This window comes from Onychomys torridus, chromosome 7 (assembly GCF_903995425.1).
Source record: "Onychomys torridus chromosome 7, mOncTor1.1, whole genome shotgun sequence".
Taxonomy (NCBI): Eukaryota; Metazoa; Chordata; class Mammalia; order Rodentia; family Cricetidae; genus Onychomys; species Onychomys torridus.
This window is the reverse complement of record NC_050449.1, coordinates 32,760,721-32,832,809: the sequence shown is the minus strand read 5'-3', so window position 1 is coordinate 32,832,809 and position 72,089 is coordinate 32,760,721. Positions and strand designations below refer to the sequence as shown.

The following is a 72,089-nucleotide window of genomic DNA, read 5'->3' as shown; positions in this document are numbered from 1 at the left end:
TCTTGATTTCTCCAGCAAACTCAGAGCAAGTTGGATGGGCCATACTAAGAAGAGGTAATGGAACCATGTGGCAGAATGTAAATTGAAAAAGAAATAGAATAATTAAGAACTAGTTGGGAGAAGACCCAAGAAAACATCAAGCTTTTATAATTAATAGGTTTCTGTGTCATTATATGCAACTTGGTGGTCTAATGAAAGTCTGACAAAAACTTGCTAAACCTATGTCCCATAGCAAAAACACAAACAGCACACACAAAAAAGAAAAACAAGATGCTTTATCTTCATTAAAAAATAATGTAGATGAAAACACAGACAAATAATACAAAGTAGAAATTATAAGTATAGTCAAAGAATTCAAATAGGATATTAATGTGGAATGTAGCCTAGGAAAATACAAAGTTAAGTGAATGGGTAAAACAAGCAAGGAAATGAAACAATTTAATTAATTAATTCAAAGATAGAACTTCTGAAGAAAACCCAAACTGAATAAATTTTGAAATGCAAAATTCAACAAATCCAACAAAACATTAAATAGAAAGACACAGCAGTAGAATGAATCAAGTGGAAAGGAGAATATCAGGACTTGAAGACAAAGAAGTAAATCACTCAGTCAAAAAAAAAAAAGGTTAGTCTAATACAACTTAAGAACAGAGCCATAGGACACTCAAAAACAAGGGACCTATGATTCTTGAGCATAGAAGAAGAAACCTAAATAAATGCACAGAAAATATGTATTTGTCAGAATTATTGAAGGAGCATTTCCAAATCTGAGACTGAAAATCACTTTTTTTTCAATAGAGGGATACCAGGTATATACACCATACAGGCTTTATGCTCAGTAATAGTTGGATAACACAAAAATGGACTTTATAAATTTTATATTTTTCTTTTATTTTGGCTTTTGTTTAGAGTTTTTGAGAGAGAAAGGGGTGAGAACATGAGACTCAGTGAGTAGTGAGGGGAGGAGGAGCTATCAGGGTGGGAAGAATATTATCAAAATACAGTGTATGATAATGTTCTAAAAACATTGAAACAAAAACTAGTGAGGAAACTTAGGAGCATGAGTAAGACATAAAGAAAGAAAATCAGCAATGTGAGATGGCAAACACACACACACACACACACACACACACACCAAATGAAACTTCCCTAAATCTAAGGACAGAGATGCTAATCAAGGGACAAGAAGAGTATGGGACACCAAAGAGAGTACCCCTTCCCATAAACACTAAACATACAAAACAAAACAAAAAAATATTGAATGCCACTGAAAGACCAGATAACACTTAGAGGTAAATCCATCTGAATATCAACTCATTTTTCAACATGATCACCTCATTAGATGCTTAAAAGGCCTGTGATGAAATCCAACATCCTTTCATGATAAAAGTCATGGAGAATGCGAAAATACAAGATACATATCCCAATATAATAAAACCAATATACAAGCCTACAACCATTATTATGTTAAATGAAGGAAATTCAAATAATTTAACTAAAATCATGAATAAGACAAGGGGGCCCACTCCTCACTCTTCTGAAATATAGACCTTGATATCTGATCCAAAGTAATAATACAGGTCTACAATAAATGGGATATAAATAGGAGAGGGAGAAATCAAAGTATCCTTATTTGCTAATTGTAGATGTAACCAGCTTGTTAAATAAGAAACACAGAACCGATTGCAGAGTTAAAAACCACAAGGTCAGAGCAAGAGTGGAAAACCTTACCCTTCACTGCTTCTGCTGTTCTTCCTCTCTGCCAGAGACCTACTTCTGTGCGTCCTGTCTATTTAAAGACTTTCTGTTCTGTTTTCTCATTGGTTGTAAACCCAGCCACATGACCTCCTCGTCACTGCCTATTTGTACAGACCTCCAGGTCTTCTATGGTTGGTATTGAGATTAAAGGCATGTGTCTGCCATGCTGGCTGTGTCCTTGAACACACAGAGATCCTCCTAGCTCTGCCTCCCAAGTGCTGGGATTAAAGGCGTGCCCCACTACTGCTTGGCTTCTGCTCTGGCTTGCTCTGACCCCAAGGCAACTTTATTGACATACAAATAAATTTACATTTCAATACAAATAAAATATCACTATATTTCCCCTTTTCTATTTTAATAAAAAGAAAAAAAGGAAAAAATATAACTAATATAAGAAAAACTATATACAAAAGTACAATAACTATATATACCATATATACAAACAATAAATATCTAAACAATGTCTTGTCCATTTGTATTTGACAAATTCAGAGAAAATAATTCCATTATCTATCCTATTTTGGTAAGTCCAGAATGTACCTGATTCACCTTTTATCCTAACTTTTATTGCTAAGGGAACTGTCTTATAACGTCTTTCAAATTTATACACTTACAGCTCTTAGTGAGTTTTTCTGAAATCCTTAACAAAGATAATTATAACTATAACTAACTGATCTTCAACTCCCTTAGAGACCCAAGAAGGAAATAATACTACCTAATAAAAAATAAAAACAAGAAGTGCATGCAAGTAACTTCCACAAAAAATAAAAAGTGAGTTGACAGAAACAGCCAGCTGCCTGGACAGTCACCTGAGGTTTCTCCGCAGTGTTGGGGCATCATCTTCAGCCTATAGGCTTAGCGTATCTGACAGACTCTTTTGTGAACTAGGATGTATACAAGGTCAACAGTTTGACCTCTCAGCTTCTGCTCTGGCTTGCTCTGACCCCAAGGCAACTTTATTGACATACAAATAAAATCACATTTCAATACAAATAAAATATCACTATAGCTAATGAAATGATTTTATACAAAGGAGAGCCGAAAAACCTAATTGGAAAACACATATAGCTGATAAAACATTTATCAATGTATAAGACTACAAAACCAACACACAAAGACCAGAAGACTTCATATATATATATATGAAATCAGGGAAAATAACATCCACAGTGATGTGCAATAGTAAAATACATTGGAATACCTGTATTTATTTCTTTTACGCAAGGAAATGAAAGACTTCTATAATGCAAGTTTATGACATCAAAGGAAAAAAATCAAAGATAATCACAATTGAAATACCTCCCATACTCTTAATATTGTGAAAATGGCATCCTATCAAAAATTGTCTAAGAGTTCAATACCATCTCTCTCTTCATTCAAACTGAAAAAAAAATAGTGTTAAATATTATCAGGAATCACAAACACCCAGTATATCCAAAGCAAAGGCTGGAGGTATCAGCACTCCAGATGTCAAGTTTGTTATAGTATTTTAACACAGCAATAGAAACCCTAACTATGATAGTTACCATGCAGAACTTGATGGGAAGACATTTTTGCTGAAGACGCCACATACTTCATGAGTCATAGGGCATGGAGAAGTCACAGCAGCACTAATCAGCTCTATTGGCTGCCTTTCAGAATGCTGAAGGGTTCTGTTCATTCGACTGCAGAAAAAAAGTCATCAACAGTCTTGCCTAGTTGTGATTCATGGTTGGCCTGAAAGCTTTGTTCAATGTTGCAGTAGTAACAAAAGTGTTATGGCTGTAACCAATAATTGGACTTATGGCCCTCTCTACAAGCTAACAGTCATGCCTGGTGTCATTAATTGAGTCATGTACATACAGCTGGGTAGACCATAAGCCCTTGAGGTGAACATACTGCTACCTGCAAAATTAACAGAGTGTTAGAGGTGGAAAGATGGCTCAATTTTGTATTATTGCTATAATTAATTTGTTTATATATGCATGTGTTGATAGTTAAATGTATTGCTATTGACAATTATTTTTTAACAAAATGTTATCTGTTAGATCAATTAAGAATATAAAATGTAGGGGCTGGATAGATGGTGCAGTGGGTAAGAATGCTTGTTGCTGGGCTGCACAAAAACTCAGGTTAGTGATTGGGTGTACAGCCTCCTGAGGTCAGACTTTGTCAAAGACAAAATGGCCTGATATCCCTTTGAGTGATTTCATTTTTTTCTCCCCCTGTTGGAAGCAAGGGGAATTTTTTTCTCTGATCTCTGTAAAAACCCTCTCCAACTCCAGGAACAAAACTCAGAGTCTTTATTGTCAAAATTGGCTACATTGGGCCTCAAGAAATTCCTTGTTAACTGGTTAGAATTGCAACTGGACACTGCTTTCTGTAATAGTTTTTGTTTATGGATATTTGTGTTAATGAGTGTTGAATCTCCACATTATTTTCTTTGCCCATTTTGCAGGCAGAGATTTATAGCAGGACCTGAACTCCTCTGGTGCAAAAATCCTCAAGTGTTTGCTTTTAATATATAATATAACCTTATTTTAAATCAGCTGTATGATTGCTTAGAATAATAGAGCTGCTTCTTCCTTCATGCACTGTAGTTTGATATTTGCTACAGAAAGTAATAGAGGGAAATTTTTTATCTGACTTTGTTAAGCATGTTAGTAAATCTGATATATGGATTATGAAATGTGAAAAGGGTGTACTTTTCAGGGAAAAATATAGAAATTTACACTTATACCCTCTTTTGAAAAGGAAACAAGATATTTATGTTTACATGATTATTACATATTAAAATGAGAAAATGCAAAGCATTTAGAGTATAGATGTGTTATAATAGTATATTTTTATACTTAAGCAATTTTTGTGTGAGATTTTCTGCTTTCCAAACTCTGTGATAAATGTTGCATTTAATTGTTCCCATGATGCTGCTGCCTAGAACCATAACAAAACAGGATCTCCTAAGATAACCAAGCCAATTCATCAGTCTTATTATTCAAAAATCCTTTATAGTTACAAACTGAAGAGAATGAGAATTTTAACATAATTCCTTTTCAGAAATCAATTGTATCTTTGTGAGGAACAACTTATAAAGCTCTATCACCAAACACATTGCTTGAATAGATTCAACATCTTCCTTGTACATCCCTTTAGAAATATTTGCATATAGATATCATTTCCTGTAAAACCAATCTTCTCCTATGGATCATTATTTCACCAATCTCCATGATTTTGTTCACTTGTTTCACTGAGAAAATGACTAACTTCCACCCATACTCCCTCTGTTGGATAGTTTTATGTCAACTTGATGTAAAGTCATTTTAAAAGAGGGAACCTCAATTAAGAAAATGCCTCCATAGTAATGGGCTCTGGGCAAGTCTATATAGCATTTTCTCAATTAGTAATTGATGAGGTAGCACCCTGCCCATTGTTGGTAGTGCCACTCTTGGGCTGGTGGTTCTGGGTTATATAAGTTAGCAGGTGAGCAGCAAGTCATGATGAGCAAGCAAGTAAGCAGCATCCTTCCAAGGCTTCTGCATCAGCTCCTGTCTCCAGGTTCTGGCCCTGCTTGAGTTCTTGCCCTGACTTTGATGATGAAGTGTCATATGGAACTGTGAGTAAAATAATCTCTTTCTTCCCCAGTATACCTTTGGTCATGATGTTTCATCACAGAAACAGTAACAACTAAGACTAAGTATGTAGTTGTTTTCATATAATTATTTTTAACTTACTACCGACTCATGGACTTAAAAGATAAGAATTACATCTCCGGGTTGGGGATTTAGCTCAGTGGTAGAGCACTTGCCTAGTAAGCACAAGGCCCTGGGTTCGATCCTCAGCTCAAAAAAAACAAAACAACAACAAAAAAACCTGTAAGCCGGGTATTGGTGGCATACGCCTTTAATCCCAGCAGTAGGTTTTTTGCTTTTGTTTTTGTTTTTTTGTTTTTCGAGACAGGGTTTCCCTGTGTAGCTTTGTGCCTTTTCCTGGAGCTCACTTGGTAGCCCAGGCTGACCTCGAACTCACAGAGATCTGCCTGGCTCTGCCTCCAGAGTGCTGGGATTAAAGGCATGCGCCACCACTGCCCGGCTAATCCCAGCAGTAGGGAGGCAGAGGTAGGTGGATCTTTATGAGTTTGAGGTCAGCCTGGTCTACAGAGTGAGATACAGGAAAGGCACAAAGCTACACAGGGAAACCCTTGTCTCGAAAAACAAAAACAAAAACAAAAATTACATCCCCTCTTAAAAAAGTGAGAGACCCACGTTCTTAGATAAGAACAATACAAGTTACTTATGGACCAGGAAAGTTTGAAAGATGGCTGAGTACTGTGATTCCTAAGGAGTCAAAGAAACATGTCATTATTTCTAAAAAGAGGCAAACATGACAGATGTATTCTTCACAATGTATCTTAATCTGAGATCCACTATTGGGAATCACTTTCAGAAGACAGGATGTCTCTGTGTCACTGAGACCTTTTGCCTCTGACACAGTATGGTTGAGAGACTTGTCTCCATCACCAGAGTTATAGTGGAGTATTACTAAGTACTGAATAAACAGATGAGGAGATAGTCATAGGGAAGCCAGTAAGATTTCTCCTAATCTGGAAGAAAAATCTCTGAATGACTTTTCCCTCTCCTGAAGTGTTTTTATTTAATTAACTTTCTGAGGGCATGAAGGTGTAATGGAAAGAGCATTAAACTCGCAGTTTGAATATTTGGGTATGCCTTCTTTACTTTGTGTGAATACTAAAATTTGCATATTAATGTCCCTATCTGGAAATTGCAGCTCATTACTAAAACCTCAATGGGATTTTATGAGAATTCATCATGAGATCATACATCCACTATAAATTAAAGTCATATTTTGAAAAACCCACAATCTTAAAAGCTACTGTTTATGAACACTAGGAAGGCAGAATACTCAAAGAGACATTATACTGTACTATGGTGGGACCCAATCTGCATGCTAAGAGATATAGAAACTTGTTCAAATCACAGAAATGATTCATGCTTGGGTATTATAGAAGAGGATAGGATATAGCCTGTGCTAAACATTGAGAAAGTTAATTTGTATAAAGTGTCTATTCAATGTCTGAGCTTATTTCTTTTCAATGTAAATTTTTTGTTAGTGTCTTGCATCCTATATATAAAAGTATCTGTGTGAGCTTGGCCAATCCTAAGATCCTCTTGTTCAGGGTTACTTTGTTCTTTGCAGCAGAGTGTGCAGCTCTTTCTTTAGAATGTATACACATTAAGATACAATTAAAATGTTTCTAATATAACCATTATAACAATAACAAAGATTACTATTTTAATAATAGATAGACTTGCCACATCTAACCTAGAGGACTGTTCCTACTCATGAGCACTTGAAATAATGGGCTAGATGGTGGGATTAAGTAATTTTAAGATTAAAGAGAAAAGTTGTGTGTAGCAGAAATTTCTTTGTTCCTGCCTGGCCCCATGGTCCAGCACCTGCCTATAAAATAACCACTCAAAGACTTATATTAATTACAAACTGGATGGCTTATGGTTCAAGCTTCTTGCTAGCTAGCTCTTATAACTTAACCCATTTCTATTCATCTATAAGTTGCCATGTGACCATGTTGTTATCAGGCTGCTAGCATCTTGCTGCTTTTTGAGCCATGGTTGGCATATCCCCCACTCTACTTTATCCTCTCATTATATCTCTTGATTTTTCCTGCCTGGCTCCATCCTGCCCTGGCATAGGCCAATGCAACTTTATTTATTAACCAATGGGAACAGCATATATTCATATCATACAGAAAGATATCCTACAGCACTTCGCCTTTTCTATCTAATAAAAAAGTATGGTTTTAACTTTAACTTAGTAAAATAATATATAACAGTTATCAAGCAGGAATTACAGTTACAATGTCTACTCTATGTTTGGCAAAATTAGAAAATATTCTACTATCAATCCTATTTTGTGAGTCTGAAGTTTTGTATCTAATTTTTCTTTTATCATAACTAAAGAAAGCTATAATTATAATTATCTAATCTTCAATTCCATCAAAGACCCCAGAAACATATAACATTACTTAAGTAAACAAGAAGTTCATTGTAATCAACTTTCAAAAATCTAGAATGACAGAGACATCTGGCTGCCTGGACAGTAACCCAAAGTTCCTCTTCAATGTTGTGGCATCCGTCTTCAGCCTATAGGTCTAGAGTTTCTCTTTTGCTTCTCCTTGTGTCCTGTAGAATGTCTGGCAGGCTCCTCTGCAAAGCAGGAACCTAAAGGACAATCTTGCCTTATTTTGGCACAATTCAGTGGTCATTTTTCTATGGTCCTGCATGTCCTGTTTATACAACATCCCATCAAGCAGTCCAAGAGCATTTTTTTGCCTAGTGGCCAACTTTTGCCACAAACTCTACAATGAGTTTCTTTGATGCCTATCATCCTCTTTGAAGTAATTGGTGCTGATAGCAACAGACGTGTCTCAAAGTCTAGAAAAGTCTAAATTCTTAAAACATTTTATGCCATATTCTGTAGGTCATTGAAATGTTTGAAGATTACCTACCTAACTAAAATATATATTTGTATATACAAAAAATAACTAACATGACTATAAATTTGACTATCAAAGAAGACTAATTATTAGTCTGCATTTGTTAATTATACATTGCAATTTAAATGAGTTTCATAAATGTAATACCTTTAAAAGAATAGAAATATATACACAGTATAACAAAATTAAATTTAAATTTTTATCAATAAACCAAAATCCAAAGCAATGTAAAATATTTCAAAGAAGTTGTTGCTCTTTAAAAGCAGATTCAATAATCTAACATTTTATCTATATTCCTATATCCCATTTTCTTCTTTGGAAAGGGATTATATTTATAATCAACCTCCTTTAAATAAGAATAAACATTTATAAATGATATTTTGGAAATTTGGGCATGGCTTCTCATACTACTTCCTGCTAATTGGGGGTGCTGCCAAACTTATGGGGATCCTAAGAAAATTTGAGATATTAGTCAAGTCCTAGCCTTTGTTGATAGGTACCACCTGTTAATATTCAGGAGGCCTGGCTTGATCAAACCTGATTCATATTAACGTGGAATAAATCCACAACATATTGGTACCTGTGGAAACAAAAGCAGAGCCTCTTTTCCAAAGCAACATAACCTTATATCCAAGTTTTTTTTAATCACTGTATCTCTTTTACTACTACTACTACTACTATTATTATTATTATTATTATTATTATTATTATTATTAAATTTTATTATTATTATATTTGTGTTTAATTTTACACATCAGCCATGGGTTCCCCTGTCCTCCCTACTCCCACTCCCACCCTGATGTTCCCCCCATCCCTTCCCCTGCATTGCCATCTCATCCAGGGCCAAGACTCCCCTGGGGATTCATTTAAATCTGGTGGATTCAGTACAGGCAGGTCTAGTCCCCTCCTTCCAGGCTGAGCAAAGTGTCTCTATGTAAACCCGAGGTTTCAAACAGCCAGCTCATGCACTAGGGACAGGTTCCGGGCCCACAGCCTGCGTGCCTTCCAAATAGATTAAGCTATTCAATTGTCTCACTTATCCAGAGGGCCTGATCCAGCTGGGGGTTCCAGAGACTTTGGTTCATAATTCAGGTGCTTCCATTTGTTTGGCTATTTGTCCCTGTGCTTTTCCAATCTTGGTCTCAACAATTCACACTCTCATAGTTCCTCCTCTTTCTTAACAATTGGACACCTGGAGCTCCACCTGTGGCCAGGCCGAGGATCTCTACATCCACTTCCATCAGTTATTGGATGAGAGTTCCAGCACGACCATTAGGGTGTTTGGCCATCTGATCACCAGACCAGGTCAGATCAGGCTTTCTCTCGACCATTGCCAGCAGTCTACAGAGGATGTATCATTGTGGATTGCTGGGGACCTCTCCAGCACTCTGCCTATTCCTGTTCTCATGTGGTCATCATTTATCATGGTCTGTTATTCCTCATTCTCCCTTTCTGTTCTTGATCCAGCTGGGATCTCCTGCTCCCCTAAGCTTTCTTTCCCTCAAAACTTGCCCTTCATTACTCCCACTGTCGTCCAGGTTGTTCATGTAGATCTCATTCATTTCTCTGTCACTGGGTGATCCCTGTGTATTTTCTAGGGTGCCATTTTCTAGGTAGCCTCCCTGGAGCTGTGTAGCAGTCTAGCCATCTTTGTTTTACATCTAGTATCCTCCTATGAATGAGTACATACCATGTTTGTCCTTCTGAGTCTGGGTTACCTCACAAAGGATGATTTTTTTCTAGATCCATCCATTTGTCTGCAAACTTCATGATGTCATTGTTTTTCTCTGCTGAGTAGTACTCCATTGTGTATATGTACCATATTTTCTTTATCCATTTTTCAGTTGAAGAGCATCTAGGTTGTTTCCAGGTTCTGGCTATTACAAACAATGCTGATATGAACATAGATGAGCAAATGCCCTTGTGGTATGATTGAGCATTCCTTGGGTACATGCCAAAGAGAGCTATAGCTGGGTCTTGGGGGAGATGGATTCCCAATTTTCTAAGGAAGCGCCATATTGATTTCCAAAGTGGCTGTACAAGCTTGCATTCCCACCAGCAGTGGAAAAGAGTTCCCCTTTCTCCACATTCTCTCCAGCATAAGCTTTCTTCTGTGTTTTTGATCTTAGCCATTCTGAAAGGTGAAAGGTGGTATCTCAGATTCATTTTAATTTGCATTTCCCAGAAAATTAGGGATGTTGAGCAATTCCTTAAATATCTTTCAGCTACTTGAACTTCCTCTGTTGAGAATTCTGTTTAGTTCTATAGCCCATTTCTTAATTGGACTGTTGGGCATTTTGATGTCTAATTTCTTGAGTTCTTTATATATTCTGGATATCAGCCCTCTGTCAGATGTGGGGTTGATGAAGACCTTTTCCCATTCTGTAGGCTGTCACTTTGTCTTGTTGACCTTGTCCTTTGCTCTACAAAAGTTTTTCAGTTTCAACAGGTCCCATTGATTAATTGTTTCTCTCAGTGTCTGTGCTACTGGTGTTATATTTAGAAAGTGATCTCTGGTGCCATTGCGTTCCAGACTACTTCCTACTTTCTCTTCTATCAGGTTCAGAGTAACTGGATTTATGTTGAGGTCTTTGATCCTCTTGGACTTACGTTTTGTGCATAGTGACAGATATGGATCTATTTGCAGCCTTCTACATATTGAAATCCAGTTATGCCAGCACCATTTGTTGATGCTTTCTTTTTTTCCATTGTACAGTTTTGGCTTCTTTGTCAAAAATTATATGTTCATAGGTGTGTGGGTTAATGTCAGGGTCTTTAATTTGATTCTCTTGGTCCACAGGTCAGTTTTTATGCCAGTACCAAGCTGTTTTTATTATGGTAGCTCTATAGTAGAGCTTGAGGTCAGGGATTGTGATGCCTCCAGAGGTTTTTTTATTGTACAGGATTCTTTTGGCTATCCTGGGTTTTTTGTTTTTCCATATGAAGTTGAGTATTATTCTTTCCAGATCTGTGAAGAATTGTGTTGGTAAATTAATGGGATTGCGTTGAATCTGTAGATTGCTTTTGGTAAGATCGCCATTTTTACAATGTTAATCCTGCCTATCCATGAGCATGGGAGATCTTTCCATTTTCTGACATCTTCTTCACTTTCTTTTTCCAGGGACTTAAAGTTCTTGTCATATAGGTCCTTTGCATGCTTAGTTAGAGTAACCCCAAGGTATATTATATCATTTGTGGCTATTGTAAATGGTGATGTATCTCTGATTTCATTCTCAGTCTGTTTGTTGTATATAGGAGGTCTTCTGATTTTTTTGAGTTGATCTTGTATCCTGCTATGTTGCTGAAGGTGTTTATAAGCTGTATCAGTTCCTTGGTTGAATGTTTGGGTTCACTCATATTTTCTATCATGTCATCTGCAAATAGGGAAAGCTTGACTTCTTCCTTTCCAATTTGTATCCCCTTAATCTCCTTGTTTTGTCTTATTGCTCTAGCTATAACTTCAAGTACGATATTGAATAAGTATGGGGAAAGGGCACAGCCTTGCCTTCTTCCTGATTTTAGTGGTATTGCTTTGAGTTTCTCTCCATTTAATTTGATGTTGGCTGTTGGCTTGCTTTAGATTGCCTTTATTATGTTTAAGTATGTTTCTGTGTTCCTGATCGCTCCAATACGTTTATCATGAAGGGGTTTTGAATTTTGTCAAATGCCTTTTCTGCATCTAGTGAGATGATCATGTGTTTTTTTTCTTTGAGTTGGTTTATATGGTGTATTACATTGATAGATTTTCATATGTTGAACCACCCTTGCATCCCTGGGACGAAGCCTACTTGATCATGGTGGATAATTGTTTTGATGTGTTCTTGGAGTCTGTTTGCCAGTATTTTATTGAGTATTTTTGCATCAGTGTTCATGAGGGAGATCGGTCTCTAGTTCTCTTTCTTAGTTGCATCTGTGTTTGGTTTAGGAATCAGGGTAATTGTAGCCTCATAGAAGGAGTTTGGTAATAATCCTTCTGCTTCTATTGTGTGGAACAATTTAAAGAGTATTGGTATTAAGTCTTCTTTGAAGATCTGGTAGAATTCTGCAGTGAAACCATCTGGTCCTTGGCTTTTTTTGTTTGGGAGACTTTTAATGACTGATTCTATTTCCTTAGGGTTTATTGGATTATTTAAATTATCTTGTCTTTATTTATGTATGTGGTACCTATCCAGAAAATTTTCTTTTCTTTTGGATTATCCAGTTTTGTAGAATAGAGGTTTTTGAAGTATGACCTGCTGATTCTCTGGATTTCCTCATTGTCTGTTGTTCTGTCCCCCTTTTCATTTCTGATTTTGTTAATTCGGATGCTCTCTCTCTGTCTTTTGGTTAGTTTGGAAAGGGCTTGTCTATCTTGTTGATCTTCTCAAAGAACCAACTCTTTGTTTTAATAATCCTTTGTATTGTTCTCTTTATTTCTATTTTATTGATTTCAGCTCTCAATTTGATAATTTCCTGGTGTCTGGTCCTCCTGGGAGACTTTGTTTCTTCCTGTTCAAGAGCTTTCAGGTGTGTTGTCAAGTCACTAGTGTGAGATTTCTCCAGCTTCTTTATGTGGGCATTTAGTGCTATGAATTTCCTTCTTAGCACTGCTTTCATAGTGTCCCATAAGTGTAGGTATGTGGTGTATTCATTTTTATTGATCTCTAAGAAGTCTTTAATTTCTTTCTTTATTTCTTCCTGAACCCTTTGGTGATTCAGTTGAGCATTATTCAGCTTCCTTGAGATTGTAGGATTTCTGTAGTTTTTTCTGTTGTTGAAATCTAACTTTAAACCATGGTGGTCTGACAGAACACAGGAGGTTATTCCAATTGTTTTGTATCTGTTGAGATTTGCTTTGTGGGCAAGTATGTGGTCAATTTTAGAGAAGGTTCCACGGGGTGCTGAGAGGAAGGTATATTCTTTTTTGTTCGGGTGGAATGTTCTGTAGATATTGATTAAGTCCATTTGAGTCATAACATCAGTCAAGACCATTTTTTCTCTGTTAAGTTTCAATTTGGCTGATCTGTTCAGAGGTGAAAGAGGGATGTTGAAGTCTCCCACTATTAATGTGTGGGATTTATATGTGATTTAAGCTTTAGTAATGTTTATTTTACATATGTGTGTGCCCTTGTGTTTGGGGTATAAATGTTCAGAATTGAGACTTCATCTTGGTGGATCTTTCCTGTGATGAGTATGTAATGTCCTTCCTCATCTCTTTTGATTGATTTTAGTTTGAAGTCTATTTTGCTGGATATTAGGATGGCTAAACCAGCTTGCTTCTTAAGACCATTTGATTGGAAAGTCTTTTCCCAGCATTTATTCTTTGGAGGTGTCTATCTTTGAATTTGATGTGTGTTTCTTGTATGCAGCAAAGAGACGGGTCCTGTTTTCGTATCCATTCTGTTTGTGTCTTTTTATAGGTGAATTAAGTCCATTGATATTAAGGGATATTAATTACCAGTGATTTTTCGTTCCTGTTATCATTTTTATTTTTTGGTGGTAGTGTGTGTGTACTTCTCTTCTTTGGGGTTTACTACTGTGCTGTTATGTATTGCCTGTGTTTTCATGGGTTTATCTACCTTCCTTAGGTTGGAATTTTCCTTCTAGTGCTTTCTGTAGGGCTGGGTTTGTAGATAAGATAAGTATTGTTTAAATCTGGTTTTGTCTTGGAAGGTCTTGTCCACTCCATCTATGATGATTGAAAGTTTTGCTGGGTATATTAGTCTAGGCTGGCATCCATGGTCTCTTAGTGTCTGCATTATATCTGTCCAGGTCCTTCTGACTTTCAAAGTCTCCATTGAGAAATCAGGTGTTATTATGATGACTTAACCTTTATAAGTCACTTGGCCTTTTTCCTTTGCTGCCCTTAACATTCTTTCTTTATTCTGTATGTTTAGTTTTTTTAATTATTATGTGGCGAGGAGACATTTTTGGGGGGGTCTAGTCTGTTTGCTGTTCTATAGGCTTCTTGTATCTTCATAGGCATTTCCTTCTTTAAGTTGGGAAAGTTTTCTTCTATGATCTTGTTAAATATATTTTCTGTGCCTTTGAGTTGGTATTCTTTTCCTTCCTCTATCCTTATTATTCGTAGTTTTGGTCTTTTCATGCTGTCCCAAATTTCTTGGATATTGGGTCATGACTTTGTTGGTTTTAGTGTTTTCTTTGACTGATGAATCTATTTCTTCTACCGTATCTTCAACACCAGAGATCCTCTCTTCCATTTCTTGCATTTTGTTGGTTATACTTGCATCTGAAGTTCCTGTTTGTTTACTCAGATTTTCTATTTCCAGCATTCCTTCTGCTAGGGTCTTCTTCCTTTTTTCTATTTCCCTCTTCAGGTCTTGGACTGTTTCCCTTGCTTTTTCCTGATTTTCTTTTAGGGACTTATTGTTTTCTTCTGCTTTAATTGTCCTTTCCTCTAGTTTTCTTATAGCATTTTTCCCTTTTTTTGTTTGTCTGTTCCTCTACTTTATTTTTGATTTCTTCTATATAAGGCTCTAGCCTCTTCATAATGTTACTTATAAGGTTGTTTTCTTCTTCTTCTTCCATTCCATGATGTTCAGGTCTAGCTGTTGGAGAAGGGCTAGGTTTTGGTGATGCTGTGTTGCTCTTTATTTTGTTGTATGTACTTCTGCCTTGGCGTCTGCCCATCTCCTTGTGGATTCGTTCTTGGTCTTATCTGTGTACTTGGTCCAGAGAGACCTGATAGATTTAGGGAGCCTCTCTCTGGTCCAGATGGAAGCTCTGGGCCAGATGGGAGCTCTGGTCCAGATGAGAGTGCTGCCTGGATAGGAGCTGGGGACTGGACTCTGAGTCTCAGGAAGTCCCTGGAGTCTCCTTATCTTTTCCAGATTGGAGCTCCTCTTGTACAGATGGGAGTTCCAGTGTAGGATGGAAGCTCTGATCCAGATGGGAGTTCTGGGGCAGTTGGTAGCTGGGGGCTCTCTGGTCCAGATAGGAGTTCCAGGGCAGGATGGAATGCTGGAGGCTGGTTTCTATGTCTCTGGAAGTGGCTGGGGTCTCTGGCAGATGGATGTTGGGGCAAGGCGTTGAGGTTGTAATGTCCACCAGAGGGTCTCTCTGGTCCAGATGGGGGAGTTCAGGGGTGGATGGGAGCTGTGGGCTGGTCTCTGAGTCTCAGGAAGTGGCTGGGGTCTTGGGAAATTGAGTGTGGGGGCAGGGTGTGGCGTTTGCAGGATCTGCCTGCAGTCTTGGAAAAGGGGAGCCTTCCTGAAAGCTGACGAATGGCCAGGATCTGGGGCCAAGTTGGGCAGGCTCTCCCAGGATGGCTGGTGCCCAGGGTTGGGACCCAGAAGAGGTTGCCTCTCTGACTATAACCCCAGGCACTCTCCTCTGGTCCAGATGGGAGTTCTGGAGCAGGACGTAAGCTGGGGGCTGGTTTCTAAGTCTCTGCAAGTGGCTGGGGTCTCTCGCTGGGGTGTGGTCGCAGGGCATGGAAGTTGTAGGTTTCACCAGAGAGTCTTGGAGAGGGGGAACCTTCCTGGTGAGGATGGGTGTCCTGCCCTATGGCCAGAACATCTTTAAACGTTATTCCTTTCAGTGAAATGGATAATGCGGATATCACTACTACTCTAAAGACCTGAAGATCAAGGGCAAATTGCTCAAGGTGAACTAATAAATTATTTAATCATCAAGGACTGTCTCTTTCCAGTTAGCAAAATATCTTAAATTTTCCTTTCCTTTTCATGGTTTATGATATTATTCATACAACTTCTTTTCTTTTACTTCGTCCTTAATATACTGTTTTCATGAACACATGACTTTCTATTTTCTCCCTAAATATTTTCAATAAGTAAGCTCCCATTTCACAGTCCTGGGGTTCTTGATAAAAATGGAAACATTTCAGTCATATGGTGTTGCCATCTGTTTGTGACTTCTGAAACCTAATGTAGTTAAATATTTTAATGGCATAGTAAAATGGCAATTGTAAGATCTCTTCCAAGATCCATGACTTTACTATGTCTATGTAATAGCAATTAATGAAAAATAAAGGCCAGATATTGGAAAGAGATTGAGGAGGAGTACATAGGATGTTTGGAGGGAGGACAGGGTCATGGGAAAGGATGTAATTAAAATATAATTTCAAAAAAGTAAAATAAGTATTTCCAAAAACCATTTATTTAAAGAAGAAATACAATAGAAACAATATTTTCTATTCTAATGAGCACATAAACATTTATGGAGTGCTTGGTCATTAGATTGGATAGTGAAAGAGGGAAACAAAGTGCTAATTGGGGAAGTGTTAGGGAACCAGTACTGGCACTCTGTGGATCTTAGATAGCAAGGCCTTGTCTAAGGCCATCATGTCCTAGTTGCTTCATTTAAGCCCCAAATAAAATGGCTTGACTTTTTACCATGTAAAAAGAACACAATGTGTATACTTGGTAGAAGAAGGGATTCATTTTACTTTTCCTGTCACAATATATGAACATTATTTATCCCTAAGTAACTTGGATATAACAATAGTTTCCCTTAAATACATTTTTAAAATTTTGGCTTTTTTTCCTTTAAAAATTAAGATGAAGGCTTTGTAACACATCAAGCCTTTAATCTAGATCTCACATTTACTGCTTTTCTCTAGCACTTAAATTCCTCCCAAATTTTGTATGAATAAGAATTCTTATGAAAAAAATTCTTATCTAAATAATAATGTATCTTTTGTAGCATAACAAAGTCATCATTATTACCGATAGTATATTTATTCATAATGCAGGAAAATAAATCTTGATTGACATCAATGATAACAAATTATATCCATAGCCATTAGTGCAGCAGAGATGAGTGGAGTCCTGTGAGTGAACCACTGTCTGGTTGTATTATTAGTCAGTATTATCTTTAAGAACAGAACTGATAAAATGAAATTAAGAAACAGTAAGCACATAAAAACACATTTTGTATATTTCATCACTGGTGACATCAAGTTCAAAACAAAATATCCATACATTCAAACTGTTAAAATTAAAATAAAAACATGAAATCAGGTTTTGGATTTAAAATAGACTAACTGCAACTCTTATCTATAACCATCATTATATGTTTAAGTTTTACCTCATTCAGAAGTAGATGTGCAGGTGTATGAATGGCTAAGAGTTTAACACAGTAGGCACTTAACATAATTTACAAATATTTCAGCTAGATATTGTTTACATTAACATATATGTTCATATCAGCATAGAACTGATAATAACTTTATTTGTAATAAACTAAAAGACCTTGAGTGATCGGCAATAACTAAGTGATAGATGGTGATAAATCTATACAGTAGTATTCTAAACAATAAAAATGGGATTGTGGATAAATGTTTAAATTAATATTTTGGATAAAACAAAGCTAAGAACATGTTAATAAAATATCCATTTACATGAAGTTATAGACTGCCAATCCACTGAGAAAATGTAAATATCAGGTTTTGTCTTTGGGCAGCAGCGGTCAAAAGTCATGATAATAATCAACTATTTTTTTTTATTTTGACTGCAGAAATAGTTCTAAAATTGATAAATGTGTCAAAGGTAATCTTTGCCCTTCTTACATATATGCAATTTCATGTAATTCAACTTCTTTCAATACATTTTTGTATGATGGTATATTTCACGAACATAAAAAAAATTAATGACTATATACATAAAAATCAATTTGGGGACTTTGTTAGTGTATTATCAAATTTGTAAATTAATTATAAAAACTAGTATCTTTCTTGATTTGTTCTATTCAAGAATTAAGTTTCCACTTGTTTAAGTCTGTTTTTGGACATTTTAGGAGTAATTGAGTGTTTGCCTATGGAAAGATCTTTACTCCTTTTGTTCAATGCATGCATCTATATTATGTCTCCTTGTTGCTCTACTAGCAGGGTTTATGTCTTGTAGCTGAATATACTTCATACTGAATTCTAAATGTTCATATATCTCTCAATCACTTACTGATTTTAGGTTAGATTTTGGAGTATGACCTTATATTGTCTGCAGTTAAAGATAACTGTTTCCTCTTTTCCTAATTGTTACACTCTTAGGGCATTTCTTATATCACAGCTAATTTATATTTAATAATACATCATGATGGTCAAGGGAAACACTTCCTTTATATTGACTCATGGCAGTCAGGGCACAAATGGAAATCAACTCACATACTCTGAATAAAAAATGTTAAAATATATTGAGCATAACTGAATATGCCAATCTTTTCTGCTGCTGTTTTTTTTTTTTTTTTTCAGTTTCTCTTGGTTATCTTGTACATTTGTCTTGTCCTGTCAAGGATTAATGGATGGACCTAGAATCCAATCATCCATGTTTCTGAATCTTCCATATTAGTGAGCAGTCCAGTACCTCTCACACTGCTGGTTTACCTTTTGACAGTTCTGTACATGTGTACCATGCATTTTACATTTTGATTGCTCTTAACTCATGCCTTTTCTCTTCTCCCTCTCATGTCTACTCCCTTTCGATGCTAATCCACTTTTACATTTGTGTGTATTGATTTCTATCCCTTGGTTATGACCAGGAACATCTGTGTACCTGGAATTAGAACTCTGCATTGGAGTTTGGTGGGCATAGTGGTAATACAAATGAAGATACTGACTCCCCAACTCCCAGATCCATCATGAGTTATATGAGGAAATTTATGACTAATGATCATCTAAATAGACATAATTCCAAAATGCATTCTAAATATGTTTATACCTTTAGGCCAAAAAAAAAAAAACCCAAACAAACAAAACAAAACAAAACAAAACAACAAAAACATCCTCTCAATACTAACGAGAGAAGTTTCCATTTACACTGAACAGTGGTAAATAGAGACTTAAAGCTGCCTGGGATGGTGAGAATAAGTGATAGATAAGATATGAAGCCTAAACAAGTCATTTGTACTACTTTACACCCTAAGGCTCAAGAAACATTTCAGATGAAGGACAGAAGGAATGGAAGTGGTAGAAGGTAGGGAGAAAGGCAGTCAAAGTATACACTGTATAACACAATCATTGTACTCATGAACTAAAAGAACCCATAACTGTTCCTAGTGAACCTAGACAAGAGAGACCTATTCACAATTATTCATGGATAGTGGAAGGGTTCATGGGTCCACACCCCTTACTGTTGAATTAAGAACATAAAAAGGTTTCAATAAGCAATTACTTAACAGTCAAAGAGGAGACTGATGTTAAAAACAAATAAATTACCATTTCATTTATACAAAAGAAAATGATCAGTTTTCCTGCAAAAGCACTAATACCTACCTTACAAAATCAACTTCTCTTTTATTGAAAAATTGAAACAACAATAAATGGTAAAGCATTTTCAAAACTATCAATGTGGCTTGCAGGTGTATAGCGTAGTGCTTACCTGGTATACAGGATGCTCTGAGATCAGTCCCATAATGACAAACTCAAATGCATTGTATATTATGAGAGAAATAAAAATGAATATAAAAGGCATACTTTCATTAGAACAATTCTCTTCTCTCATCTACCCTTTGCCAAATGTAAGACTTATCTCCCCACCAAAAATCTGCCCAAGGCTTTCTTCACAACTTTGTTCCTCAAACTATATATTAATGGGTTCAGCACAGGGATCACTATGGTATAGAATACAGAAGACACCTTCTCTTGCTCTAGAGAGGTACTTGAAGAAGGCTTGAAATACATAAAGATGATAGACCCAAAGAAGATCCTGACAGCCATGAGGTGAGAGCTGCAGGTTCCAAAGGCTTTGGACTGGCCCTCTGATGACCTGATGCGAAGGATGCTGTTAAAGATGAAGACATAGGAGATGGTCACAGCTAGGATGGGCACCAAGGTGTTGATCCCTCCAGTGATAAATAGGAGAAGCTCATTTTTGCGTGTGTTAGAGCAGGACAGGTTGAGGAGGGGGAGAACATCACAGAAGTAATGGCTTATGATGTGGGTTTTACAAAAGCTCAGTTTCATCATAGCACTTGTATGTGCAATGGCAGACAAAAGGCCTAGAATGAAGGCAATCAGAACTAACAGTGAGCAGAGTCTAGAAGACATGACCACATTGTACAGCAATGGTTTGCAGATGGCCACATAGCGATCATATGCCATAGCAGTCAGGAGCCATGCATTCAGAGTAAAAGATCAAATTTTTCTTCCCAAGAAAGTTCACCAGTATTTTGGGTATAATGACAGTGGAATAGCAGAGATCAACAAAGGATAAGCTGCTGAGGAAATAATACATGGGAGTGTGCAGCAGTGGGCTGACAGTGATGAGCAGGATCATGCCCAGGTTCCCCATGACTGTTACCACATAGATTCCCAGGAACAGGAGGAAAAGGGGCAGCAGGAGCTCTGGCTGCTGTGTTAATCCCACCAACACAAACACAGCTGCAGTAGAATGATTTCCATTGCCCATCCTTTGATTATTTATGTGGAAGTAGAAAAAAAAACAAAACAAAAACAAAAAACAAAAATAACCTTAGTTTACTATCATATCAGCATGAACAAGCCAAATTTCATGTGTAAATAAAAATTGCATGCAAAAGACTTTACTCCTCTTCTAAATGTAACCAAAACTTCAAAGAGAGATTAGAAAATTGCCAATGCACTTTTTTCATCCACGGACAATGGACCATGGACCACTAATTATTTCCTCTAACTTTTATAGCCATATCTGACAGCAACAGCAGAAGTTGTAAAGCCAGCACAGCTGCTTAACAAAGACCAAGTAAAGCTGAGCCCATAAAGTTACCTCTGCCATGCACAGAGACTTTTACTGATGGGCAAAGAATTATGTAGAAAGACGATAAAAGAATGAGATAGCAGGACTTCCCTTTCTCAGGAAAGTTAGCTCATGCAGAGATAATGTGATGTCATATTGCCAAAGAACAATGGAATGCCAGGATTAGACATATACACAAATTATATAAAGATATAAAATGTAAACATTAATGAAATTGAACAGTAACTGAAGCAGCTTTGACCTATGGATTCTTCTTGGGCACTCTGACCATTATGAGTTAATAATACACTGTTTGGAACATGGTAATCAGCCTTAGCTACTAGCCTGAGAACAGGATGTCATATGCATCTAAATTTTTAAAAATTGGATTTGGGATTGATTAGTAAAAATGTTTATAAAAGGTAACTGTTTATCAATAATGATTAAATGAGGTAAAATGGTTGTAAAAGGTAACTCTGTTCTGTCATGGTTTATCAATGATGACTAAAAGACATGCAAGAGGAAGTGAGACACAATTCCAAAAACAAAATGATATTGTCTATTTTGGAGCAACATCAGTCTATCCCTGTTTACTGAATTCTGTATAAATAAATACTCTGACTGCTAGTCAGTTAGGCTGCAAGAATCATCCAGTCACGATGCCTGACTCACTTCTTCCCTCAAAGACATGTTACATCCTCTCAGGACATTTCAACTGCTGAGGCTGCCACCAAGGAGGTCAGGAAGAAATAAAGAAGGGATATTTGGGGTGGATTGATTAATGATCTCTCTCCTCATTGCCTGAGATGACTCCTTCAACACAAACAAATAAGCAGTTATTTATGTTTACCAAGGGACGGTATATTTAAGGTTGGATTTACCCTTGATTTCTTTCTCTTGCAGATATGTACAGGTTAGTGTGCAAGATACAGAGTCAGTAATAAATACATCTGAGAGAAGTTCTTTAGGGAATCAAATGATTCAGAGTCATGGAAATTCCTATGAGGTTCTCTGTACCATGACTGGTTAAATTTGGACTTGAAGTGATTTCCTCAGATTGTGTGTCCCAGTCATAAAATATATCAAGAAAGGATGAGAGTAAAAGAGATAGGAAGACATTACCTACTGGAAAGAATACTGAAACAACCACTCCATGTGAGTGAACATGGTTTTTATGCCAACTGTTCCTTTCTGAGTCATAAAACTTGTCATAAATGAAACTGGGCACTCACCTAGGTCTTGCAGAGAAAGCAAGGTTCTTAGAAATTACTTGGTTTCTTTTTCATGTAACAGATAAATTTTATGATATTCAAATTAATGGCCCCTGCTTTCTTACACACATTAGTGTCAATGGCTGACAAACTACCAGTGTTCTGAAGCATATCACCTCTAACTTCCCAGGACCAATAATCATGAGCATAGTGTGATACGGAACTTTAATGTGATGCTCCCGAGACTTTGATTTATTAGGGATACAAAACACTCATAGGTATACAAATTCCCGAGAGTCCCCAACATTTAACAACAGCCTGCACAATGCTTCTTAGCCTCCTGTTACCAGTCATCCCAAGAATAATGACAGCTGGAAAGAAAGTCCTTGTTATGTATTAACATATTATCTATAAGATGCAAAATTAAATCAGATACCAATTGCTGGTTCTTAACTAAGATTTTATTGATTATTTTTGTACAGATAAGAATTTCTTTTGTTTAGCTTTCAGTAACTAAAAAAAAAAAAAAAAAAAGAAAGAAAAGAAAAGCAAACAAACACACAAGAAACTATTAATACTTTATTTGAGTGTTCTTAAGGGAGGCACTATATCTATTAGGAGGAACTAAACAAGTTCTTAGGCATTGATGCTGGGTCAGACATATACATGCTATCCCTCAGTCGAAGCCCAAACCACTGTACTTTTGAAGATTTTCCTTCAGCAATATATCAGAGATTTGTTACTCCACCATTAGACACAAAATTTCTCTCTTACCTCCTTAAGTCATAGCTTACTCTTAACTTGAAGTACTTACATCTCTAAGTCTATGAACAAAATGGCAAAACATTGACAGGCTACGTGTACTTCCTCAGAGTCTGACTGAAGCCAGACATGAGTCAATATGGGCTGGTGGAGTAATATGGGACAGAGGTCTTAGCAACCTGGCCTCTGGAAAAACAGCAACAACAACAAAAAAAATGTCCCAGTTATGGTCAGTCCTGTAATAAGAGGTGACAGCTGCTTCTTATTTCAGGTATCAGACCTCAAATCAGTGTCATATCAGTCAATAATAACAGGTATCAGGAAGGAAGGATGAGAAGCCTTGGTTCTGGAACTAGACCTGATTTAGACTTGTCATCAACTGTGTGACTGAGTTGTTAAGTATTAGTGTTTTGTTTTCCTTTCCTACTCAATGATGTATTTTTAATTAACTGAGAAAGTAATCATTGAATTTAAGAAAATAGTATGGTGCCTTACAAATGCTCAATCAATATGGATCTTTACAGTAAATCTTATCTATATCAAGGAGTTTATATCAACATTACTAATTTATAATTTTCCTTTGAATACATTGTTTTAACATTCTTTTTAAAGTGTCTTATTGTAAAGACACATAGGGTGATTGAATATTGCTGTCCTAGTCATTAAATTCTGTTTTAAATTGCAAATGTGCACTATAGACAGTTACAGAATCCTGAGAAATGTTTATAGAATTGGAGTGTTGCCCAAGGCAAAGACTTTAACATGTGAAATAGGCAATAGATTTTTGTCAAGTACCTTCCAGTCTTAGATTAGTCTATCAGGCAGGCTGGCACATGGGAAATTTTTTTACTTCTATTTCCAAATCTCTATTGTTTAAATTTATTGAAGAATGTAGCAAACTTGCATCTAATTGGTCCCTTGGGATACCAATGACTAAATCATGAAAAATCCCCAAGGGCATCTGAAAACCTTGATCTAGGTGGCAGTGAAGGTGTTCAACACTTGATAACATGCCCATGAAATCAACATTGCTGTATAAACACCAAAGCTCGATTCCAAGGCTGAAAGACCCTGAACTTTGCTAAGTACCAAAGACTATGACTTGGGCAACATTTACAATATGGCAGAGAGTCCCATGCAATATATAGTGACAAGTATCTCCAGTTTCAGTGTCTTTGTAGGAACTGGATTGGATGTCATCAGTGAGAGCATCATAGGAAGTTCAGGGTGAGCCTGAGCTGGTAAGACATTATCTCAGAAAACCCAGGGCCTGCGATACAGTTCAATGATAGGGCACTGGGTCTAATCCTCAGCACTAGAAGAAATCCAACTTGATTCTGCAGAAAAATTGTTCCTATTTTTTCTTTTCTCTAAAACCAAGAATCTTCCAAATACTTAGTTATTTGAAAATGTTTTATTTTTTATGAAAAACGGTATTAACTTAACAATTTCATGGATGCATTTTCTTCAATACATGTTTTTACATGAAAATAAAATATCCTTTCTCTCTCATAAGAAGTTAAAAGTGGTAAGCTATATTCTGTGGCATTTTGTTTTCTCATTTGGTGTTTAACCTTAAAATTATAAGTGCATAATAGTATCCCATTGTGATTTAACTTGCATTTTCCTGACTGACAATGTTCAATGTATTCCTATAACTTATTTGCATTTATTTAATAGTTATGATTAAAACTGTCTTCTAATAAGTTCCTTGTTTTTGTTGAGGTAGAGGAATCTCCTGGCTTTTTATGTTCGCATTTAATGAAACTTGTTTGTATAATATTTCTCATTGGATATACAATTTGTAAATATGTTCTCTATGTGAACTAACAGTTTCTTCTTTGTAAGTAAGTATAGAAGATTTTTAATATTTTAACTTTTAATTATAGTCAACTATAGAATTAAGTTTCCAAATTAATGTAATTTACAAATATTCCGTACCTAGGATATCTTGATGGCAGCATGTATCATATTATTGATTTATTCCCTTTACTTATTATCAGTATATTAACACTGTTACAACTATTATGCCTAGTGACCTATTGTGATTTTACTCCTTTGTCATCCAATGAACTACTATGGTGTCAGTAAACTACCAGGAATCTCCCATTATTTTGTTTGTTTGTTTGTTTGTTTTTTGTTTTTTGGGTTTTTTTTTGTTGTTGTTTTTTGTTTCTCTCTTTAGTCCCCTACTGATCTTCATTGATCTGTATTGCTTTGTTCTCTTTCATGATCTCAATATAGAAAAATTTTAATTTTCAGGTGGTTTAGTTTTTTTTTATTTGAAAGAAAATCATGGATTGCAATTGTGATATGTCTGAAACTAAGATCATAATAAAATACTTCTGTTATTTTCTAGAGGAACTGTATTTTTTTTAAAATGCATTTAAACCTGATGTATGTAAGTTTATTTTTATATGTTATTAGACATGATTGAGGAAAATTGAGTTTTCATTCTTATTTTCTGTATAATTGTTCAGTTATTCCAGAATTAATATTGAACAGATTATTTTTGGGCTACTTTTTTTTTTTTACAGTTTGCCAAAAATAAATTAACCATGCATATGAGATTTATCTGAATTCTCTATTTGGTTCTGCTGAGATGTGCCCCTACCTTCTTAGGTGCACATGAATTCAATAATATGATGCTAAAGTAAGTACTTAAATCTGTTAATTATGATTGTGTAGTGTGGTGTTCTTGTGGACTTCCTAACAGTGGGATTGGGGATGTCTCTGATTCTTTTTCTTGTTCTTGGGAACTTTTTCCTTCTACCTGTTGCTTTTTCCAGCTTCTATATGAGTTTATACTAGGGTTTGTGCCTAGTCTTTTTGGAACTTGTTATACTGTGTTTGATTGTTATCTCTTGAAGGCCTAATATTTCCTGAAATGAAATGGAGGAGTGGATCTAGTGTCAGAGGAGGTAGTCAGGGAGAGAACTGGGAGGAACAGAGGGATGGGAAACTGCAGTCAGGATGTAATGTATGAGAGAAGACTAAATAAATAAGTAGTAAATACATGAAATCTGGTAGTTTGAGCTTTACAACTTTGTTTTGTGTATGAAAAGAAGAAATAATTTATTGTATTTTAATTAGAAGAAAATATTTTCTCTCTATTAGGATCATTCTGTTTTTGTGTAAGGCAGGAAATTATTTTGTTATTATCATAAAAAATTCTAATATGGTTAAAGTTAAGATTGTATTGATTGTGGTTTGAATAGAGTAATTCCATGAAAGTACAATTTTCCTCTAAGTATAGGTGTCTTTTCTGACTGTTTTGTGCAAAGTTTTGTTTAAAATATTCTTGAGAATGTATACATTTGGTTAGCCGTTTTTATTCAAAGCAAGTTGAATGAAGGGTTTATGTATATTTTTATTTATTTTTGTCTCTGCATCTGTGTGTGCCTGTGTATGTGCATATGTGCCTATGTATGTAGTAGCATACATGGTGTATGCATGTGGACATTAGAGGACAACTAGAGGAGTGGATTTCTCCATCTGGCATTTGGGTCCTGTGGATTGAATCCATGTCCTCAGTCTAGGGACCAAGTGCCTTTATCCCATGAACCATCTGGCTGGCCAATCTATCTATCTTAAAGAAGTGGTACTCAACCTTTCTAACCTTCAACCTTTTAATAGTTCCTCATAAAATTATCTCATTGTTATTTCAGAACTGTAATTTTTCTACTGTTATGAATCATAGTGTATCTCAGATATAGGATATCTGAAATACAAGTCCCAAAATGGTTGTGATCACAGATTGAGGACCACTGTCTTAAAGTATGTATGTTGCTTCTATTATAACTGGATATCTTTCTTTGTTTGTATATATGCAGCAGTACAGGGTTTGGGGGGATTTTTCATATATTCTGATCTTATTATTCGAATTGTACGATTTAGTTCTAGAGGCTTTTCTTTTTCTGAAATTGTTGAGACATATATAAATATATGGAAATTATTTAGTTCTTAAACATATCCTCCTGCCTCTTTACTATCCTTTGCTGCAATAGCTAAGAATACCATATGTGTGTGTGTGTGTGTGTGTGTGTGTGTGTGTGTGTTATATACATATATATATAATCTCTTTGCTAAGCATTTATTAATTTTCAATGCCAAATTTTTGTCTACTTGATTTCTATACTTTGGATATCTCTATTGAGGTAGGTAGGCTGTAGACTTCAAATCTACTTATTCATACCTCATGAAATGTTATAGTAGATGTTTTATTATCAAAATAACAATTTAATATCAAATGTTTTATTGTCAAAGATAGTATCTGTATAATCTCAAAGCTTATATCTCCTGGTTATATTTTCTTGAAAAGTGATTGCATATTGTTACTTTCTTTCTAGGTTGCATTCAATAAATTTCCTGTTATTTAGGTCTTAGACTGTATTGAAATTTTCAAGACAGTACTGATTTGTGTAAGCTTTCATGTGTCAAGCTAAACAGTATCAGACATGCGATTCCTCCTGTTTCTCTTTGTAGGCAATGCTTCTAGAACCAGCTCTAAAACTTTTACAATTTATCTCCAAGAGTCTCACTGAAGGTTGAACAAATGGTTTGAGTTCTCCACATCACATCTCTGTGATAATCTTTACTTTCATTCTGCACACACACACACACACACACACACACACACAGAGAGAGAGAGAGAGAGAGAGAGAGAGAGAGAGAGAGAGAGAGAAAGAGAAAGAGAGAGACAGAGACAGACAGAGAGACTGAGACAGAAACAGACACAGAGAGACACAGAAAGAGACTCAGTGAGATATACAGAGAGTGACACAGAGATACACAGAGAGATGCAGAGAGAGTTGAGTAAGTAGACAAGTCAATGTAAGATTCCTCTGTCCAAAACGTTTTTCTGAAAGTTTTGTTTCTCATGTTGTTCATATGTCTTTCCAAATCTCCTAAGAGTTGTTGGGGCACAACTGGATAGATGTGGGAAGAGAAAGGAAGGCAGGGGAGAACAGTGAAGAATTACTAGGAGGAAGACCAAGGAATAAAACTAATTTTCCAACATTTTCTATAGACAAAGACACATTGCATCAGTTTCCACAGTGAAAATGTGGCTTACATTATATATTTCAGTTTGATTATCATTAATAGTTATGCCATAATCCTATAATTTATTTTCCTTCATTTATTTTTGAGATTATAAAATAATTATATCATCCTCTCTCTTTCTTTTCCTCTGCCAATTCCTCCCATATACCTTTCCTGGTTATCTTTCAAATTAATAACCTCTTTTTTCATTATTTGTTGTTATATGTAATCCTAAATACAGCCTCCTTAGTCTCCAGTATTGCTTTCTAGTTTGTTTTCAAGGATGATCATTTAGTATTAGATAAGCAGTTGAAGAGCTTTGCCCATGAGAAAACTGTTTTTCCCACTTGTCTTCTAGTTTTGTAAGAAGCTCCTCCCATGAAGTCTCAGTCCAGTAACTTTAACTCACTATGTACTCTAAATCAGAAGAGCAAAGAGGAAGGAAAAAGTTGAATCTCTCTTATAAATGGGGTGTTCTTCAGGAGTGTATCTCCTTTTCCATAGCTGCTTCCTGTTACTTAGCAAAGTACCTAAGAAAATGAACTATGTTCTACCTAACATCTTAATTGTAATCTTTGTCAAAATAAGTTTGTAGTGACTATTGTCCAACTCAGCAAAAACTTAAGTCCCCAGTTCTACTCTTCATGGATTTATTTTCTCCATATTGTTCTGCTCCATAATATAAGGGATTTGTTAAAAATGAAACCAATATATGTATGATAAAACTCTGTGGTCTGATTTAAATATTTGTGTCTTGGAGAGGTGTGTTCTGCTTTGAAGTCATACATTTTTGAAACCATGATGAATCTCTCTGTAGTGACTCACTTTGTCCTGCTTGGCATCCCGCACACAGAGGGTCTGGAGACCACACTCTTTGTCCTGTTTTTATCTTTCTACATCTTCACTCTGGTGGGGAACCTGCTCATACTCCTTGCAATTGTATCTTCTACTAGGCTTCACACACCCATGTACTTCTTCCTGTGCCAGCTGTCAATGTGTGACATATTTTTCCCTTCAGTTAGCTCTCCCAAGATGCTATTCTACCTCTCAGGAAACACCCAAGTAATCTCCTATGGAGGCTGTGTGTGCCAGCTCTTCTTCTACCATTTCCTGGGTTGTACTGAATGTTTTCTGTACACAGTGATGGCCTATGACCGCTTTGTGGCCATATGCCATCCTCTAAGGTACTCAACAATCATGAATCACAGAGTATGTGCCATCCTGGCCACAGGGACATCATTTTTTGGCTGCATCCAGGCTACCTTCCTGACCACTCTCACTTTCCAGCTGCCCTACTGTGGTCCCAATGAGGTGGACTATTACTTCTGTGATATCCCTGCTATGCTAAAACTGGCTTGTGCAGACACATCAGCCCTGGAGATGGTGGGCCTCATCAGTGTGGGCCTGATGCCCCTCAGCTGCTTCCTCCTCATCCTCACCTCCTACAGCTGTATCCTCTGCTCCATTCTGCAAATCCGATCTGCTGAGGGGCGGCATAGAGCTTTCTCCACCGGCAGTGCCCATCTCACTGCCATCCTCCTTGCCTTTATGCCAGTGGTCCTCATATACCTCCAGCCTACCCCCAACCCCTGGCTTAATGCAGCTGTGCAGGTCTTGAATAACCTGGTCACACCCATGCTGAATCCTTTGATCTATAGCCTGAGAAATAAAGAAGTAAAATGTTCTCTGAAGAAAGTACTACAGCAAGTGCCCATTCTGTTGAAGAAATCATAGAGAAATGCTTAGATCTTTAATAATACTTTAATGATACTATATCTTCTTCAAAAACTTGTCCTTTCTGTGCAAGGGTAACACAGACATCACCACTGCTTTGAAGACTTGGGGCTCAAGGGCAAATTGCTCAAGGTGAACTAATAAATTATTTCATCATCAAGGACCATCTCTTTCCAGTTGTTAAAATGTCTTTATTTTTTCCTTTGCTTGATATATGCTGTTATTGACACAATTTGTTTTATTTTACTTCTTCCTTATTTTATTGCTTCCTAATTCACACATGATTTTCTATCTCCCTAATTATCTTCAATGAATGAGCTCTCATTACAATGTTTTTCTTGCTTGCTATAAATGAGAAAATTTTAATCACATAGCTTTGCCATGCACTTGTGATTTCTGACACATAACTAAGTCATGTGTCAAAAACCTACTCCTGGATGTCTATGGATGAAACCGAGTACTGATATGCTCAGCCACCTATGAAGCATTTGTATTTGTTTTATACCAGGAGTGGTGAAAGAGAACACAGACAGAGTAGACAGGAAGACTATGTAAGTCATGACAGAATCTTTTGTTTTCTGTTTCCAGAAAATTTGAATTATGGTTTGGAATCCTTCACACACATAAATGCTCATGCTAAGTCCAAACTGCAGCTGATTTGTCATTCATATGCTTTGCTTAGAAACGAGTGATCTTTGTGTCTTCCTGCAACTCTCCTTTCCTCCTATTGGCATCAATGATGGACATGTAGAATCCTTTTATTTATTTATTCATTTATTTATTTTATCTATTATATATCTATCTCTGTCATCTATCTATCTATCTGTCACCTATTTACTGTGTATGTATGCCTGTGTGTGTGTGTGTGTGTGTGTGTGTGTCTGTAACTGTGAGTATATGTTTATTTGCAGATGCTTTTGTAGTCCAGAAGGTAACTTTTGGTGCCAGAGTTACAAGAATTTGAGAGATGCCAGAAGCAGAATCTGTGTTCTGAGCCATCACTCTAGTCCATTATTTTAAAAATCATACTGATAGCTTTCATCTTAAAAAACATTATTAACTATGTGTATAAGGAAAACTATAATGGAGTTAGATATTTTGTTGGTGTAGTAAAGTGGAAATTGTAAGTTACTCTCCAGGATTCATGTCTTACTAGCTCTATATAAGAACAATTAATAAAAAGTAGATGGTATGATTTAGAAAGAGAGCAAGAAAGGGTACTTAGGAGGGTTTGGAGAGAGGAAAGGGATGGGGGAGTGATATAAGTATAATATATTATCAAAAAAATAAGATAGTATTTCCAAAAAGCATTTATAAAAAGAAAGTATATGGTAGAAACAATGTTTTCTGTTTATTGAACACATAAACTTCTATGGAGTGCTTGGGCATTGGATACAATAGTGGCAGAGGGAAACAAAGTACTAATTAGTAAAGTGTAGGGAACCAGCACTGGCACTCTGTGGATCCTAGAGATAGCAAGGCCTGGTCTGCAGCCATCTTGTTCTAGTTGCTTCATGTAAGCCCCAAATAAAATGACTTGATTTTGTACCATGTACAAGGAACATAATGTGTATAGTAAATAGAAGAAGGGATTCATTTTGCTTTTTCTGTCTCAGTTTTTGAGCATTATATTTCCCTCCGTGACTTGGGTATAATAACCATTTCCCTTAAAATATTAATTTTAATTTTTCTTATATTTTTCCTTAAAAATTTATATGAAGGCTTTGTAATATATCAACTCTCTAACCTAGATCCCACATTTGCTGATTTCTCCAGCACCTATATCCCTCAAAACTTTAGTAAAAATAAGAATTACTGAAAATTTTCTTATCTAAATAATAACACATAATTTTAACATAATGGAATCATCATAGCTATTGATAGTATATTTATTCATAATGTAGGAGAATAAATCTTGATTGACCTTAATAAGAACAAATCCTTCCAATATTGAATATTTCAGTGGAGATGTGTGGGGTCCTGTGAGAGAACCCCTTTATATTGTAGCATTAATCAGTCTTATCTATAGCAACAGAACTGATAGAATAAAATAAATTAACAATAAGCACATAAAAACACATTTTGTATCTTTATCACAGAGGAAGGCAAATTTAAAAACACAAATTATGAATACATTAGAACTAAGAAAAAATAAAATAAAAATATGTTATCAAGTTTGGGCTTTAAAATGGACCAACTCTAACTTTTATCCATGGATTTACAGATAAATATTTAAATGATTATTTTGAATAAAATAAAGCTAAGAACATATAAATAAAGTTTCTATTTGCATTAAATTATAGAAATGCAAATCACCAGTCCACTGTGACAATGTGAAAATCAGCTGTTGTCTCCAGGTGTAGGTCAAAAGAAGAGTGAAAAATAATCAACTATTTATTATTTTGGCTGTAGCAATAGTTCGTAATTTATAAGTGTGCCAAAAGTAATCTTTGTCCTCTTTTGGGGGGGGCGGGGGGGTTGAGACAGGATTTCTCTGTGCAGCTTTGTGCCTTCCCTGTATCTCTCTCTGTAGACCAGGCTGGCCTGGAACTCACAAAGATATGCCTGGGATTAAAGGTGTGCACCACCAACGCCGGGCTTCTTTGTCCTTCTTACATATGTTCAGTTTCACATACTTCACCCTCCCCTGGATGAGTTTGAGTATGGTGAGGTTTCACTAAGTGAAAAAGAATAATGTAGAACCATAAAAATCATGGGGATTTTTTTAGTGTTTTGTCAAATTTGAAAATTTAGTGTGAAAACTAGCAACTTTAAAGGTTGACTCATTAGATTTCAAGTGTTAAGTTTTCACTTGTTCAATTCTACTTCTTGAACTTTGGGAGCACTTGACAGTCTCAGATGAGATCTTCACTCCTTTTGCTCAGTGTATGCAGACATTTTCTATCACCTCATGACCTTACAGCAGGGTTTATGTCATGTAGCTAGATCTATTTTTTTACTGAATTCTGAGTGTTATTTTTGTTCTCAATACCTTACTGAAGTCTTGACTTAGTTTTATCACTGACTCCTTAGAGATTTTGGAGTAGGGTATTACATTCTCTGGTATTAAAAATTTTCCTTCTTTCCTAATTGTTACACTCCCAGGGGATTTCTTATATCACATCTAATTGAACAATTTATATTTAATAATAAATCACGATGGGGTGAGGATACAGTTCCTTTATCTTGTCTTGGCATAAGGAGATATTGACTCATGACAGTCAGGAGGCAAGTGGAAATCAAGTGATCTTGCATATTCCCAATAGAAAGGAAGTTTTGAAACACATTGATCAGAGAACTTGCAGACTGAAACTGACAATGTCTTCATCTACTGTTTTTTCCCGATGTTTCTCTTGATTTTCTTCTGAATTTGTCTTGTCCTCTCAAAGGATTAATGGATAGACATAGGATCCAGTTCCATGTTTCTGAAAAATCCATATTAGTGAGCAGTCCAGTACATTTCACATTGCATGTTTTCTTTTGGAAAAATCAAATTTGTATTTTGACAGTTCTATCTATGTGTATCATGCATTTTGCATTTTGATTGTTCTTAACTCTAGCCTCTCTCATCTCCGTCTCTCTCATGTCTACCCTCCTTTCCCCTACTGATCTCCTTCTTACACTTGTGTCTACTGACTACTATCTTCTCCTTATTTTCAGAAATATCTGTGTCCTTATTGGAACTATGGGTTGGTTTCTGATTGGCACAGTGCTTACAAAAATTGAAGATTGTGACTCTCCAACTCTCAGATTCCATTCATGGTCTGTATATCAGTTCTGTGAGAGGAAATTACTAATAATAATTACCTAAAGAGAGATAATTACAAATTTCTTTCTAAGTATTTATGTTTATACCCTTAAGCAAAAACTATTCTCAACAACAATGAGAGATACTTCTATTTACATTGAACAGCAAATATTGATTTATGGCTGCCTGGGATGCTGAGAATAAGTGTTAGATAAGGTCTGAGGCCTAAACAAGGCTTTGTACTACTATACCTTCTAAGGCTCAAGAAACATTGCAGATGGGGACAGATGGAATGTAAGAGGTGGAAGTTAGGGAGAAAGCAGTGGATGTATAGCACGATCATTGTAAAAAGAAGCTGTGGCTAAATGGAGCCATTTCAAGAGGCACACTGTTAATCAAGGGTAGTATAGCAGTTCATGGGACAAACAACTCTTACTGCTGACCTACAGACAAAGAAATTTTAAATAAGCTTCAGCAACTCTTGAACATTAGGACAAGAAGACTAGTGTTAGAGAAAATGTTGAATTATTATCTCATTTATATGAAAAACAGGTAAGTTTTCCTATCAAAGCACTAATATGTGCTTCCAAAATAATTGTCCATTTTATTGGAAAAATCGAAAAAAAAACCAATACAGAGTAAAGCATAAACATATATATATTGTGTGTATCTCTGTGTTGTACTGCTTGTCTATATACAAGTTGCTCTGCAATCAATCCCAGAACAACAAACATAGATATGGAGTACATTATAAGGGACAAGTAAAAATGAATGGAAAGAACATATTTTCAGTAGAACCATTCTATTCTCCAGTCTACCATTTGCCAACAATAAGACTTATCTCCCCACCAAGAATCTGCCCAAGGCTTTCTTTACATCTTTGTTCCTCAAACTATATATTAATGGGTTCAGCATAGGGATGACTATGGTATAGAACACAGAAGACACCTTCTCTTGCTCTAGAGAGGTACTTGAAGAAGGCTTAAGATACATAAAGGTGATAGACCCAAAGAAGATTCCCACAGCCATGAGGTGAGAGCTGCAGGTTCCAAAGGCTTTGGACCGGCCCTCTGATGACCTGATGTGAAGGATGCTGCAGAAGATGAAGATATAGGAGACAGCAACAGCTATGGTGGGCACCAAAGTGTTGATCCCTCCAATGACAAATATGAGAAGCTCGTTGAGATGTGTGTTAGAGCAGGAGAGGTTGAGAAGGGGAAGAACATCACAGAAGTAATGGCGTATGATGTGGGATTTGCAGAAGCTCAGCTTCATCAGAGCACTTGTGTGTGCAATGGCACACAAAAGGCCTAGGATGAAGGCAACCAGAACTAATAGTGAACAGAGTCTTGAGGACATGATCACATTATAAAGCAATAGTCTGCAGATGGCCACATAGCGATCATATGCCATAGCAGTCAGGAGGTAACCCTCAGCCACCACAAAGATCACAAACAAAAAGAACTGAGACACACACTCAGAATAGAGGATCAAGTTTTTCTTCCCAAGAAAGTTCACCAGCATTTTGGGTGTAATGACAGTGGAATAGCAGAGATCAACAAAGGATAAGCTGCTGAGGAAATAATACATGGGGGTGTGCAGCAGTGGGCTGACAGTGATGAGCAGGATCATGCCCAGGTTCCCCATGACTGTTACCACATAGATTCCCAGGAACAGGAGGAAAAGGGGCAGCAGGAGCTCTGGCTGCTGTGTTAATCCCACCAACACAAACACAGCTGCAGTAGAATGATTCCCCATTCTCATTCTGTAAAGATTTCTGTGAAAATAGAAAATAAGACTTTAGTATACTATGATACCACCATGAACTTGCCTGATCTCAAATGTAACTAAAAATTACATTATAGAATGCCTTACTTCTCTTCCCAATGAAACCGAAGCTTCAAAGAGAGATTAGAGATAATCAATGTATTGTTTTCATCTATGTTTCATGGACCTCTAATATATCTCCTTTCGTGTTCTAAGTCAATTGTGATTTTAGATCACAAAATGAACTTCTTCCTCACTGACATAGAAACATTTGCCTTTTGGACTTAGCATCAAAATAAAAATTTTGTTGTATGGAGAGAAGGAAGTGTTTGCTGACAGGTGAAGAGAGGAAATGCTGTGTGTGTTTGCTCATGCATTTAACATCACAACTCAAGGAGCTGAGACAGAGGATTGATGTTACTTTAGGAACAGTTTGGCTGCATAGGGTATAGCATTAACTTGGTTTATAGTGTTAAAGTCTTTCTGGAAATAAAAGCTAAGTGATCCAACAAACAAAAGTTCAATATATAAATCAAGCAAGAATAAAATGTAGACACAATTGTTGAAAATTTTAAAACTGGGTCTCTGGTTGGCTTCTTTATATATAGATATCTTCAAAATACCCACAAACAAGGAACGGATGATTCCTCAGCACCACTGCATTGAAAATAGATTTTATGCTCAGCTGTGCAAAAGGTAGGTATGTTCATGTACAAAAATAATTGAGTCACTCCAAGAGGGAAAATTACTCTAAACTGGAGTACCCAAGTAAAATCTCCTGGATCCCTAAAATGTTGGTGAAGCCTGAAAACACAGCTGTTTCCTTGTTTCACTCTGGTGAAACACAGCCTCCTGTGATATACCCCAAGGTTATCAAGGAGAGTTTCCTCCCACTCAACTGTTCTCAACAGTGTCAGCTGCTTAGTACCCTAGTCACAAGCAAAGAAGCCATCACTTATAACCCTTAAAACTAATAGACAATCATTATAAGACAGGAACATTTGCTGTTAAACATACTAGGAAGAATTCTATTACTACAAACTGATACCTTCTAGTAATTGATTTCCACCAAACTCTTGACCTTGGATATGAACATATAATATCATATGCTACATTTCTTCCCTCAAGAAATATTCAAAATCTAGTGCTTCCACGGTTTTTTAGCACAAAATGTTTTTGGACTGAGCCATATTGTATAACAGAGTGTATTGTTGGATTACAGTTAGAAAACACAGCTAGAGATAACAATCAACTCTCTTAAATCCCTCTTCTTTGCCTCCCTCTTTCCTCCTTCTTTCTTCCCACACATTCCAGGTGGTTCCCATGCACTTTATCTACTTTATGACCTTGAATTCCTTAAAACTCTTGAAGGTTTATGTATTTCTCATGTAGAAATGAAGATTTGGATAATTTAAGATTAGATTCAGGGTTTGAGCTCAGGTTCTAGAACAATCCTTTCACCAGTTTATACTAGAAATGATTGATATTTTCCTGAAATTAGTCATCTAAATCATTACAAAACTGAAATGCGAGAGACTGCCAATGTGAATTATTTCAGGCATCAAAAGACGGTTCAGATTTCTAAAGCTTCTTATAACGGGGAATTCTAGATGATATCCAAGAGAGGTATGATGTCCCCTTGCAGTGAGTGACCTGAGAATGGAGCTCATCTTAGACAGTTTAACACAGCAAGAGAACTATTGCAATGATGAATACTTTGTCCCAGAATTTTATCGAAGTTGGAGAAAATAGGATTGGGGAAAAGAGACATAGAGGTCCTTAAGGAAATTAAAAACTTCAGAGTCATGGAAACAGCAATGAAGTTTTCTGTACCACAGCTGGTTAAATTTGGACTCAGAATCATTCCTTCAGATTGTGAGACATAGTCATAATAATCTATAATAAACTAACAAATGATGACAGGAAAAGAGACAGGAAGACTTTATCTACTGGAGAGAATCCTGAAAAAATACTTCCAGGTAAAGCTGAGGTATTGCATGTGAGTGAATATGGTTTATATGCCAACTGTTCCTCTAACAGACTGTTGCCATAAATGAAACTGGGCACTTACCTAGTTCCTGCACATAAATCAAAGATTTTAGAAATTGCTTGGTTTCTTTTTCATGTAACAGATGATTATTCATCTAATAGAACAGACTCTCAGTATCCTGAAGATCGCCTCTATTTTGCCAGGACCCATTAGCATGAATGTACTGTGATGTGGAGCTTTTATGTGATGCTTCTGGGACTTCGTACTTATTAGGAATAGAAAACATTCACATGTACAAAAATCCCCTAAAGTCCCTAGCATTTAAGAACAGCTTGTAAGAATGACTTCTGGGGTTTCTGTTAACATCTGTCCCAAGAGTAATGATGGCTGGAAAGAAAGTCCTTATTACGTATTCACAAGTTTTCTATGATGATGCAAAATTAAGGCAGTTGTCAGTTGCTGTTTTCGGACTCAGATGTTATTGATTTTTTTAATAAGTAAAGAAATTTCTTTTGTTTGCTTTTGAGTAACTAAAAATAGAACAGAATCAACAAAAATACAGTTTACATTTTGAGAGCCCTTGAGAGATGGCACCCTAGGAGTCATTCCCACATGGTTGGCTTGGACACATGCAAGCTCTTCCCTAGGGTCAAGTCCAGACACTGTGCTTTTGAAGATTTTCCTTCAACATCACATTTAGAGAATTGTCACTCCACCATTAGACACAGATACCCTACACTTTCACACTTTCCTCCTCTCTTATATTTTTTGATAGTTTTGTTGTTGTTGTTTTTGAAGTAGAATCTTGCCGTGTAGCCCAAGGACTCAAATTTAGAATTCTATGGCTCAGTATCCAAGTGCTTGAATCACACAGAGTCTCAACTTCTTTGTTTTCTTTTTAAATTTCATTTGTTGAAAATATATTTTTCTCGTATAATATACCCTGTTATGATTTCATTTTCCCCTACTCCTCACAGCTTCTCCCCATTTTCCCATGATGGGACACACATAACAAATACTGAAATCAAACCATGGAGTTTCCTTGTGCATATGTTGGTTTCATTTCAAACAAAACCCCTTTATATTATAGGAGCAGATCTACATGGAGAATTGGCTGTCCTTCAAGAGTTTACCTCCTTTCGCATGTCTGCTTCCTTTTACTTAGCAAAGTATGTAAGAAAATGAAGTGTTTTCTGAGTAACAACTTAATTTTAATCTTTGGTAAATCAAGTTCACCAGGACCACAGTCCAACCCAGTAAAAACTAAGGTCTCCAATTACACAATTCATGTTTTTTTCTCCTTGCACATTACATGTGTTTCCATATGCTTCACTTATATTATGACATTAAATTCTTAAAAAAAAAAAAGAGCTATGCATTTGTTATGTAAAAATCCAGAATCGAATTATTTGAGTGTATTTGAGATTTGAGTCCTGGGTATATGTCTCCAGAACAATTATTTCACAAAATTATATAAGTCATGGCTGATATTTTACTGACATTTGTCTTCTAAATCATGACAAACCTGAGAGGATGAGTGATTGCCAATGTGAGTCATTTCAGCTGTCAAAGGATACCCCAGATTTGTAAAGTTTCCCATAATGAGAAATTATAGAGGATGGACAAGAGTCCCTTATAGTCAACTACCTGAGAATGGAGCTCATCCTAGACAACTTAACACATCTAAAGAATAATTGCAGCAATGAACACTCTGTCCCAGAATTTTATCTAATTTGGCGAAAATCTGTTTGGGGGAAAACAGAAAAGGGAAAATAGATGTTTCTGGCTTTAAAGAGGCTTATCAAAAGTGATATTAAATATTTTTGGAAAAGGTTAAAGATCATTCCAAAGCATCTCCCAAAGGAAAGAATGCCTTTTGTGAACAACTTTGAGGTACATGTTCTATACTACAGTCTCAAGATTCTGTGAAGACAAAGAACAAAAGAAACAAACAGATGCTCGGGATTTCAAATGAGCCTTTCCATGTTATTCAACAGTCAGAGTGAACATGTGTGTATTGAAATCACTGAATAATCCAGATGGAAATAAAGCTGTCGAATTTTATAACCCCGGTATTCCCCATATCTTTAGGAAAACAAAATGGCAAATTAGATTAAGAAGCTAAGATTGTGGATAGATTCAGATTCAGTAGAGGCTTAACTTTAAAGAGTAACTTCATTACTGACTCTTTGGACAAGTCATTGAATAAGTTTTAATGTGAAGTAAGAATGAGAATACAACTTTCTAAGAATCCCTAAGAACAATCAATGCCAGCAATGTAATTACTCAGCATATAAAACAGTAATCAATATTTTCAATATTTCAGTAAAACTTGAACATGGTCATACAATGGGGAGAGGTGAAAATACACCAACTTGAAATGGGGACTATAGATTTGTGTATTTCTTCTTCATCCTAAAGTCTTATCTAAATGAGAATGATGAAAATATATTAACATTTTAGACTATTTGGATTTTAAACATTACATAATTTTGGAAGTTCAGAGTAAGATGAGAAGTACCAAGGAGTAATCTGGAGGCCTGAGGAATATTGTCACGTTGGACAACCTTTATTTCACAAGGTGTACTCTGACTAGAGCTTTGGATACCTGGAGGAAACAAAGAAGGACTGTTTGGAGTGGATGAATTAATGGTCTCTCTCTTCATGGTCTGAGATGACGGCTTCACCATTAAGGAGGCAGAAATTTATGTTTAGCAAGGGATGATGTATTTAAGGTTGACTTTACCCTTGCTTGTTTTCTCTGGGAGGTATCTGTAGGTTAATGAGCATGATACAGAGGCACTAGTCAACACATTCTACAGAGGTGCTTAAGGAATCAAAAGCTTCAGAGTCATGGAAACTCCAGTGAGGTTCTCTGTATCACAGCTGGTTAAATTTGGACTCAGAATCATTTCTTCAGATTGTGTGACATAGTTATAAAATAGTAACAATAAATGATGACAGGAAAAGAGACAGGGAGATGTTATCTACTGGAGAGGACACTGAAACAAATACTTCTAGGTAAAGCTGAGATATTGCATGTCAGGGAATATGGTTTGTATGCCAACTGTTCCTCTAACAGACTGTTGTCATGAATGAAATTGGGCACTTACCTAGGAACTTCACAGAATGTAGTTATTAGAATTTGCTTCGTTTTTTCATGTAACAGATAATTATGTAACAAATGCCTCCTGCTTTCATACACACATTAGTGTCAAGGGCTGAAATTATATTTTTTGGTTCAAGTGAATTATTCATATTCATCTAATAGAGCAAACTATTGATGAACCAAAACACCCACATTTCAAGCAAGTCCCTCACCCTAGATTGAAATAGGCCTGAGTTTCAAAATTCTTAGAGCTGCTAACATAGGTTCCAGGAACTCAAAAGTACAAAGTCAGGATGTTTGAAGGACTTTCTGGTAGCAACTGATTAACCACAGAATGCCCCAATGCTGGAGATAGTCTATAAAGTTTGACAAACAACCAGTCAAAATTATAAAGTAAGATAACACAAAAATTTTGGAAAGCCTCTAAAACTTGAGCCAATCAGAATTGTACTTATACTAGCTCCCGTAACTGATGTCACCTTGTGATTTTTGCCTTTAAAACTGAGCTTGCCGAGGGGTGGGCCCCTTCTCTAGCCTCTACTACAGTATTGTGCTCCATGAGGTCCCTGCTGTGCTGCTTGAACTGCACCAATAAACCTTGCTTTTTCATTTCAGTGAGTTCTTGTCTTTGGTGGGTTTCTTTGAGGGTCTTGTGCCCAGGGCACAATACTATCAGTCTCCTGATGCAGATACTCTCTAGCTTCCCAGAACCCATTAGCATGAGTGTGGTATGATGTGGAGCCTTTATGTGATGCTTCTGAGATTTTGTACTTATTTGGAGTAGAAAATACTCACATGTACACAAATCCCCTAATGTTTCCAGCATTAAAAACAGCCTGTAAGAATGACTTCTGGCTATTGTAAAGGGCGATATTTCTCTGATTTCTTTCTTAGCCTGTTTGTCATTTGTATATAGGAGGGCTACTGATTTTTTTAGTTAATCTTGTATCCTGATACATTACTGAAGGTGTTTGTAAGCTGTATGAGTTCCTTGATCAAAGTTTTGGGGTCACTTATGCATACTATCATGTCATCTGCAAATAGTGAAAGCTTGACTTCTTCCTTTCCAACTTGTATGCCCTTGATCTCCTTATGTTGTCTTATTGCTCTAGCTAAGAACTTCAAGTTCTATATTGAATAAACATGAGGAGAGTGGACAGCCTTGTCTTGTTCCTGATTTTGGTGAAATAGCTTTGAGTGTCTCTCCATTTAATTTGATTTTGGCTGCTGGTTTGCTGCAAATTGCCTTTATTGTGTTTAGGTATGTTCCCTGTATTCCTGATCTCTCCAAGACTTTTAGGGTGGAAGGGTGTTGGGTTTTGTTGAAGGCCATTTCAGCATCTAATAAGATGATTATGTGTTTTTTTTTTCTTCCAGTTTGTTTATATGGTGGCTTACATTGGCAGATTTTCGTATGTTGAACCATCCTTGCATCTGTGGGATAAAGACTACTTGATCATGGTGGATAATGTTTTTGATGTGTTCTGAGTAAGGTGACCCTGACTCAGAAGGACAAACACTGTCTGTACCCACTCATAAGTGGATACTAGATATAAAGCAAAGGATAATCAGGCAACAACCCACAACTTCAGAGAAGCTAACTAACAGGGAAGACCCAAAGAGAGACTCACGGACCATGCTGGGAAGGGAAAATAGATGAGATCTCCATGAATAAACTGGGTATGAGGGGTAGGAAATGGAGGGTAGGGGATAGGGGATGAGAGCATGAGGGAATGGGGTGGTTGAACTGGAACAGAGAGGGAGGGGGAATGCAATGAAAGATACCATGATAGAGAGAGACATCATGAAGATAGAGAAAAACTCAGTGCTAAGTGAAGTTTCCAGGAATCCCCAAGGGTGACCCGGTAGCACGAATTGTTAGAAGGTCTTAATAAAAACAAACCTGAAGCCAGGTATTGGGGTGAATGCTGGAAGATCAGAGAAACAGAACAAGCCACAGCCACCTCACCTTGCCAGTTCCTCAGCTGATCCTGTTTCCTCAGACTAGAAGTCTTTGAGTTCTTATCCAAATGGATCTCAGCTGAATTGCTGCTCAAAAAACCTAAAAGCTTAACCAGACTCTAGTTCCTGGTTTTTACACCTTATATACCTTTCTGCTTCTCACCAACACTTCCTAGTATTAAAGGTATATGTCACCATGCCTGGCTATTTCCAGTGTGGCTTTGAACTCACAGAGATCCAGATGGATCTCTGCTTCCAGAATGCTAGAGTTAAAGGTGTGTGTGTGCCACCATTTTCTGGCCTCTATGTCTATCTAGTGGCTGTTCTGTTCTCTGACCCCAGATAAGTTTATTAAGGTGCACAATATATTGGGGAACACAATATCACTACATGACTCCAGCTTGGGCTACTAGCAATAGTGGAGAAGATGCCTGAACTGAACTGTCTTGCCCCAGCAATCAGACCAGTGAATACCCTAACTGTCATCACAGAACATTTCTCCAATGACTGATGCAAGCCGATGCAGAGAACCATAGCCAGTCACTAGACAGAGCTCCAGTAGCCCAGTCAAAGAGAGAAGAGGGATTCTATGAACAAGTGCATCAGGACCATGATGGGGAAACATGCAGGGATGAACAAACCAAACTAGAGGGAACTCAGGAAAGTGAGATCAATGGCTGCGGAACCTACATGGGACTGGACTAGGCCCTTTGCATGGGGAGACAGTTGTGTAGCTTGATCTGCTTGGGAGGCCCCCTGGCCATAGGATCAGAATCCATTCTTGGTGCATGAGCAGGCTTTGTGGAGCTGACTACCTATGATGGGACACTTCCTGCAGACTTGAGGCAGGGGGAAGGGCTTGGATTTGCATCTACTGAATGTGCCTCCACATGGGAGGCCTTGCCTTCTTGTGGGAGGGATTGGGGGATGGGGAAGAAGGAAGAGGGGAATCTTTAGTGTGTAAAATGAATGAAAAAATTTTCTTAATAAAAACAAAAACAGAGAAGGCCAGTTTTCAAAAAAAAAAAGAACGACGTCTGTGACTCAAGTTGGCATCTGTCCCAGGAGTAATCATGGTTGGAAAGAAGATCATATTATGTAGGAATAATGCACAAGTTATCTAGGGAGATGCAAAATTAAGTCAGATGTCAATTGCTGGTTCTTGACTAAGATTTTATTTTATTTTTTATACATGAAGGAATTTCTTTTTGTTGGCTTTGAATAACATAAGCAAAACAAAAGAAAACTGTTGACAGTTTATTTGACCAACCTTGAGAGAGGAGCTTCGTTCATAAGAAGGAAGTAAACAAGGTCTTAGGCACTCAAGGGATCATTACAGTATAATTGAGGCAGAAACACACAGGTTCTCCCACAGTTTCAAGAGCAGATACCCTGAGATTTCGAAGATTTTTCCTTCAACAATATTCTGCTATTCTACAGAAAATTCTTGTTACCTCATTCTCTCATTTGTAGCTTGTTGTGGTTGTTGTTGAGGAAGAATCTTGTTGTGTAGCCTGAGGACTCAGCTTTAAAATTATCTTTCCTCAGCATCCAAGTGCTGGGATCACACACGGGCCTGATTGCTTTTGTTCTTTTTGTTAATTTCACTTACTGAAAAAATATTTTTTCCATATAATAGATTCTGTAGCGTTTCCCTTCCCTCTATTCCTAACACTTCCTTCTCATCTCCCCTCCCATCTGAATTCATCCCCTTGCTGTCTATCATTAGAAAACAGACAGGCTTCTAAGGGATGACAATAACAGAAAATAAGATTTAGAAAGTCAAATAAGACAAATTAAATAGAAGGAAAAGAGCCCAAGAAAGTGATCAGGAAACAGAGAAGAGATGCAGAGACCCACTCATTTACATACTCAGGAATCTCAGAAAAACACTAAACTGGAAGCCATAGTATATATGCAAAGGACCTGTATATGTGCATGATATAAATTAAAAACTAAGTTTAAAATCCCTGACACTTTACAAGACAAGATGCCCAAAGATATAATTGAGTTCATTTTCTGTTGACATCTACTGCTGGGAAAGAGGCCAGTCTTTAAGAGTAGTTTGTTTCCCAGTGAGACTCCCTTACCAAAACCAAAGTTTCATTTTTAAATGGTTATCAACTGGAGACAGCTTCTAGGTTAGGGATGGGGCATGTGTCCATTTCTCCTTTTAGCTCTAGGATACCATCTGTTTCAGACTCTAACAGGCCTTGTGCATGCTGCCTCATTCTCCATGAGTTCATTTGTGAGGCCTCCTTACCTAAGAGTTCTCCATCCTCTCTGGCTTGTCTAATGCTTTCTTAATACAGTGTTTTATTCAGTGTGAATAGACATTTATAGATAAAGTTTTTTCTTAGGGACCTTGGAGAAATCTTCAGCCTTAAGGATCTTTTGTTTTTAAGAAACCTGATTAAATTTAACCACAGTAACCATGTCCTTTTTCATTTGAAACACAATATGATGAGGGTGGAAAACTGCAACAAGAGGACTCAAGGAACATAGGAAGAATGAGAAACAACAGATGACAGATAATCTGCAGAAAACATTTTCAGTTTTTCTCAATACAAAAGGTGTAGGTGTAGAATATGCTTTCATATTGAAGATAGCAAACAAACTCCTCCCATGTACCTGCCCCTGGAGATTCATCCCAGAGTCCAAAAGAGATGATACAAATGGCTGGGATTCTAATGTGAGGGATATCAATTGAATCTATACATGATGTGCTCTTTTAGTCTGTTCACTCTATGGTTCTGTGCAAGATAATTCTCAGCCTCAGCCTTTCTCTTGCCTGACTTCTCACATTTCTAACCAGAGACTCCTTGCAATCCTGAGAAAAGCTTGAAAACCCCCAAGGCCATAGCGTACTCCTAGAAGCAACAGTAAGAAGCAGAGCCATTGCAATGGTGATGAAAGGATCCATGTCTCAGGACCAGAGGGAGGAGGCTCAGTGCCGAGTTATACAAACTCTGAGAAACATTTTCTCAGCAGACTTGGCAAGTGAAGCATTGGCAGGCTTTTCTTGGGGTGTTTTGTGCTAGTAGCCTTGGTAGACACCTGCAACTCTGACCCTGTGCATAACTGTGGAATTTTAAACTAATGATTGATATACAAAGGCCTTTAGTCTAGTTTGAACTTGCTCTGAGGTAAAATTGAACTAAATGAACTGCAGTTTGTGTTAGACTGAAGAGAGATTATTATTTTCTGTGTTCGTCTGAGCAAAAGGAACAATGCAGGCTTTAAGTGTCTGTGGTCTCATGGGAAAATGAATCTGGCTATGAAACCTATCCTAGTGTATTTTCTATATATCAAAATTATACAGTTAAATGAAAAACCATCTTCCAGACCACACACAGATACATGTACCCATAAGATTGAGATGTAATCATAAGAGTACATATATATATGTGTATATATATATATATATATATATATATATATACACATATATATACACATATTCATATATTATGAAAATGCATGGTAATAGGAAGATTCATAGCTGTTATTGCATAAGCAGTTTACAAAAAATAGCCAATTCATTAAAAAAGTAGTAATTCCAAAACACCTTATATCATGGTTGCCTCCACCAGAACCCTTGGTTCTGATAGGCTGACCTTCTGAACACTACTTGTCACCTGCTATATACTCCCATGGCCTTTTGCTAAAAGCAGTTCTCAATAAGCAGTTCTTAATAGACATTAAGGCTTTTTTTATACATTTCCCATTTCTATGCCATCATGTAGTATATTCAGTCATATTTCTCCCATTACTGCAACACATTTTCTCTACACACAGCTTATATTATGATATGCAATGTGATGAAAATCACTCTTCATAAGGAAGTATTGACAAAATGGCCTTAAACTCTGTAATGAAATTTTACAGTTGTTGCAAAGATTTCCTTATATGCGGTGGCTTAAATTTACAGGAACTTCTTAAGCAACAAATCTAGAGACATATTTAAAAATAAATTTAATAGGTCCAAACTGGTGTTTGGACTGCACTTCACTCTTCCTACTTAACAAGAGAAGAGATATAAAAGGCCGGGCAGTTGTGGCTCACGCCTTTAATTACAGCACTCAGGAGACAGAGCCAGGCAGATCTCTGTGAGTTCAAGGTCAGCCTGGTCTACCAAGTGAGTTCTAGGAAAGAAGCAAAGCTGCACAGAGAAACCCTGTCTGGAAAAAACGAAAGAGAGGGAGAGAGGGAGAGGGTGAGAGGGAGAGAGAGAGAGAGGGAGAGAGAGAGAGAGAGAGAGAGAGAGAGAGAGAGAGAGAGAGAGAGAGAGAGAGATACAGATACAAATAGCTCTGAGCTGGGATGTCTTGCTGTGTGTTTGCATCACTGCAGCCTCTATCTGGTGGCAATAAAGGGACAAGCATGTATATGAGTGATTTCATGTACACAACACTCAGGAAGACATTTCTTCACACATAGCAAAGATATTTTACTTTACAGCCAGTGAGAGTAGTATTATAATCAAAATATTATAATGTGTTCCAACCTTTCCTCTTCCATCAATTTCTATTCCATTTCAACATTTACAAGGATTCACTATCCATCAGTAAATTATATTACTTGATAATGCACAAACATGCCTCAGATATTCTCAAACATAAAATAATCATTTCTCAAACAATAAGGACTTTTCTCTGGAGGAAAGAAAAAATACATAGAAATGATGAGAACTTCTCATTTTCATTATTTTTTCATCTCCCAATTTTAGGATGACTGCCTTCCCCCAACCACCTTTTTCAATGCATTCTTTACATCCTTGTTTCTCAGACTGTATATTAGGGGATTCAGCATTGGGATCACTGTGGTATAGAACACAGAGGACACTTTCTCCTCTTCCATATTATTACTGGAAGGTGGCTTGAAATACATGAATGTTATAGACCCAAAGAAGATTCCCACAGCCATAATATGGGAGCTACAGGTACCAAAGGCTTTGGAACGTCCTTCAGTGGAGCTGATGCGAAGAATACTATTTAGGATGAAAGCATAAGAGATGATGACAGCCAGTGTAGGAGCTAGGGTATTAATTCCACCAATAATAAATAGCAGTATCTCATTGATATGGGTACTGGAACAAGACAGAGACAACAAGGGCAGAATGTCACAAAAATAATGGCTGACAAGATGAGACCCACAAAAGGACAACATTGTCATGCGTGTGGTATGGACAGTAGCCCCAAAGAAACCCAGTGAGTACACCACAGCCATCATTATGGAACAGACCCTTTGGGACATGACAGTGTTGTAAAGCAGTGGGCTGCAGATGGCAACATAGCGGTCATAGGCCATGGCTGTCAGGAGGTAGCCTTCTGCAATGACAAAAATGAGGAAGAAATAAAGCTGAGTCATGCACTCCAAAAAGGATATGACGTTCTTCTCAGATACAAAGTTCACCAACATCTTTGGTGTAATGACAGAGGAGTAGCAGAGGTCAATGAAGGATAAATGACTAAGAAAATAATACATTGGAGAGTGAAGTTGAGAACTGATGGTGATTAGAATGATCATGCCCAAGTTTCCCACCACTGTGATAATATATATTACAAGAAAGAGTAGGAACAGTGGGACCTGAAGCTCTGGGCGTTTTGTTAACCCTTCAAGGATGAAGTCATTCACTGAAGAATCGTTCATTGTAGCCAGTACTTATAAAATATTATCTATAAGGAGAATGGAGAGAAAAGGTTGATGGTCACTATTGATTGCTGATTCTTATTGATGGATTGCATCTCTGATAACCTCATTTCCCCAATACCTTTGTGTACTTCATAAACAGTTTTAAAAATTACTTCTTTTACTTTGTGAAATTAAAATATAATGACAGAGTTTTCCTTTCCCTTAACTATGTAAGTACTTCAGATAACAATAAGCACAAAGTCAGACCAATTATTGTGTTTGTATAATTAATATAAGACTACCTATTCTTTTCATCTGAGTACATGCCAAAGGAACCATCAACTTTGTGAAATTTTAGTTTCCATTATAGCTTATATAATCTAAACATAATCCCTTTCAATTTCTCAATGCTTTATATGAGTCAACATCACAGTCACTACACATGAGAGCACCCACACAATAAAAAGTGAATCTCTAAAGCTGGAAGCACAGACACAGTTAAAGAGAGTCTGGGTTTAAAATAAAAGCTTATAGAAATTGCTCTATTCACCCTAGACTTGCAATCTTTCACATCCCTTCTCAGAAGAGAAAGCTAGACTAGATTAAGACATTCTCCTTAGTATGGATGTAAGAAAGAGAAATATGCTACTATTGTTTGACCGTTCAAGTATAGCTGAGGCCAGCACTGTCCTTGAAAGAGCAAAGTAGAGCTGACTTCCAGGTGTCATATCTAAAACACCAATAAATCAATGTTTCCTTCATGGACTTTTATTCCTCACACCATTTGAAGCAAACTTCTCACTGACCTTTCTTTCTAATAGATTAGATTAGAACTGCATGTTTTCTTGATTTTTGTTTAGTATCTCCTAAAGTTCAAATACAGTTGAATTACATGCTTTCTAAAAGTTTATGTTGATAATTTTTATTGAGTAATTTTTTGCTGAAACAGTCCTTGCAGACTGTAGAGATGGCACAGCAGTTAAAAGTGCAGACTACTCTTCCAGAGGACTGAGTTCATTTCTCAGTCCCCAACTGCATGCTTACAACCATTTACAAGTGGAGTCCCAGAGTTTCATCTTTTGGCCTCTGCAGGCACCAGGCATGGAAATGATGTATTCACATACACACAGACAAAACATCAAAGCACATCAAATAACTGTAATAAGATAAAATGTTTCTAAATTTATGAAAGGAGGAAATACTTCAGGAAATTTATGTGGCCTTGAATTACATATTATTTTTTGAAAAAGAGACAAATAAATTGAGAAAACTTTCATGTTTATAATAAATAAACTACCTTTATTTTGTAGGAAAAGCATTCTTATGGAAAAAAGAGTAAAGAAAATTGTTTCAGTATGTTTTTGAAATCCTTCTACAAATTATTAAAATTATTCAGTGTATTCTGTGTATTTTAGAGCAAGATTTGATGAGATATCATTGCACTTGATACAATACGATATTATCTTCAAGAATAGAGTAACAAATCTGATTCATGGAAAAAAAAAAAGTGATTCTCTAGCCTGAGCTGCATAGCAAAGGCCTGTCCCAGAAAACAAAACAAAATGGACCATACTTTTAGAATAATTTCAGAGTTACTAAGGTATTCAGTCCTGTTCAGAGTGAAGTATCTTCAGATGGATGCTCTGAACTTGATCAGTTAACCATATGAATGAGATGAGAGATTTTTAATTTATACCGACAGAAAGGCCATTACACTATGCAGCACAGCAGAAAGAGGCTGACAGCAGTTTGTGGCATTTAATAGGCAACACAGTTTTGATTAGGTGCAAACATTACTGGCTGGATTTCCAGATAAACTACAGATGATTTTGAGGTTTCAATTGCTCATCTGATGGAGCAAACAAACCCCATTGCTGTATGTTTGGGCAGAGCCCAATAGAAGATGAGCAGGACCATCTCACTTATCTGGAGATGCTTATTTTGTGAGTTAAAACCTCAGGGTGAGAAAACAGTATCAGGAAATAGCTATACAAAACCAATATAGAGATCATAACATCCATGTACTAAGATCCATTCTCTTATCCACTCATGCTCATTTACTTTTACCATCCTGCTTTCTTAGGAAATAGTTTTGTTGCAAATGCAAGAGGTCAAAATAAAAGAGCAAACATAGAAAGATTTAGGGAGACATGTGAAAGCCCTTAGTCCCAGCTGAGTATTTTAAGAAGAGGAGTTTAAACCCAATGAAAGGGGGCTACCAAATCATTTGAAAAATCATAAGTCCTCCTAGTGCAAATTTATCTAGATCTCAGATAATTTGGTAGTGATAGAGTCCACAGAGATATTTCCAAATAGTTCTTGTAAATATAATTTATAAAAGTGTGTTTTGCCGGGCGTTGGTTGCACATGCCTTTAATCCCAGCACTCGGGAGGAAGAGGCAGGCAGATCTCTGTGAGTTCGAGGCCAGCCTGGTCTACAAAGTGAGTTCCAGGAAAGGTGCAAAGCTACACAGAGAAACCCTGCCTTGAAAAATGCCCCCCCAAAAATGTGTTTTAACATTGACATCTCAAAGAGGTAAGAAAACCTGGCACAATATTTAAACTTCCTACCTAAGTAAACCATAGTGGAAGTCACAGAGGAGCAAAGATAAGATATTATATGCAATCTTTGACTGATAATAAAATATTATATACAATGGAAGTGAAAATGAGCAACTTCCAATTGCATAAGACATGTGCTCTCTGTAGGCAGAGAATGAGATATTGATTTTTTGGCTCTTATCTTTTCCTCTCCTTGTTCTGGCACCCCCAATTCTACTGTCTTTGTAATTCAATAATATGCAATGGTATTAGATAGATCACTGGTCTGCTGCAATTCTTGATATGCATAAGTATCCCAGAATAGTAATATTCAATATATAAGAAGACAGATGCTCACAAGGTCTATTAAGCTATCTATGAAATAATCAGCATTTAAATATGTGTGTGTGTGTGTGTGTGTGTGTGTGTGTGTGTGTGGAGAGAGAGAGTGAGAGAGAGAAAGAGAGAGAGATAGATAAATAAATAGATAGATGATAGATAGTTAGATAGAAAGAGGCAGACAGATAGAGAGCTAGATAAAGACAGAAAGTGAGAGAGATGAAATATGTGTCTAAAGTGGAAATAAAAGTTGCTGTTTTGCTTATCTGTTTAACATAAAATATGGAAATATTTTGTATAAAGCCTTCACTTTTAAATGTATGATTAGAGCAGTGTACAATCAGGCAGACAATGAGCAAATGACAATATTTTAAATCCATCATTTCAGTTTTCTATGCTATGATTTTAGAGCTGTTGGTTTTTTATGTGATGGTTGTGTTTGTAGTCACATAAACAGTAAGTGAATATAATTTAAAAAACAAATGCTATATCACAAACGATATAGTGTAATGTTAAGTATTTTAACATCACTGTGGAAATATTCTTCATGGTTTCTAATTTTGGGTTACTTCATTTTAATCATTAACTACATATTAATTATCGCAGTAGTAAATATATTGTGTGGTATTCCTTTTAGAGAATTAAATCAGACTATGTAGGTTTTAATTTAATTTTCAAAGTATGTTATGTTAAGTGTTATGGTTAGTAAGATGAATCAACAGTATGGATGAACAAATTATTGTTAAAACAATTTGAACAGTACCACTTAGATATAATTCAAAATTTATTCACCCTTCTGAGAAATTTGAATCTACTTACCTTAAGATGTTTGCTTCAAACACAGAGATCTTACATTATTTAGAAATGTTGATCTTGGATTTAGAAATACACATGGAATTCATTCCCAAAGGTGCACAAACTCTCAGAAGATTTGGCCCCTGTGCAATCCACAATTAATAAAGAAAGCAAACAAGGGTTTTAATGATCTCAGTAACATTTCACTACCTCAGGGACTGAACACTATCAACACAACTCAGTAATATATTCCATGCTGTCTTCCTATATTACTCTACAATTTACCAATTTTATTTAATTATTTATCTGTCTAATTATTTATTTTGTTGTTATCTGGTTTTTACTCTAGTAGATGTCAGTCTTAAAGGGATTTACTCTCCCAGGAATAATAGATTTTCCTATCCACTAGTATATATGTTTCTATCACAGCATCTGTGCCTCAACTACTATTGCTAAAAAACTAAATGTAATTAGAACGTCCTTTCCTGTGAGATATGAATTTATTTCCACAGGAATTTTATTAGTTTAAACTACTTGTTCAAATCCTCACTTTCTGTTTTATGACCTAGATCCATATGATCCTTAACATTGTGTAAAAGCACTGACTACTCAAAACATGTGAGATCTTTCTCCTAGTATCCCTTTCTCATATTTTCTTACTTGGTTGAAACAAAATATATTCTGAGCCAGGATGTTATTGTTTGCCAAGCTCACCTGAAACTCATGATATTCCTTGCCCATCCTCCAAAGAAAGCATGCAGCTCCATACTTAGCTTCAATTTAAAACATTAATTAGTTCTTTGAGACTGGTTTGTTCATAATCAGACCCCTAAAAATCTTTTGAGATGAACCCCTCATTTCCTATTGATATAACTTTGTGTCAGTTTCATCCATTTCTCTGTCTATCTGTCTATCTATCTATCTATCTATCTATCTATCTATCTATCTATTTATTTGTTACAACCTCAAGATTAATTGGTGGTGCACACGTAATTTTATGAACTGCCTTCCATTGGTATGGTTGATTTATCAGGTGCTACATTCTTACAGAAACTGTCTCTCCCTCCCGAGCAGCTAACAATTGCCAATAGTTCCAAGGCTAGGGGTAGGAGTTTGTATTTAGCTCCCCTTTCCATGTTAGGATGTGGTCTGGCTTGCATTTGCACAAGTCTTGCACATGCCTTCATAATCACGGTGACTTCCAGCGTGCAACTGTCCTCTAAACAGTTTTGTATTTTTATTTTTTGATTTAAAACATTTTTTATACCATTTCCACTTTCTTTTTCTCACTCCAAAATCCATCATGCATTTCCCTCTTCTTCTTTCTTTAATTTTTTAATTCATGGCTGCCTCTTCTTCAGTTGTTGAATACATAGACACACACACACACACACACACACACACACAATGTATGTACTACTAAATTTACAAATGAAATATGCTTGGTTCACTTAATGTTATTTGTATATTTATATATGATATCAGGGATGACAATATTGGTAAACTTATTTTAAAGTATCAAGATAGCCAACCTTTTTTTAAAGCATGAAGTAATATTATTTTACAGTTTATTAGAAGTTCAATATCGAACTTTGCCTAGCATATGAGACAGATCTAGGGGTTCTTAGCCATCTATTTCTTTGTAGATTATAAGTTTATTCAGTCCATTTAAAATCATAGTTTGACAAGTAATGGTTCATTAAAACTTTGCCTTCTCATCTGTATTTTCCAATTTCATGATATCCTAAAGATACATGATGCATATCTGCTAAGTTTCCCTTTTACAGTTTAATATTAATGTGAATTTTCTCAATAATTACTTTATTAATATGTCATGTTTTTCATTTTATTAGTCATTAAAATGATCAATTTTTATTTTGTAGTTCCTATGTTTTATTTTATTTTGTTATTCATATATACATGCATACATATATTATATATTTGCTTGACCACACTGGACTGAATGTAGGTGGGATATTTTAGACAATTGCTGTCCATTGAGCTTTACACATCTTGAGTTTTCTTTTTGTTTTTTATTTTGATACAGACTGCAACTAGGTTGCTGAAGTTGACCTCTAACTCACTTTGTAGTTAGGCTGTCCTCTAACTCAACCTCTCCAGGAACTGAGAGTACAGGTATGTGCCACCTGGTCCAGCTTCTCTTAAATATTTATCATTTAAATTATATAGGACCCTTAATATTATAGTGTTATTAAAGCATTATTATTAAATAATATTAATATTATATTATATTATTATTTCAGTAAAATTTAGTGTATACTGTTGTTTACTATCTAACTTTAACATATTAAAGTCAGAATTTTTTCTTCAAAAAAAATTAGCTCAAGGAAATTAGTTTTGTCTTACTTATGGTTTCTTTTTTCTTTTTTCTTTCTTTCTTTTTTTTTTTTTGCTGGAGCTGAGGACCGAACCCAGGGCCTTGTGTTTGCTAGCAAGCACTCAACCACTGAGCTAAATCCCCAACCCTTAGTTAGGGTTTCTTATTGCTGGGAAAATAAACCATGAACAAGGCTATTGGTGAAATTATTAAGGCCACTCCACGTAGTTAAAAGGGAGTTTTATTTTGTGGGGTAACTTACAAATGAAGGGGTAGGTTACAGGTTCTGGCAAAGGTATAGCACAGTCTGGCGGTGTTCTCTGGAGAACTCTGCTCAGTCTACCTCCAGCGTCCAGGGTCCTGGAACCAAGAGAGAGCCCTCCTCCCGATCCTCGGTGTTCTGCTTCCTCCTCCGCCCTGCCTTGTGGGCGTGACCATTACCAAAGCCTCAATGGGGGTTGGAACTTCCAGGCCAATGCTGGGATGGCTATCCACTACACAAGGCAACAATTATGAAGAAATCATTTAATTGTAGGGATTCAATTACAGTTTTATAGATTCAGTCAAGTATCATCATGGCAAGGAACTTGGCAGCGTGTGGGCGGAAGTGGGCTGGAGCTGAGATTTCTACATCTTGCTGACATCAGGAAATCAACTGACTATCACACTTGAGAAAAAAGAGACCTGAAAGCCCGCCTCCATAGTGACACACTTCCTCTAACAAGGCCACACCTCCTAACAGTGCCACTCCCTTTGGGGGCCATTTTCTTTCAAACCACCAAATGCCTCTAATCGTTACTGTAGCTGTGTTATACATTCTTGTGGCATGTGTCAGAGTCAGTTCTAAATATTTTTGAATTTTCCACTTTTATGGTAATATTTATTTGCCCTATAATGTGTTTCCTCATCATTTACATTAGTACATTGTTGTATTATGGTAAAATATTAGCCTTGTAAATAATGGAGTTGTTTCATTCATTTTTGTCACTGTTATTCATGTATCTTAGCTTCTAGTAATATTGTGTTTTCTTTATTGTGCTTTCTGTTTAGCAGGCTCTTTTCACTTACATTCTTTTTATTAAATTAAATATGATTTGTTTGTATTTCCTTTTTTCTTTTCACATTTGAAATTCTCACATTTCAGAAGTCTCCCCTGAATTTTGTGAGTATTCTTGAATTAGCAATGTTTAAAGTAATGTGTGCATAACTTCCTCTCAAATAATTAAAGGGTTAGAAACTACTATGACACTAATCTACCTCCTCTTGTGTGTTCTTGCTCTCTGATAATGAACATCACTTTGTTATGAAATACACTTGATGTGTCTGTTGTTTCCTTGGGAAAATGCCATTTTGAATTTACGTACATGTTCACCAACTTCATCCCATATCTTGATGTTTTATGTTCTTTCATTTATTCCTAGCTCCTACTTCTAAAGTGTGCTTATCTGTTCATTGTTTCACAGAGAAGGTCTTGTTAGTGAAGTAAATACCCTAGTTTATGTATTAGAATGTCTGTATTTCATGATTATTAATGAATTTCAGCCTCCATGTGTGTAGGGTTCTAGGCTGGTACTCCTGTGAGCAGCCTAACTAAGTTCATTATATTAAGAGAACAAATAAAAGAAAAAAATGAAAGTATAAGGGAGACTAATTGGGAAGAGGAGAGATGATCTCTCTCTTAGGAGTGAGAGGGACATAAAAGATGGTAGCAGGTTGGAAAATGTTCAGAAATACTATATACATGTATGAATATGTTTTTATTTTCTTTCAAAATATTATACTTTTCTATGATATTTATATAGCCTCATATAATTGAGGTTTATTTTTAACATGTGTAAGAATCTGTGTCTCCTTTCAATGTTTGGAATGACTCTTGGCCATTATGAACCCACAAAAGACTTGCCAGTTCTCTCTATCTAGAGTTTTCAGATCTCTCTCTCTCTCTCTCTCTCTCTCTCTCTCTCTCTCTCTCTCTCTCTCACTCACTCACTCTCGCTTCTCTTGCTCTTTCTCTCTCTCTTTCACACACACACACACACACACACACACACACACACACACACACACCACTATCTTTTGTTATTTTAGATACTCTTCTTGGTACTATATGTTCCTAAGATCCATGTAAAATTTTCCTATCTGCCTTTTAATTTCAATAATTACATATTTCTTACCTCTTTCCAAGAGTTCCATTTAGTTGTACTTACAACAATATGCCACTTTTTTGTAGTATTTTGGTATTTTTATTTCTTATTATCTTTTTATAATCACATTGATTTTAAGCATTTTTAAGTGTGCAAGCAGACATTGAAGGCATAATAAATTATTTTTTTCCAGAGAAAATGGAACTGTGGCCCATAAGATACATTTAACACAAAATAGCAACTTTTAATGCACATTTGGTAGTAACGATACTAACCTTTTTAAAAAAGACTTTCTAAATCTTTCAATTATATGGTTAACAGTTACTGATCTGGTGATACTATCACCTTTGCTTAGTGCTAGATGTAAGTGTACATCAACAGAGTTAATGATAAAGAAGTAAACATTATCACTATTGAGTATCAACTAAAGAATGCCAATTGTTTGTGCAGTGAAGGTAGGGCTGAGGTCAGGGGTTGGATGTGATTCAAGGGGTGCTCAAAATATCCTTTGTAAATTCATAATCTATTAACTAAATCACTGTTGCTCTAATGCCTTCGCATTATTATTTAAATAATAATTTTAAAAATTATTTCTATATTTCTGAGGCAAAGCTCTGGATTTGGATTTATGCGAAGGTTTCTTACAGAGAACTTTGTGATTTTTCACGCACCCTGTGTTATTATCTAGAGTGAAGGAATGAAATTATGACAAATAACCAATTATCCTAATAAACATAATTCCAAACTGCTCTCTAAACATTTATTTTTATACGTTTGGCAAAAGCTTCTCTAAACACTAATGAGAGAAGTTTACATTTACACTGAACAGTAGTAAATAGAGACTCATGGATGCCTGGGATGCTGAGAATAAGTGATAGATAAGATATGAAGCTTAAGCAAGTCACTTGTACTACTATGCTCTCTAAGGCTCAAGAAACATTTCAGATGCAGGACAGAAAGATTGCCAGAGGTAGAAGATAGAGAGAAAATCAGTATGTGTATATCCTCTATAACACAATCATTGTACTCATGAACTAAGTTTACTGAGATTACACAACAGATATCCACTCATAGTTATTCATATATAGTGGAAGGATACCTGGAACCACACCACTTACCACAAAACTACAGACACAGAAACATATCAATAAGCAATGATTGAACATAAGAGGGGAAGACTGACATTAGAGAAAAATCTGAATTGTCATTTCATTTATATGATAAAAATATCAGTTTTGCTCTCAATGTACTAATAAATGCTTTACAAAATAATTTCCATTTTATTGGAAAAACTCAATCAACAATACATAGTAAAACAACTTAAAAATTATAGATATCAGTGTAGCCAGAAAATATAATGTTTGCCTAATATACAGGTTGCTCTGATGTCAACCCCAGAACCACAAATATTGATAAGGACATATTACAAGGGTGAAGTAAAAATTAATATAGAGAACATATTTTCAATACAACAATTCTCTTCTGGCATCTATCATTTTCCAACAGTAAGATTTATCTCCCCACCAAGAATCTACCCAAGGCTTTCTTCACATCTTTGTTCCTCAAACTATAAATCAATGGATTGAGCATGGGGATCACTGTGGTATAAAACACAGAGGACACCTTCTCGTCCTCCAGAGTATTACTTGAAGGAGGTTTGAAATACATGAAGGTGATAGACCCAAAGAAGATCCCGACTGCCATGAGATGAGAGCTACAGGTTCCAAAGGCCTTGGACCGGCTCTCTGATGACCTGATGTGAAGGATGCTGCAGAAGATGAAGACATAGGAGATGGTAACAGATAGGGTGGGAAACAAGGTGTTGAATCCTGCAATGATGAAGAGGAGACGCTCATTGAGATGTGTGTTAGAACAGGAAAGGTTGAGGAGGGGGAGAACATCACAGAAATAATGGTTTATAATGTGAGATTTACAGAAGCTCAGTGGCATCATAGCACTTGTGTGTGCAATGGCAGACAAAAGGCCTAGGATGAAGGCAACCAGAACTAACAGGGAACAGAGTCTTGAGGACATGATCACATTATAAAGCAATGGTCTGCAGATGGCCACATAGCGATCATATGCCATAGCAGTCAGGAGGTAACCCTCAGCCACCACAAAGATCACAAACAAAAAGAGCTGAGCCATGCACTCAGAATAGAGGATCAAGTTTTTCTTCCCAAGAAAGTTCACCAGCATTTTGGGTGTAATGACAGTGGAATAGCAGAGATCAACAAAGGATAAGCTGCTGAGGAAATAATACATGGGGGTGTGCAGCAGTGGGCTGACAGTGATGAGCAGGATCATGCCCAGGTTCCCCATGACTGTTACCACATAGATTCCCAGGAACAGGAGGAAAAGGGGCAGCAGGAGCTCTGGCTGCTGTGTTAATCCCACCAACACAAACACAGCTGCAGTAGAATGATTTCCCATGCCCATCCTTTGAAGATTTCTATGAAAATAGAAAATAATATTTTAATTTACTATTATACCACCGTGAACATGCCTGATCTCAAATGCAATTTAAAATTATATCACAGAAAGCTTTTATTCCTCTTTCAAATGAAACCAATGCTTCAAAAAGAGATTAGAGGTTACCAAGGGATTGTTTTCATTTTTATTCAATGAATCTCTAAAGATCGTCTTTAACTTTCTAACTCAGTTTTTATTTTAGTTCCCAAAATTAAGTGCTTTCTTACTAACTTAGAAACATTTGCTTCCTGGATTTAGCAGCAAAATAAAAAAGAATTTCTTCTACAGAGAGCAGGAAGTGTTTGCTAACAGGTGAATAGTAAAAATGCTGTGTGTGTTTACTCATGTATTTAACATCACAGCTCAATGAACAGAGACAGAGGACTGATGTTGCTTAGAGACCAGTTTTGGTTGCATAGAGTATAACATCAACTTGGGTTTTAGTGTTAAACCCTTTCTGAAAAGCAAAGAAACAAACAACAACAACAACAAAAAAAGCCAAGTGATTCAACCAAATATAATTTCAATAAAATAAGAATAAAAAGTTGACAAGATTATGGAAAATTCTAACACTGTTTCTCTGGTTTCTTTATACAGAGATTACTTCAAAATACTCACAAAAAAGAAATGATCCATAATCCCACTGCATGGGAAATAAATTTTATATCCAGCTGTACTGAAGTTAGATATTCACATATCTAAAAATAATTGAGTTACTCCATGAAGGAACATGACTCTAACCTGGAGTAGTCAAGCAAATCCTCCTGGATCCCTACAGTGTTGGTAAAGGACACAGCTGTTTCTTCACTGCATTCAGATGAAACATAGTTTCCTAGGATACAGTTTCTTACCCCAAGGTTATCAAGGAGAGTTTTCTCCTGATCAACCATTCTCAAAAGTGTCAGCTGCTTAGTACCCTAGTCATAAACAAAGAAGCCATCACTTACAACCATAAAAACAGACAATCATTATAAGACAGGAGCATTTGCTGTTGGGCATGCTAGGAAGAATTTTATTACTATAAAATTGATTCACACAATGCTTTTGACCCTGGATCTGAACAAATAAATACCTATGCTACATATCTTTCCTCAAGAAACATCACAGTCCAATGGGTCCACCCATTTTGAGTGTGAAATGTTTTATGGATGAAGACATATTGGATGACAGAGTGTGTTTTTGGAGTACAGTTTGAAAAGGCAGCTGGAGATAGCAATTAACCTCCTCCAGTCCCTCTTCTTCCTTTCTCTCTTTCCTACCTCTTTCTTCCTCACACATGACATGTTGTTTCCACACATTTTTTCTACATTATGGCTTTTGCTTGAGGGGAAAAAAGGATGATTATGAAATCCAGGAGCAAATAATTTGAGTGTATTTGAGATTTGAGCCCTGAGTATATGTCTCCAGAACAATCATTTCACCAAATTATATAAGTCATGGTTGATATCTTACTGGCATTTGTCATCTAAATCATGACAAACCTGAGGGGGTGAGCGATTGCCAATGTGAGTCATTTCAGATGTCAAAGAATGTCCCAGATTTCTAAAGCTTCCCACAAAGGAGAATTCCTGATGATGTGCATGAGGAGGAGCAAAGAGTCCCTTTGCAGTGAACTATTTGAGGATGGAGCTCATCCTAGACATCTTAATACAGCAAGAGAATAATTATAGCAATGAGCACTCTGTCCCAGAATTTTATCTATTTTGGAGAAAATTTAGTTTGGGGAAAATAGATGTTTCTGGCTTTAAAGGAGCTTATTAAAAGGGATATAAAATACTGGGAAAAATTAAGTAATTTTCTCCCAAAGCATCACTCAAAGGGAAGAACCACTTGTATAAACAGCTTTGAGGTACATGTTCTACACTATAGTCTCAAGCTGATCTGTGAAGACAAATACAAAACAAACAAGTAGAAACTCAGGATTTCAAATGAGTTTTTCCATAATCTTTTGACAGCCAGAGTGAACATGTGTGTTTTGAAATCATTGAATAGTCCAGCTATAAACAAACCTGTTCAATTTCATAACCTTGGTATTTGACATATCTTTTGGAAAACAAAAAGGCAAATTATATAAAAAAGCTGAAATTACAGATAGATTGAGATTCAGCAAAGGCTTAAATTCAAAGGGTAACTTCACTGCTGATCAGTCTGATTTTTTGGACAAATCATTTAATGAATTTTAATGAGAAGTGAGAAGTGAGAATAACAATACAAATTTCTAAGAATCCTTAAGAAAAACCAAAGCCAGCAATGTAAATATTCAACATACAAAACAGTAATCAATGTTTTCTATACATTACAAATTTGAACATGGTCATATAATGTGACAGGGTGAAAATATACCAGCCTGAAATGAGGACTATAGATTTGTGTATCTCTCCTTCATCCTAAATGAGAATGAGGAAACTATACTAACTCTTTTGATTATTTAGATTTTATGCATTTCCTAATTTTGGAAGTTCAGAGTAAGATGAGAAGTACCAAGGAGTATTCTGGAATCCTGAGAGAAATTGTCACATTGAAACAACCTTTCCCTCAGAGGGTACACTGTGGCTAGAGCTTCTGAAACCAGAAGGAAACAAATAAGGACAGTTTGGGGTGGATGAATTAATGATCTCTCTTCACATGGTCCGAGATGACTACTTCAATATTAACAAGGAAGCAGATATTTATGTTTAGCAAGAGATGATGTATTTAAGGTTGACTTTACCCTGGCTTGCTTTCTCTGGGAGATATGTGTAGGTTAATGAGCATGATACAGAGGCACTAGTCAATACATCCTGTAGAAGGGCAGGGTACTTACCTGTGTCCTGCACAGAAAGCGAAGTTCTTAGAAATTGCTTGCTTTCTTTTTCATATAACAGATGATTACTATGATGTTTAAAGAAATGTCTCCTGCTTTCTTACACACATTAGAGTTAAGGGATGAATTAATATTTTGGCTCAAATAAATTATCAATATTCATCTAATAGAATAAACTATCAGTGTCCTAAAGCAGATGACATCTAGCTTCCCAGGACCTATAATCATGTGTCGTGTGATATGGAGCTTTTATGTGATGCTTCTGAAACTTTGTACTTACTGGGAATAGAAAACACTCATACCTACACCAATCCCCTAGAGTTCCCAGCATTTAAGAACAGCCTGTTAAGAATGACTTCTGGGCCTCATATGTCCCAAGAGTAATGGCAGTTGGGAAGAAAGTCATTACTATGTATTTACAAGTTATCTATGAAGATGCAAAATTAAGTCAGGTGTCAATTGCTGGTTCTTGACTAAGATTTTATTTTATTTTTTTATACAGAGGATAATTTCTTTTGTTTGGCTTTGAGTAACATAAACAAAACAAACTGTTGTCTTAGATAGGGTTTCTTTTGCTGCAACAAAACAACATGACAAAAAAGCAAGTTGAGGAAGAAATAATTTATTTGGCTTATACTTCAGCATTGCTGTTTATCACTGAAGGAAGTCAGGACAGGAACTCAAACAGGACAGGATCCTGGAGACAGGAGCTGATGCAGAGGCCATGGAGGGGACCTACTTGCTGGTTGTATTTCCCCTGGATTGATCAGTCCACCTTCTTAGAGAACCCAGGACCATCTGCCCAGGGATGGTACCACCTACCATGGGCTAGAATTCCCCCAGTGATAACTACAAGACTAAATACCTTACAGCTGAATCTCAAAGAGGCATTTCATGGACTAAGGCTCCTTCCTCTATGATGACTCTAGCTTGTGTCAAATTGACACACAAAACCAGCCAAAACAACTGTTAAGAGTTTATTTGAGAAGTATTAAGAGAGGAGCTTTGTTCATTAGGAGGATGTAAACAGGGTCTTAGGCATTGCAGTAATCATTACTATGTGGCTGGGCTGAAACATGCAGGTTCTCTCATTGCCTCAAGAGCAGATACTCTGAGATTTTGAAGATTTTCCCTCAACAACATATTAAGAGATTTGTAATACTGCCATTACACAGATTCTTCCCCTTACCTCATTCTTTCATTATTTGTAGCTTGTTGTGGTTGTTGTTGAGGAAGAATCTTGCTGTGTAGCCCAAGGACTCAGCTTTAATATGATCTTTCTTCAGCATCTGAGCACTTGGATCATACACAGGCCTGACTGCTTTTGTTGTTTTTGTTTATTTCACTTACTGAAAATATATTTTCCACATAATAGATCCTGATTAGGGTTTCCCTTTCCTCGACTCCTAACACTTCCTGCCCATCTCTCATCCCATCTGAATTAACCCCCTGCTGTCTCACATTAGGAAACAAACAACCTTCTACGGGATAATAATAATAGGAAATTAGACTTTAAAAATCAAATAAGACAAATTAAACAAACATAAGGAAAAGAGCCCAAGAAAAGGAACAAGAAACAGATAAGAGATGCAGAGATCCACTCATTTACATACTCAGGAATCCCAGAAAAACACTAAACTGGAAGCTATAATATATACACGTGTGTATCTGCATGATATAAATTAAAACCTAAGTTTAAAAAAATCCCTATCACAGCATTATGAGACAAGAATGACCAAATTTTTATTTGCAAGTGGTTATCAACTAGAGACAGCTTCTAGGCTAGGGTGGGGCATGTGTGTCCATTTCTCCTTTCAGCTCTAGGATACCCTCTGGTGCAGACTCCACCAGGCCCTGAGCATGCTGCCTCTGTCTCTATGAGTTCATATGGGAGCTGATGCTGTTGACAGAGAGGGCCTCATTTTCCTGGAGTTCTCATCCCCTTGGCTCTTCTGCTCTTTCTGCCTCCTCTTCCACTTCCAGGATGCTTTCCTAATGCTGTGTGCTATTCAGTGTCAAGAGGCATTTTACCGATACAGCCTTTTCTTAGTTAACATGTAGATTTCTTCAGTCTTAAATATTTTTATTTGTAAGAAAACTAATTAAATTTAACAATACTATACATGAACTTTTTCATTTGAAACAAAATTTGATGAGGTTGAAAAGCTGCAACATACACAACTGAAGGAAACATGAAAACTGAACAACAACAGATGGCAGATGAGCTGCAGGAAATAATGTCAGTTTTTCTTAATTTAGTATTTGTAGGTATAGAACATGCTTTCATTTCGAGGACACTGAGGCTTTTTTCCACATTTTCCATTTCTATGTCATCATCTAGTACATTCTGTGGTATTTCCTCTATCACTGCAACTCTTTTTGATTACACACAGCTTATATTATGAGGTTAAATGTGAAAGAAGTCAATTTTAAGAAGTAATATCAAAATGACTAAGCATTGCCCTAAACTCAGTAGACATTTTACAGTTATTGTAATGATTTCCTTATATGTGGTGGCTTAAATTTACAGGAACTTCTTAAGCAACAGTTCAAGAGACATGTTTAAAATTAGAATTAACTGACCCAAACTTATACTTGGACAGCCCTTCACTCCTCAAACAGGTAAGAAGAGAAGAGATATACAAATAGCTCTGAGCTTCTAAGAGGTGCAAGCATGCCTTGCTGTGTGTTCGCATCACTGCTGTGTGTTCGCATCACTCTAGCCTCCATCTTGTGGCAATAAAGGGATAAACATGTATATGAATGAATTCATGTACCCAATACTCAGGAAGACATTTCTTTAAACAAACCAATGTTATCTTACTATCAAGCCAGTGAGAGCAGTATTTTTATTATAATCAAAATAATACAATGTCCCAACCTTTCCTCTTCCATCAATTTCTATTCCATTTAAACATTTACAAGGATTACACTATCCATCAGTAAATTATATTACTTAATAATGCACAAATTTGTCTCATATTCTCAAACATAAAATAATCATTTCTCAAATAATGATGACTGTGTTTTCCGGAGGAAAGAAATCTACAAAGAAACAATGAGAACTTCTCACCTTTTATTTTTTTCATCTCCCAATTTTAGGATGACTGCCTTCCCCCAACCACCTTTTTCAATGCATTCTTTACATCCTTGTTTCTCAGACTGTATATTAGGGGATTCAGCATTGGGATCACTGTGGTATAGAACACAGAGGACACTTTCTCCTCTTCCATATTATTACTGGAAGGTGGCTTGAAATACATGAATGTTATAGACCCAAAGAAGATTCCCACAGCCATAATATGGGAGCTACAGGTACCAAAGGCTTTGGAACGTCCTTCAGTGGAGCTGATGCAAAGAATACTATTTAGGATGAAAGCATAAGAGATGATGACAGCCAGTGTAGGAGCTAGGGTATTAATTCCACCAATAATAAATAGCAGTATCTCATTGATATGGGTACTGGAACAAGACAGAGACAACAAGGGCAGAATGTCACAAAAATAATGGCTGACAAGATGAGACCCACAAAAGGACAACATTGTCATGCATGTGGTATGGACAGTAGCCCCAAAGAAACCCAGTGAGTACACCACAGCCATCATTATGGAACAGACCCTTTGGGACATGACAGTGTGGTAAAGCAGTGGGCTGCAGATGGCAACATAGCGGTCACAGGCCATGGCTGTCAGGAGGTAGCCTTCTGCAATGGCTAAAAGAAGGAGGAAGTAAAGCTGAGTCATAAAAGGATATGACGTTCTTCTCAGATACAAAGTTCACCAACATCTTTGGTGTAATGACAGAGGAGTAGCAGAGGTCAATGAAGGATAAATGACTAAGAAAATAATACATTGGAGAGTGAAGTTGAGAACTGATGGTGATTAGAATGATCATGCCCAAGTTTCCCACCACTGTGATAACATATATTACAAGAAAGAGTAGGAACAGTGGGACCTGAAGCTCTGGGCATTTTGTTAACCCTTCAAGGATGAAGTCAGTCACTGAAGAATCGTTCATTGTAGCCAGTACTTATAAAATATTATCTATAAGGAGAATGGAGAGAAAAGGTTGGTGGTCACTATTAATTTCTTATTCTTATTGATGGATTGCATCTCTGATAACCTCATTAATTCATAAACAGTTTTAGGAAAACGTTTTTATTTTATGAAATTATAATATAATTACAACATTTCCTTTTCCATTTTCTTCCTGAAAGCCCACCCATATACTTCTCTTTGTCCTATTTAAAATTCATAACCCACTTTTCATTAATTATTGTTACAAGATTTTATATATATATACTATTATTACATATATACATATAATATATCTTTATTACAAATTCCTCACCCTGTATTGCGTCACTTGGATGTACGTTTTCAGTTATGACCATTTGGTATTGGAGAGGAAAGCATTCTTCTCCTTCCTGAGTGAAACCAATTCTCCTACTTTTCGCATTACTTAGTTTCCTGTGATTCTCTGTCTGGGTTGATGCCTCATGGGCTTTAAAGTGTTATAGATAAACATTGTATTTAACAGTCTTTGTTGCATCCCAGCTTATTGAGTGCACATTCTTATGTTATGTCTTGTCATTTTGGACATATGTAACTCTATAAGTTCTTCAGGTAACAATAGGCACAAAATCAGACCAAATATTGTGTTTGTATAATTAAAATAAGAATATCAAGCCTTTTTGCCTGAGTACTTAACAAAGGAATCATCAACTTTATGTAATTTTAGTTCCAAATATAGCTTATATATTCTAAAAAAAAATCCCTTTTAATTTCTCAATGCTTTATATGAGTCAGCATAACAGTCACTACACCTGGGAGCACCTACAAAATAAAGTGTGTGTCTAAATCTGGGAGTACAGACACAATAAAAGAGGTTCTGGTTTAAAAGCAAATAACATACTACAGTAATATATACTAATAATATTACTATAAATAAAAGTTCCTAATTTTACAACAGAGGAAAAGACATCATGTCATGAAATTGATATGGTTTTAAAGCACAAATTTTGTTTTAAAGAATGAGAAAAATAAATTGAGAAAACATTCATGTTTACAATAAATAAACTACTTTTATTTTGTATAAAAACATTCTTAAGAACCAAGAAGAGTAGAGAGATGTGTTTCAATATATTTTAAGTCCTTCTACAAATTCTTAAATGTATCAAATGTATATGTGTATTTTAGAGCAAGATTTGGTGAGATATCATTGAACTTGATTCAATATGATATTATCTTCAAGAATAGAGTAATGAATCTGATTCATGGAAAATAAAAAGTGAATCTCTAGCCTGAGCTGCATAGCAAAGGCCTGTTCCAGAAAACAAAACAAAATGGACCATACTTTTAGAATAATTTCAGAGTTACTAAGATGTTCAGTCCTGTTCAGAGTGAAGTATCTTCAGATGGATGCTCTGCACTTGATCAGTTAACCATATGAATGAGATGAGAGATTTTTAATTTATACCGACAGAAAGGCCATTATACCATGCAGCACAGCAGAAAGAGGCTGACAGCAGTTTGTGGCATTTAATAGGCAACACGGTTTTGATTAGGTACAAACATTACTGGCTGGATTTCCTTTTGCAAGGAAGAGTCATCCAGATAAACTACAGATGATTTTGAGGTTTCAATTGCTCATCTGATGGAGCAAACAAACCCCATTGCTGTATGTTTGGGCAGAGCCCAATAGAAGATGAGCAGGACCATCTCACTTATCTGGAGATGCTTATTTTGTGAGATAAAACCTCAGGGTGAGAAAACAGTATCAGAAAATAGCTATACAAAACCAATATAGAGATCATAACATCCATGTACTAAGATCCAGTCTCTTATCCACTCATGCTTATTCACTTTTACCATCCTGCTTTCTTAGGAAATAGTTTTGTTGCAAATGCAAGAGGTCAAAATAAAAGAGCAAACAGAACGATTTAGGGAGACATGTGAAAGCCCTTAATCCCAGCTGAGTATTTTAAGAAGAGGAGTTTAAACCTAATGGAAGGGAGCTACCAAATCATTTGAAAAATCCTAAGTCCTCATAGTGCAAATTTATCTAGATCTCGGAAAATTTGATAATGATAGAGTCCACAGGGATATTTCCAAATAGTTCTTGTAAATATAATTTTCAAAAATGTGTTTTAACATTGTTATCTCAAAAATGTAAGAGAGCCTGACACAATATTTAAACTTCCTAAGTAAATCATAGTGGAAGTCACAGAGGAGCAATGACAAGATATTATATATTTATAATATTTGACTAGAAATAAAATATCATATACAATGGAAATGAAAATGAGCATCATCCAATTGCATAGGACATGTGCTCTCTGTAGGCAGAGAATGAGATATTGATTTTTGGCTCTTATCTTTTCCTCCCCTTGTTTTGGCACCCACAATTCTACAGAATAATATGCAATGGTGTTAGATAGATCACTGGTCTGCTGCAAATCTCGATATGCACAAAGGAGTATCCAAGAAAAGTAAGTGAAATTCATTATGTTAGAATACCGGTGTTCACAAGGTCTATTAAGCTATCCATGAAATAATCAGCATTTATACCTTTATATGAGAGAGAGAGAGAGAGAGAGAGAGAGAGAGAGAGAGAGAGAGAATACATGTGTGTCCAAAATGAAAATAAAAGTTGATGTTTTGCTTCTCTATTTAAAATAAAATATGGAAACCATTTCTATACCTAACCTTTAAACATATGACTAGAAGAGTATTCATTCAGGCAGACAATGAGCAAGTGAGAATATATTAAATCCTTGATTTCACTTTTCTATGCTATGTTTTTAAAGCAGTTGGATTTTTTATGCAATGGTTGTGTTTGAAATCATGTAAAAAGAAGTGAACATAATCTAAAGAACAAATGTTATACCCTAAGTAATATAGCATAGTGTTAAAAATTTTAACATCACTGTGGAGCTATACTACATGGCATCAAATTTTGAGTTACTTCATTTTAGTCATTAACTACATGTTAGTTACCTTAATCGTAAATTTATTGTGTGGAATTCCTTATTGAGAATTAAATGAGACAATGTAGGTTTGAAATTAATTTTCAAAGTTTGGAATGTATGGTGTTGTGATTAGCAAGATAAATCTATGTTATTGATGAACTAATTATTGTTAAGACTATTTGAACAGTACCAGTTAGATATCATTCAAGACTTATTGAACCATCTGAGAAATTTGAATATACTTATCTTAAGATGTTTGCTTCAAACACAGAGATCTTACGTTATTTGGAAATGTTTGTCTTGGATTTAGAAATACACAAGTAATCCATTCCCAAAGGTGCACAAACTCTCAGAAGATTTGGCCCCTGTGCAATCCACAATTAATAAAGAAAGCAAACAAGAGTTTTAATGATCTCAGTAACATTTCACTACCTCATGATTCAACACTATTAACACAACTCAGTGATATATCCCATGTTGTTTTCCTATAGTACTCTAGAATTTACAAATTATTTACATTTTATTCTTTTTTGTTATAAGGTTTCTACTCTAGTAGTTGTCAGTCAGTTTTAAAGGGTTTTACTCTCCCTGGAAATAATAGATTTTTCTATTCCTTGGTCTATATGTTTTCTATTACAGAATCTGTGAAGATACACAGTGCCTCAAATACGATTGCTTAAAGACTAAATGCAATTAGAACATCTTTCCTGTGAGATAAGACTTGCCTCACGAATTTCATTAAATTACTTGTTCAAATCCCAACTTTATGCTTTATGACCTAGATCCAAATAATCCTGAACATTGTGTGAAAGCATTGACCACCAAAAACATGTGAGATCTTGCTCCTAGTATCCCTTTCTCATATTTTCTTATTGATGAACTAAATATATTCTGAAACAAATGTATTATTGAAACAAAATAAATTCTGAGCCAGGATTTTCTTGTTTCCCAAGCTCATCTGAAACTCATGATATTCCTCGCCCATCCTCCAAAGAAGGCATGCACCACCACACTTAGCTTCAATTTAAAAAACAATTAGTTCTTTGAGATTATTTTTGTCATAATCACACCCCCAAAAATCTTTTGTGTTGGACTCCTCATTTCCTTTTGACACAACTTTGTCAGTTTTATTTATATTTATTTACTTATTTTAACTTCAAGATTAATTGGTGATGCCCACATAATCTTATGTGCTGTCTTCTATTGCTACCAGGGTATACATTCTTAGAGAAAACTGTCTCTCCCTCCTTAGCAGCTAACAATTGCCAATATTTCCAAGGCTAGGGGTAGGAGTTTGTGTTTAGCTCCACTCTCAATGCTAGAATATGGTCTGGCTTGCATTTGCACAAGTCTTACAAGCCTTTCATAATTATTGTGACTTCCAGTGTGCAACTGTCCTCTAAACAGTTTGTATTTTATTTTTATTTTCTTAATTTAAAATGTTATTGTGCCATTTTCCATTCCCTTTTTTCAATCCAACATTTACCATGTATTTCCTTCTTCTTCTTCCTTTAATTCATGGCCTCTTTTTCTTTAATTGTTAAATAGACACACAAACAGAAACACACACACACACACATACACTCACACAAACACATACACATACACACATACACTAAATATATATATATATATATATATATATTCCTAATTTTACACATGAGATCTGCTTGGTCCACCTAATGTTACTTATAAATTTATATATGATTTCAGGGTTGATGATACTGGTAAATTTATTTTAAAAATTCAAGATAGCCAACATTTATTAAAAAGCATGAATTAATATTATTTTATAGTTTATTAGAAGTTCAATATAAGACTATGCCTGGCATATGAGGCTGAGAATTAGGGATTTTAATACATCTCTATCTTTGTTGATTAGAAGTTTATTCAGACCATTTAAAATAATAATTTGATAAGTAATGGTTTATTAAAACTTTGCCATCTCATCTATGTTTTCCAATTTCAGGATATCCTAAAGATATATAATACATATCTGTTAATTCTGAGTATGCTTCCCTTTTTGAGTTTTTTTTTTCATAGATTTACTTTTTATTCAATGTTAATGTCACAGGGTTCTTACACTGCCTAACCATGCCTGAGAACCCAAAGAAAGAACTGGTGCAATGGATAGCCTCCTCCACCCAGACACTGTATTAAAACTTGATTCATGTGCATGTTGATAATTTCACAATCTTAAAAATTTATAACAAGACTTGGAACTTGCATCTGCTGCAGGTCTTCAGTATTCCAGTACAGTATGCCATTAAACACACCTCTTCACATGCCTCCGTTCACTTCTCAAACCCTAACCCCAAACAGATTTGGGGCGGGGGGTGTAAAGCATACTTTGAGCTAAGTATGTGGCTCAAGGTGAGAGATTACTTGTTAAGGTTTCTGATGCCCAAATAAGTCTTCAGTTTGACCAAAAATCTCAAACTTCTAATCACCCAACATGCTCCTGGCTAGCTCACATCACGCCAACATTGTTGACCAGAGTGGCATGCAGTCTGGTCAGGAAACACTGACCTGCACCTCCGCTGCACTCATTCACTGAACTGCACGACATATTCTCAAGCTAGGAGGGCTTCCCTCATTTCCTGTTTCACTCCTGTCTCAACTGCATTTGGCAAAGTGGGTGGGGGATAGTCTTGTTCCTTTGAATACCTTTTTATTCAAATGGTGCTTGTTCTGTTCAACATTAAGGCTTTGCTTTGACTTGGAGTAAGTTCTTTAACAGCATATTGTGTGATGAATAGCCTGAATGAGGCATTGGAATTATGAAATGCCCCGTGAATTTGCCAATCCCTAGGTGGAACCAGATCGCCTTTAATAGAAAGGGCAGTGGATGCCAGAGGCTCCACTCCAGGTGCTGCTCAAGCCTCCTCTAATCAGGTCTAAATTGAACTGTTGTGGATGGAGTGGTATCTGCTCAGGTGGGGAGGGGTTCACTGAACTGTTTTAACAATTCAAAGCAACAGGAGCAAAACCTCACCAACACCCTGAAGTTGTTTCATGAATCTTGCTTGGTGTCTGAAAAGAAATCTGTGTGTGCACCCCAAATTTGAAGATACTGGCAATTGTGTAGATACATTCCTTGCTCCAGCCAGCTTTTGTCCACCTTGGGAGTATGTTTGTGATGATCACTTAGAAAGGCAGAGGAATAGCCAGTGATATAATACTTCTGTTCTTAGTAATTACAATTGAACTTTGCAGTAGTACTTGGCCCTTACAGAGGTCACTGCTATTAGTTCCTTTCTACCTAGTGAAATAGGCTGGCAGTTACCTACTTCCGTGTCACTAGAAATGGTTCAGTACAAATACTCTATATTGACAACTGAGACCACATGATGGCAGTCCCTTTTTGATTTTTAATATATATTAAATTTTTCTCAATTGTTACTTTAATAATTTGGTTTTGTTTTTCATTTTATTAGTCATTTCAATTATCAATTTTTAATTTTGTTGTTCCTGTGTTTTTATTTTTATTATTCATATATATGTATGTATGTACACACATATGAATATATATATATATTTATTTACACACACACACACACATATATATATATATATATATATATGTGTGTTTACATATATTTTATATCTGCTTGACTATATTGGGGATTGAATGTATGGATGTAGGTCAGATATGCTAGACAATTGCTCTGCCATTGACTATATACATACTGAGATTTGTTTTTACTTTTTATTTGAAGCAGGGTGTTGCTGAAGTTGACCTTTAACTCACTTTATATTTTGGCTGTCCTCTACCTCCACCTCTCCAGTT

General features: G+C 36.2%; 6 protein-coding genes across 7 annotated transcripts; 1 reads left to right on the top strand and 5 right to left on the bottom strand.

The window, feature by feature from the left end:
- Nucleotides 1–19,748: 19,748 nt before the first annotated feature.
- LOC118587992 (olfactory receptor 8D1-like) lies at nt 19,749–20,631 on the bottom strand. The gene is given in 2 exon segments (XM_036194234.1): nt 19,749–20,337; nt 20,339–20,631. Coding segments are annotated over 2 exon segments (882 nt in total).
- Nucleotides 20,632–28,751: 8,120 nt separating this feature from the next.
- LOC118587549 (olfactory receptor 149-like) lies at nt 28,752–29,687 on the top strand. The gene has a single exon (XM_036193586.1). The coding sequence runs from the start codon at nt 28,752–28,754 to the stop codon at nt 29,685–29,687; it is 936 nt and encodes a 311-aa protein (XP_036049479.1).
- A 4,585-nt stretch (nt 29,688–34,272) lies between these two features.
- Nucleotides 34,273–35,202, bottom strand: LOC118587775 (olfactory receptor 8D1-like). The gene has a single exon (XM_036193848.1). The coding sequence runs from the start codon at nt 35,197–35,199 to the stop codon at nt 34,273–34,275; it is 927 nt and encodes a 308-aa protein (XP_036049741.1). The 5' UTR covers nt 35,200–35,202.
- Nucleotides 35,203–41,326: 6,124 nt separating this feature from the next.
- On the bottom strand, nt 41,327–47,927 carry LOC118587724 (olfactory receptor 8D2-like). 2 transcript variants are annotated; one of them, XM_036193764.1, is made up of 2 exons: nt 47,013–47,927; nt 41,327–41,371 (listed from the first exon to the last, which is right to left on the bottom strand). In XM_036193764.1, exons 1-2 carry the CDS (start codon nt 47,913–47,915, stop codon nt 41,327–41,329), a joined length of 948 nt encoding a protein of 315 aa, XP_036049657.1. In that variant the 5' UTR covers nt 47,916–47,927. The 2 variants fall into 2 exon arrangements, with proteins under 2 accessions (XP_036049657.1, XP_036049658.1); XM_036193765.1 differs by lacking the exon at nt 41,327–41,371 and having other exon boundaries at nt 46,989–47,927.
- Nucleotides 47,928–57,566: 9,639 nt separating this feature from the next.
- Nucleotides 57,567–58,496, bottom strand: LOC118587901 (olfactory receptor 8D1). Its single transcript, XM_036194057.1, has one exon. The coding sequence runs from the start codon at nt 58,491–58,493 to the stop codon at nt 57,567–57,569; it is 927 nt and encodes a 308-aa protein (XP_036049950.1). The 5' UTR covers nt 58,494–58,496.
- Nucleotides 58,497–64,427: 5,931 nt separating this feature from the next.
- LOC118587910 (olfactory receptor 8D2-like) lies at nt 64,428–65,352 on the bottom strand. The gene is given in 2 exon segments (XM_036194077.1): nt 64,428–65,073; nt 65,075–65,352. Coding segments are annotated over 2 exon segments (918 nt in total). The 5' UTR covers nt 65,347–65,352.
- Between the last annotated feature and the right edge of the window lie 6,737 nt (nt 65,353–72,089).

Excerpts from the sequence above, each read along its gene's own strand:
- LOC118587549 (XM_036193586.1), top strand. The coding sequence starts at position 28,752 with ATGATGAATCTCTCTGTAGTGACTCACTTTGTCCTGCTTGGCATCCCG.
- LOC118587775 (XM_036193848.1), bottom strand. The coding sequence starts at position 35,199 with ATGAGAATGGGGAATCATTCTACTGCAGCTGTGTTTGTGTTGGTGGGA.
- LOC118587724 (XM_036193764.1), bottom strand. The coding sequence starts at position 47,915 with ATGAACGATTCTTCAGTGAATGACTTCATCCTTGAAGGGTTAACAAAA. Across the intron at positions 41,372-47,012 it reads AGAATGCATTGAAAAAGGTG|TTGGAAAGGAAGAAGTCAAG; the intron begins GTTGGGGGAAGG and ends AGGGCATACAAG.
- LOC118587901 (XM_036194057.1), bottom strand. The coding sequence starts at position 58,493 with ATGGGCATGGGAAATCATTCTACTGCAGCTGTGTTTGTGTTGGTGGGA.